This window comes from Magnolia sinica, unplaced genomic scaffold, assembly GCF_029962835.1.
Source record: "Magnolia sinica isolate HGM2019 unplaced genomic scaffold, MsV1 ctg100, whole genome shotgun sequence".
In the NCBI taxonomy this organism is placed as follows: domain Eukaryota; kingdom Viridiplantae; phylum Streptophyta; class Magnoliopsida; order Magnoliales; family Magnoliaceae; genus Magnolia; species Magnolia sinica.
The window spans coordinates 77,866-149,954 of NW_026682755.1; the positions used below are offsets into that span (position 1 = coordinate 77,866).

Below are 72,089 nucleotides of genomic sequence, written 5' to 3' on the forward strand. Positions count from 1 at the left end.
GGTACCCTAGATTCAAGCAGTAGCGTCCATACATGGTGAAATACATCGGACAATCGGGTTACTTGACAAACTCGACTAGCACGAGCGCACGTTGAGTTGGGCGACATAGAGTGCGCAAACACTCCGCGTGGCCAAACCACTGCCGACAACTCTAATACGGCTCGGGTTCGTCTAATACGTCCTACGTGGCGAAAGCAACCTCAACCACGAACATAGAGTCGATTACCAATTTCCGGGACTAATGCATAGTCCCACACACCTTACACTACAACAGATATTCATATGGAATGTAAAACAGTAATGGAACAACAACTTAAATCATGGTACATAAGCACTTGAAGAATATCAACTTAACATAAATGTAAGCATAGGTAATGCTTGAAATTAAATAACATGGAATGTAACTTGCATAAAGGAAATCATGCGCATCAATAGGAGTGTTGAGAATCACTTCTCAACGCCCGCAATTAGTGTAGTAAGCTACACTTTAGATCATTCATGCATTTCTACAAACACTTAGCATACATGGAACAACATACATGACGTATGTTAAAATACATGCATTTAGAAAATTCCTTTTACCAAGGAGTTATCATACACACATCTAGCATACATACATGACAAAAAATCATGGCAACCACAGGTGCATATTTTATACGTATACGGTACTTTATAAATACACATAGAATACATAAATCTCAATATAACACATGCATAACAGGAAAGCAACGTACACACAACATTTGGCATGCAGAATCTCATCCATAACAAGAATAAATCATTCACTGGCATTGAAAGCCTTGAAAACCATAACCTATACACTTAAAGTCCGCACCTTAAGCAAGGAAAGAACACCGAACTGATTTAGACGAGTTGTCTTCGTCAACGGCGATAGAATACCCTAAAGCAAGGATAGAAATGAGATACAATAACACCAAGACTAATCTAAGCTCTAACACAGATTAAGGTTAGGTTAACTTACCCCAAAGTGAACTCAGAACCGTCAGAATAACGATTCAAAGTGAAGGTTCAAAGATGTAGAAGAACAAGGAAGAATCCAAGATGATTCACCAACTTATCTCTCTCACTTTCTCTCTCTTTTCCACTCTCTTTCCAAGCTAGGGTTAGAGAAAATTCGTATGGAAAAGAGATCTAGGGTTTAAGGACTATATATAGGCCTCAGAATGATGAAAATAACCCCAGGGTCAAGGTATACTTAAAGTATAGCCAAAACCCGACTCTCGCGATCCAACGAAGCACTTCTGGTGGGCCTATAACCACGAAAGGTTGGACTTAAGCTCACTGACCATGGATCTAGGTCAGGGTGAGTTTTCATACCGACCGGCTCTTCAGATCAGCCGTGGCGGACCACACTCAATTCAACGGTCACGGAATCTAGATCAGGTCCACAAGCACTAGGATATGCCTGGGCCACCTACCCTGATCAGAGGGTGAAATTGGGTCAGAATCCAACGGTCAGATAGCTTAAAATCGTCGTGCAAGCGACACGACTCAGATTTCATAAAAACATAATAAATATCCAACCGTTCTCACACTCTTCACTCCGAACTCAATCAAATCGACCCAAAACATCACATGGACTTGATTTTCGAGGTGATGGTCAAGCCCAACTCGGTGACCGCAACAGCCTAAGATCATCGCCATCGGACTTCCGACGCGCGGTCCAGGTCTGATCCAGATCTTCTAAAAATTCCCCAGAACAACTGGATTTAGCGATGGATCCCATATTTCAGAGTAACGTAACGCTAACTAATCTACAAGTTTAGAGCCATGCAGATACAATTTAAAGTGATTGATGCGAATTTCACAAGCAATCGAGTATAGCGCTAATTACCCCAAAAATAACTACTTAAGGAAAGATTAGTACAAAAAATTTCCAAGGTCGTTACAGGTTTGGTAGTGTAATGAGGTATATATCCATTTGAGAATATGATACGATTGATGGACAGTGTGATGAGTTTGCACCTGAGGATATAATATGGTTGTATGATAATGTGATGTGATTACACTTGAAGATATGATATGGTTGATGGACTGTAATTAGGTTGCACTTGAGCGCATGACATGGTTGAGACAATAGTGTGATGTGATTCCACTTGAGATTATGATACAATTGATGGACTATATGATGAGGTTACACTTAAGCATGCATATGATATGGTTGTGTGATAGTGTGATGTGGTTCCACTTGAGAATGTGAAACACTTTATGGACTGTATGATAAGGTTGCACTTGAGGATATGATATGGTTGTTTAACAGTTGGTGTGGTAGATCTACTTGAAAATGTGATACGATAAAGCGGTTATGCTCTTCCCACTACACCAAAATCGTCAATTAGGAATGGTTTAAGCCGTTTCTAAATGCTTCAGGAACAGTTTAAAACCTAGCAAATTTCTTCTGACAGTTCACTTGGACTGCAAAATCAAAATACCAGTTTTCTGAATTGACTTCCAAAAATATCGAATTAGAATTATAAGCTAGCACATAATTGGATGCATCTCATGCTTGTCTACTCTCATCGTTCAAATCTGAAATTGCTTGGCATGATGCAAACTATGCCCAGATATTGGAATACCTTCGAGATGAGTATGAGCTTGCGCAACATTTCGGAAGCCTCGATTGCAAATTGAAATTTATGGAGGTATAGTCCTTCTTGCTATTGTTGTTTCCCTTTGAAATAATGTCTTGTAGAGTTCAATGTTCGTGAAGAAAGTTTATAATTGGTTTAAAACTCACCGATTGAGTTAAAATTAACTTTCTGGCTTTGCTGTGAGAATGTGATACGGTTGATGAACAACATGATGGAGTCGTACTTGAGGATGTGGTATGGTAGTATGATAGTGTGATGAGGTATATATCCACTTGAGAATGTGATATGATTGATGGACAACGTGATGAGTTTGCATTTAAGGATATGATATGGTTGTATGATAATGTAATGTGGTTACACTTGAGGATATGATATGGTTGATGGATTATATGATTACGTTGCACTTGAGCGCATAACATGGTTGAAACGATAATGTGATATGATTCCACTTGAGAATATGATACAGTTGATGGACCATATGATGAGGTTATACTTGAGGATACATATGATATGATTGTGTGATAGTGTGATGTAGTTCCGCTTGAGAATGTGAAACACTTTATGGACTGTGATGATATTGTACTTAAGGATATAATATGGCTGTGTGACAGTATGGTGTAGTGGATCCACTTGAGAATGTGATACGATTGATAAACTATATGATGAGGTTGCACTTGAGGATGCATATGATATGGTTATGTGATAGTGTGATATGGTTCCGCTTGAGAATGTGAAACACTTTATGGACTATGATGAGGTTGCACTTAAGGATATAATATGGTTGTGTGACAGTATGGTGTGGTGGATCCACTTGAGAATGTGATACAATAGTGTCAGGTGCAAACTCATCACGCTGTCCATCAATCGTATCACATTCTCAAGTGGATATATACCTTATCACACTATCACACTACCATACCACATCCTTAAGTGCAACTCCATCACGTTGGCAATCAACCATATCACATTCTTAAGTGGACACATCACACTCACACAACCACATATCATATCCTCAACTATAACCTCATCACATAGTCCTTCAATTTATTTCATTCTCAAGTGTAACCTCATCACACTGTCGCACTACAATATCTTATCCTCAAGTGTAGCCTCATCACATAATCCTTCAATTTCTTTCATTCTCAAGTGCAACCTCATCACACTGTTGCACTACCATATCATATCCTCAAGTGTAACCTCATCACAGAGTCCATCAATTGTATCATATTTTCAAGTGTAACATGATCACATTGTCACACAACTATGGATTATCCAACGTGATGACATAGTCCATCAACCGTATCACATTCCCAAGTGGAGATCATTTATCACACGCTCACACAATCATATCATATTCTCAAGCGCAAATAGTCCATCAACTGTATCACATTTTAGGAATTTACCGGTTCTTTTTAAAAATTTATGTGTTTTTTAAGAATTTGCTGGTGCTTTTTCAGGATTTACTGGGGACCAGTAGAAGCACTGGAAAAGGCCGCTAGCCGCCGGCAAAAGATTTAGCGATGCCCCATTTTTCAGTCTTTGTCTAGCCACCACAATAACTTTTACCGATGGTTTTTTTTTTTTTTTACTTTTACTTTTACCGGTAGTTTTTACTACCGGTGAAGGTCATTTTTTCTTTAAGACCTAAGAATTTCTATTTTTTTCTTTTTGATTATTTCTTTTGAGGGATTTAAATAAATGAATATTGAAAATTGGATATATAAAATAAACTATAATCTTTGCCAAAATAAACAACTCTATTACATTCTCAACCGGAACCACATCACAGTATCACATCCTTAAGTGCGACCTCATCACATAGTCCATCAATCGTATCACAATCACAAGTGGAACAACCACATTATACTGTCACACAATCATATCACATCCTCAAGTGCAACATCATCACATAGTCCATCAAATATTTCACATTCTCAACTGTAACATCATCACACTATAACACTACCAAATCACATCCTCAAGCGCAACATCACCACGTAGTCCATAACCATATCACATTCTCAAGTGGAATCATATCATACTATCACACAATCATATTATATCCTCAAATGCAATCATCACATAGTCCATCAACCGTATCACATTCTTAAGTGGATATACCTTATCACACTATCGCACAACCATATCATATGCATCCTCAAGTGCAACCTTATCATATAGTTCATCAACTATATCATATTCTCAAGTGGAATCACATCACATTATCGTCTCAACCATGTCATGCGCTCAAGTGCAACCTAATCACATAGTCCATCAACCATATCATATCCTCAAGTGTAACCACATCACATTATCATACAAACATATCATATCCTCAGGTGCAAACTCATCACGCTGTCCATCAATCGTATCGCATTCTCAAGTGGATACATACCTCATCACACTATCACACTACCATACTACATCCTTAAGTACAACTCCATCACGTTGTCCATCAACTGTATCACATTCTCAAGTGGAGACATCACACTCACACAATCACATATCATATTCTCAAGTGTAACTTCATCACATAGTCCTTCAATTTCTTTCATTCTCAAGTGTAACTTCATCACACAGTTGCACTACAATATCATATCCTCAAGCGTAACATCATCACATAGTCTCTCAATTATATCATGTTTTCAAGTGTAATATGATCACACTGTTACACAACCTTGGATTATTCAAGGTCATAACATAGTCCATCAACCATATCATATTCCCAAGTGGCGATCATTTATTACACTCTCACATAATTATATCATATTCTCAAGCGCAAATAGTCTGTCAACCGTATCGCATTCTTTAATCTGGAACCACTTTATATTGTCACATAATCATATCATATTCATATATGCAACCTAATCACATGGTATATCAACTATATCATATTCTCAAATGTACCCACATCATACTATCACACAACCATATCATATCCTCTAATGCAACCTCATTACATAGTACGATAACTATATCACATTCTCAAATGGAACCATATCACACTGTTACACAACCATATCATATCCTCAAGTCCCAAAAACCGCCAATATAAGAATTACCGGCGATCAGACACGTGCCGGTAAAGGGGGGCGTATCGGCGGTCGCACCTTTTTACCGGCATTTTTTATGGCTGCCACTAATATAGTTGCTTTTATCGGCACTTCTGGTGACTGCCAGTAGAAGCTTTAAAAGCACTGGTAGAAAATGTAAAAGTGCCGTAAAAAATGTACGAAGCACCAGTTAAAATCTATGAGAAACGGTGGTTAAAAGGTATGATAAATGCCTGTAAATCATTTACAATGTAAAAGAAAAGAAAAGAAACAATCAAAAATTCTGCTAGGCTGAATCTTCTAAATCAAAAGACCTTTACGAGCTTAAATTAGCATTCAAACACAACCTGTAAATCATTTACAACCAGCCCCATTTACAGGCAACCTAAGAATGAAAGGTTATATAATGGACAAAAAATTTATAGATGCACCCCAAGATATATTTCCTGGGAGGAAAAAAAGCAACGGATTTCAGTGACTCCCGAGGCGAGACTTCTCAAATGCACCCCAAGAACCAGAACCCATGCCATATAGAGGACCTTTGTCAGCAGCACCCTGCCATGCGTAGAGGTCAGCTAATAAAATAGTATGTACTCTCATAATCTGAGTTACACTATGTAAAATTAAATTTTCAGTCATAAATATTTCCTGAAAAAACAGTCATACCGAATGAAGTCCATATCCATCCCCATATGAAGCAACAAAGCCCCCCTCTGGGCTACCACGTTTCACCCCAAATGCTCCACCTTCAGTCACCAATGCAGAGACAAAAGTTTACAAAACAAAATAAAATAACCAAAAAATAAATTTGAAATCAAACAAAAGGAACCAATGACTATCTGTAACTAGCAGATGGAGGAGAATAGCTATGGATTTTTTTTATAAATATGTGGACAGATTTTTCTTCCCTTTTTCTTTAAGGATAAAACTGCATCATAAGCATCATAGCATGCAACTCAAGAACTTGTCTTCATCCCACTATCACCATATGCAGTTTCAGCCCAATCACTAAAACTGCATCATAAGCATCATAGCATGCAACTCAAGATCCTTGTGCTTGCTCGGGTGGTAGACTCCAGGGAGTTTCAACACCTGGTCAAGGGTTCGAGTATCCATCGGTGGTGAAAGCCCACTACGGCGTGAGTGTGTGGGGTTGTGTGTCATGTGTTAAAAAAAAAAAAAACACTCAAGAAGCTGCCTTCATCCCACTGTTACACAAGCGACATTTTTTTATGACATTGCTTAGACTCTCTATCCATGAATTCAACTCCCAACAGGTGGGTACTACACACCAAACGCCGCTGATTTTACATGTACACTGGTGGTTTGTTGTGGCCGCCTGTGATAGTGTGCCGTTGATACGTAGGTTTCTTGTAGTGTAAACATGAAACCCATTCATAATGATATCTATAAAACGGCAATCGAAAACTCAGCTTGTAGCAATTGCACCAGCCTGTCCCCAGTCCACATAAAAGTGCTGATATCATGTAGCACTGGTTTGCTTATTGTCAAACTTTTTCCCACCAACCATGATAAGTGTCAGAAAGCCAACATCAAACAGATGGGACAAGGTTATAGTGATGATGATCATGATTCAGGCATGAGAACCATGTAAGTCAATAATTTGATTGCCTGCATATTTAAAAAGTATAATAAAGTAAGGAATTGCTCCAATGCTCACTTAGTAGCATCAGGTAATTAATTACAGTTGGATGTAAACTATCCATTAAGTACAGAACACATTAAAGATTTACTGTGAAAAAATCAGACCGATTTGATGATCAAATCCATGCTAAGTTTGCCTTCTTACTTATAGACATCCTTTTTCTAACCCATTAATTGGATGGTTAGAATTGCCCCACAAAAGAATTATAAGCAATCCATGATGGGAACCATCAAATAGATGGACCAAATTATGTATTAGAATAGAGCATCTGCATATACAATCTGATTGCAAAGGCATTAAACCATGGAGTGGTTCCATGTGAATCTCCAAAGTGAAAAGTTTACCAACAACATAATTAAAAATCTTACTCTTGACATACAATAAAAGCTATGGCAGATAATTCAAAATGATACTAGAAAATTATAAGCTACATAGCACCACTGGAAACTAACTAATTGAAAACAGACATGCAGTGGAAGTCTAAAGGCTGAAAAATCTTACACTCTTAAGTAGGAAAGGCCAAACCTCCACCTTGATTCTTGGGTCAACACCCTGCACCAGAAATGGTAAGAATGAGGAAAAAATAGAATTATAGCAAATCAGGGAACAAGAGAAACCTGAGAAAACATAACATGATCAAGAATGCAGCTGTATAGATTGATTTATAGACATTAGATAGTTAAGAATAAACTAACAAACTCATCCGAATGGCCAAGTACTGGAACCAACTATCTGCAAACACAAACATGCAATAAGCTGAAAAACATTAATGTAATAGTGATTATTATAAAAGGATGTAGTGGACATGCAGAAAGTCCCTAAACACATTCAATTGTTCTTACAAAAGTAAATGTAGGAATGATCACTCTTAATCAGTCCATTTATTTGGTGAGACCCAAAGAGCTAGTGAGAAAACCGCATGGATTGGACAATACCTTGAAACATTACTAAGAATTATAAAAAATTAAAAATTAAAAAAAAAAAAAACCTTGCATGATGCACCTGACCTGCACCAACAAGGAAAAAAGAAGAAGAAAGTTTTTGCAGTGTCCATATGCTTACAATATACATATAAGGTTGTTGTTAAACAAGAAAAGGCCAATATAGAAATAAATATGCTAGCTCTACATACTCCCTCTGCACATGCAATTTCTATGGCACATGTATCAACCATGGGATAATTGATGATTTATTCAAACTGTGTTGTTTGTAGTCAAACAAGGGCCAGTTTGGATGTTCTTCAAAATAAGTACAGCAGAATTTAAATGAAATTATCTGGCAGAAGCTAATATCCTGATTAAATTAATAACGAGTTCCACATGTAGCATAATTTATAGTGTCACTGTTTCTGAAAATAAGTTATCTCAAGAAAGAAACTAAACCAAATTTTATGCAGGGCAAACACACCTTATCAAGGTGAATGTGGCCAAAAGGCCTGCATCTACTTGTGAACTTTCGGGTATTTGTCGATGCCTTTGGTATCTAAAAATGGCCATAGTCCATGTGTAAGATGTAAAGAGTATTTAAGTCATTATGCAAAATACAAAGGAGACCCAAACACGCCTTTTAGATGAATAGAAAGGAGGGCACCACGACCTCTAGTTTCTGCACCAACTCTTTGGCGTTTGGTGCGGACACGATTATGTGGCGCTGATTGGGCTTGATGAATCCATCTTCCACAACTTTTTGATGAAAGTAAGAAGGGAGTTGTAGTAACCGTCCACATTAAGAAGACCCACCTACACATATATTCAAATATCCCATCTTTATGACACAAGAACTTCTATGTTGTGTGTATGTGATTTTCTGTTAGTAGAGATTGCTTATAGTTTGAGTCTAAATACATTGAGCATGACAAAAGGAAAAACAATTCTCGGCAGGATAAATGGTGCTAATTCAGGGTAATTACGAACCATCAACTAAAAGATGATTTTTTTAGAAATTGAAACGGTAACTGAAAAAATGACAAAATGACAAAGAAAGTAAGAAAAAAATTCACATTTAGATACAAATGGAAAAACAGAATACCTTTGACAAAAAACATTATAACATGGATTAATTGATGACAGATTAAACCACATATATGTTATTCCTCAAAAAGAAATTGACAGTATAAACGGGCTTCTTCCAAGTTCAACCTTGCAGCAGATGATGAAATCTTAGCCCTGTCAAGATAGTATTAGGTGCAGTAACTGACCTTGAAATGTGGAGGGAAACAGCGCATCAGCTTAAGTCGCAGACATAGTCTAATAACTGTTGCCATGCTATAATGTTGGATGGTTGAAGTGAAGGTAATCCTAATTGTTCAAGTAGGGAATTAGTGTGAGTGGTAGACTCTCAGGAGTTTCAACACCCGATCAAGGGTTCGAGTATCCATAGGTGGTGAAATTCCACTAGTGTGAGTGTTGTGGGGGTGTGTGTGCGTGAGTAAAAAAAAAAAGAGTAGGGAATTAGTATCATAGTTTTGAAAAATACAATAATCATTACTGGAAACTGTCAATAAATCCATATCAAGTAAATATAAAACATGGAGTAAAAACAATTCAATGACAAAGAGAACTACAAAGCAGCACATATCCAAATTTTTTGGTCGCACATATTAGAAAACAATGTTACTGATCTTGTGAAGGCATGCACGCTGCATTTGGATGCCCAAGTGAGCTGAATTGTGAACAATCAGTTTAATCAAGAGGTTATGACTGATGGGATTTGTTGTTTTTTTGAATCTGTTGCACCTGATAGTCATCTTATCCAAATTCAAAATAATAATAATAATAAATAAACAAATAAATAAATAATCTTTCAATGCCATATATAACCATCAGATTGTAAAAAACATAGAATTCATGTTCATGACACCAATTTGATGCCTAGTACTTTTGTGTATATGTCCATATAAAAAATTCTAATTAAAAAGTAGCCTTGCTTCAGTCATTTGAAAAACACAAAAAGGCATTGATATTGCTAGACACAACAACAACAACAACAACAACAACAACAACAACAAAAGCCTAATTCTGTACATACGAAAGAAAATGCCATAAATCTTGCCTGATTCTGAAGTCAGCTCAGTTCCTCATTTAGTTCAGAAATCTCTACCTGTCAATTAATATAATTATCGATAAACAATTTAACACCTTCAATCTCCACAACTAAATATGCACAAGTCACTGGTGAATGCGGAACATCATTTCCTCTCTGCAAAATCAGAATGTGGTACAAATTGAGTAAGAGAGTGAAGGATTTAAAAGGAAACAGACAAGAAAAGACCATCAAAATATCGACTATTTAAAATTATCCACTAAAAGCTACATACAAGGAAACCTTAATATTCAAATCGTTTCATGAGCAATAGATTCATGTTTCAATACAAAAATTTGAAAAAGGTAAAAGCAGAGAAAGCAAAAGATTTTCATCTTTTTTCTTTCTTGCCTTTTGGTACTATGGGTTTTGGTCAACACATGCATGTACAAGGCAGCTCATGTACATGCCGGACATCTGCCAGCATGGCAAATTGGTTACTTATGGAGAGCAGCACATGGCTTCTCCACACCTCTAAATCTAGATGTAGGTTGACTCTAACAAATACTTTGAGCCAGTTGTGTAATCAAAAGGATTCGACAAGTATCTCTGCTACCAAAAAGAACAAAATAAATAAATAAACATATATTGGAGTAGTAGGAACATTGTATCAAAGAAATTGAATGGTCAAGAGAAAAAAACGATACAATGATTTGGGACATGAAATCTGTTTCCATTGGTTCGGGTGCCTCTGCAACATTCATAAACCTCGGTCAGAAGAAATTGGTACAGAAAGAGAAAACAAATTACAAGTGTAACCATGAAGGGGACCTTGCAATTACAAGCCTGCAGAAACCAATAATACAAGCCAAAAGTTCACCAATTTCAATTGGGTTTTGCTTGTGTTAGAGGCAGTAAAGGAGTAAACCAAATCAACAAAAAGATGATACCAAACAAAATGCCAGCAATTCTCAGAAGAAACTGAAAGTTTCACTTCAGTTTCAACAATCCAGAAACTTGTTGGGTTGAAACTACTAATACTCCAAGTAAATCATCAATTTGGAATGTTTTGCTAGCTTTTTAAATAGGTCAACTCAGCCAAGCTCAGGCCACAAGTTTTTGGAACAATGTACAAAAGAAAATCAACACAGCAATATGCCAGACACTGTGAGTAAAGACCCTCAATCACACCTTTCTTTCAGTGGACCTTAGACCATAATGGCCCATAACTCTTACATTGTGATGAACAGATGTCTAAGAAAGACCTTGCATTTTTCGGAGCTGAAAATGAAGTGTAAAAGAAAATATGAATGCTAGAAGTTAGCTCGGTTGTTGCTGAAGATTGACTGGGAATTGATTCTATTGAGTAGTACAAGTCGCATTTGTATAAGTGACCTATTGTCTCCATTGTATTATTGGGAATTGAAACTATTCCTTGTTAGATTTGCATCAATACATCCAAAATCATTCTCATTTGGACAGACATTTGGGTCCACTAGTAAGCTGAACTTAATGGAATCTTGGGGTCCATTTGGTTAGATTTTAATTAGCCCTTTGGTTAGATTTTATATGTGAATTTCGATGCGTGTCAATGTTGTAGGTGTATAGGATCTGGGCCATTCATCAGTTTCAACAGCTCTGAACGTGTTGTGGCCAAAACAACATCCAATGTTTAGGTGGCCTACCTGTGAACTGAATACTAGTTACTTCTCATCTTTTTTTTCTTTTCTTTTTTTTTTTCTTTTTCTTTTTTGCAAAAATAAACATCCACTTTATCATTGTGGTACATATGGCTTAGCGTTTGGGATTCAAAAATCCTCACCATATGATATGGTTGTATGATAATGTGATGTGGTTACACTTGAGGATATGATATGGTTGATGGACTATGTGATTAGGTTGCACTTGAGCGCATGGCATGGTTGAGACGATAGTGTGATGTGATTCCAATTGAGAATATGTTACAGTTGATGGACTATATGATGGCGTTGCACTTGAGGATGCATATGATATGGTTGCGTGATGGTGTGATATGGTTTTGCTTGAGAATGTGAAACACTTTATGGACTATGTGATGAGGTTGCACTTGATGATATGATATGGTTGTTTAACAGTTGGTGTGGTGGATCCACTTGAGAATGTGATACGATTGATAGACTATATGATGAGGTTACACTTGAGGATATGATATGGTTGTGTGAGTGTGAAGTGATTTCACTTAGAAATGTAATATGATTGTTTATTTTGGCGAAGATTATAGTTTATTTTTCTATTTGCAGTTTTCAATCTTCATTCATTTAAAACCCTCAAAATAAATAACAAAAAAAAAAAAGCAAAAAGTTAAAAATAAAAATAATAATAATAATAATCTTAGGTGATAAAGCAAAAGTAATACTACCAGAAAAAAGGATAGAAGCTACGGATAAAAACCATAGCTAAATATCTATGGCTACAGTTTTTAGATATAACGCTAAAATAATAATAATAATATTAATGGCTTACCATTGCCAGTGCATGCCCTGATAGATCAACTCATCTAAAAATTCTGAATTCAACAATAAAAGAAACATGCACAACAACTTTCATGAATTAGATCATCCAAGTTATTTCCAACTGCATGAAATTCTTTATCTATTGTAAATACTTTACAAGCTAGCCAAATGCACAATCTGTTTACTTGTAAACAGATTACCTCTTAAAAGGGAAATAGAAGAGTGTTACCTTTTCAAGAGGTCTTATCGATGAACTAACAGTGCAAGAATCAAATATAATGAAAGACAAAGCAGTGATGCTCTTCCATAAGAGATTACAGTCATATTCAAGCATCCAAGAACAAGTAAAGCAAGAAATCACATGGATACTCACCACTGAATGACTTACCTTCTTATTTTATAGAGAAACCAAGAGTTCTTGAAACCTGCAAAATTTAGTTGATGCATCATTAAATTGCTTTTAAACAAGCCCCTAACAAAGATCACAAAGAAATAAATGCATTAAAGAACAACTGCGCATTGTGGTCCTTGCTATTAGAAAGGAATTTGATATGTTCTGCTGAAAGGTCCACCTAGGAATTTGGGGCACATCCAAATGCAATCATAAGTGATAACTACATTGAAAAAACAAATCAATGATCAAGAAAGCATCTTCATTTAACAATATGCAATAACAAAACTATGGTGCATACATGAATGTTTCGAGATAGGCAAAAACAAATTCAGTTGGATAAAATTACCAAGGTTTTTTACGCTGCTCTCTAAAGGCTTGGTAAAGAAATGACTAAAATGGCAAAAAATAAAGAACAAAAAAATTACCAAGCAGCATCATATCCCACATAATAGAGCCACATGCAGAAAACGACCCTTTTTCTCACACCCATGAAGTCATACACGATCCGTTAAAAACCCATGCCAATCCACCTTGCAACTTTACAATGAATGGAGAGGTGATTGACAGCTTCTTCGTCCCCCTTGCATAAAAAGCTCACATTGGGAATTTGCCATGTTCCTCTTCCTTATCAAATGTTAAGATCCTTTTAGCCATGGCAGCCAAAGGAAAATTTGGATGGGTGGTATAGAAGCTTTCCAAGCCTTCACCAATGGAGAGGGAGACAATCCACCATGGATTTCATAAGATGCATCGAGAAGAAAGGAACATTCTTCAACCAATTACTTACTTTCTTATCTTCCACCAATGTCTTCTTCTTTTTTTAATATAAAGGTAACATTACCAGGGATTGAACCCTAGATAACTCAGATACTACACTCTTTACACTCTCTACCTTGCTGACTGTTTAGGTGGAATTGTAATCCATTAGTTGGGGCATGTAGATGTACAGTACAACTCGATGGAGGATATATACTTTCCACATAGAAGTTATCCTAACCATTCAAATAACAGACATGAATGTAAACTGTTGACCTCTGTAGGCTTTTGGTTGCCCAAAAATTAAGTGGCTTGGTTCACCTGTGGCAGCCCATACTTTTCCCATGACACATTCATGGTGGGACATACATCCTAAACAGTTCCAACCACTTGCACAGGGCACCCAGCTTGTAGGAGTGCAGATTCATTTCAGTAGTTCACAGACTACTAGACCAAGCCTTGAACAACAATACGAAGCAGAGGAACCATGTAGCATACAATTGTGCCCTGCATGCAATGGTATTAAATGATTGATCTTCAACAACTTGCAAGTATTAATACAATAGCTTCAAGTTTCACAAATACATCCCAAAAATTGTATGCCCTGTTGCTTACCATTACATCATTAGAAATAGAAAACGCTCTAAAAGGAACAATATAGATGCTTTCGGCAATGATCTACACATGGAACTAAATATTATTTCTCAAGGTTACATACTAATTGTTGGCAAAGTCATACCTGTCTTCAGCATAATAAACATGCTTGTTTGGTAGCTGATTATCAAGAGAATGTAGCATGGAACTTAGCCTTTCAATTTTCTGCAGCAAACAACGAAGCTTTGTCAACTGAACTAACCAAAAACGAGATAAAAAATGTACTGAACTGCATTCAAATCCCTACATGACAACATTCATCTACCTTCTTCTCACTCTGAACTTTCTGAAGGACGTATCCTATATCTTGTGTCTTCATCAGCATGAGTTCCTCTTGAGTGTTTTTGTTAGCTTCACTCCTAAAAAAAGATCATCAATTAGTATGATCAAAGGAGGGAGATGGACCCATTGTTTACGGCCACTTTGATTTATAAGTACACTTTCTATTCCACTTTTGGTTACACGATCATACAACTTTGTACTAGAACTAAAATTGGGAGGATGGGTTACTTTCCATGAAAGCGGGTGCCGATAACAATTCCCAATATATATATATATATATATATATATATATATATGCACATGCACAGCTACAAAGTAACTGAAACAAAGGAAGATGAAAAGATGCCTATATTTTACTCAGGTCTATGGATTCCATCTACGGTCCTTGTTTTGATCATCTTGAAGTAAAACTCATTTGGGTTCCTGAACGCAACCTTCTCCTTTTTCATTGAATAACTGTTGTAACCATATAATATATATATATATATATATATATATATATATATATATATATATATATATCTGTCATCTAACATAAAACACTTCAAATAAATCTAAAAACTCTTTTAAAAACTCTTTAAATAAATCTACGGGGTCACTATTAAGAGCAATTAACGAAAATTATCCCCAAATCTTATATAATCTGTGGGCCACTAGAGTTTTGAATGGCCTAATGAATGTCCTAGAATGATCAATCAAACTGGGCTTGTGAACATTTTAAGAGGAGACATCCTTCCTTTGCGGCATGGTTTAAGTTGCAAATGATTTACAGGTGCCTGTCTTGTTTGACTTTAAACAGTAAATGATTTATAGGTAAATGATTGTGTGCATTTGGATAGCCTGTAAAAAATTTTAAATCCTATAAATGGAGAACCAATCAAGCTTGTAAATGAAATCCAAACTTTTTGCCTGTAAATGCTGCAAATCATTTACAGTCTGTAAAATGATTTATGGGCAAAAAAGGCCATCCAAAAGCAAGAGGATTAGTTAATCAGGGAATCCCTATTTATCAAATAATAGAGGATCCAGACTCAAAAAAAAATTATTATTATACTTGTATCGAATGTGGACAATCTATTTGCTTTATTCCCAACCATTTATGCCGCGAATTAAAGAAGGATTCAGATATATTCCATCGGGGAGACTTGGGGGATCCACCATCCATGGCGAGGCCCATCATTCCAACGGTAGGGATTTCAATCAGTGGGCCTTATTTACACAAAAAGCCTTAGCAATAGTATGCAAATCCTTGGTCGTAGGACCACCATACAGAGTAATTGATGAGCTACAGCCGTAAGGATGCTGCTTTTTCCTAGCCACAGGAAATCCATAACGTTAAAAATGGTAGGCCGCAGCATGAAAATCGGCTTACACAAAAATCTGGCTGGCCCTCTAATAAGATGGGCCACATTGATGGAATTAATGAACAATCTAGGGTTTGACTCAGAGACTGATTTTTGTGCAATGTGATCTTTATGGTAGGGCGGTGAAATGATAGAGAAGAATCCAACAGCTTGCCAACGGAAGCAGCCGTCGCTTTTCTCTAAAGCAGTGAATCTTTTTAAAGAATGCGGAGTCCAAATTTAAAGGAAAACCCAACTAAAATATATGAAAATTCAAATACCAACCTCGTAAATCTTCTGCAATTTTTATAACTCTCGCCTTTTCGCCAGAAAGGAAAACGACCCAACAGAAGAGAGAGAGAGAGAGAGAGAGAGAGAGAGAGAGAGAGAGAGAGAGAGGAGATGACTCTCCCCCTTTTCTTCTTTGTCTGTTCCCTCCCTTCCCATTTTCTTTTTCTGGTTCTTTTTTTTCTTTTTTTAAATGACTCGGAGTCCGTAGTTTTCTTTTAGTTTTTTTTTTCTTTTTAAAAGTGAGTGGTGATGTGGACCAATCAGGACTGGGCAATCAGGGAATCCCTGTTTACCTAGTAACAGAGGATCCAGGCTCCTCCGACAAAGGGATCTTGCTGAAAATATAAGAAAGCTCTGTGATGTATTTTAACCAGCAACAAGAGAATATGAACCTTTAGGAGGACCCAAAAGAGCCATACCACTCAAACCCGTACCTTGATGCAAGTACCAGGGTCCAGTTGAAGCACTCATGTAACATAACATACTGAAGCCCATATTCTAGCTTAAGAAAAAACAAAAATTAAAAGAAACAAGGTAGCATCCAAATCCAATAGAAATAGAAATTGACACGTGACAACTCCTTAAACAATTCTTGCTAAAGATATGCAATTTTCCTTTCATATGGGGACAGGTTGGGTTTTGAGACACAATGCTAGTTGGAACGTATCAGTGGTTGGAAGGCAACTTATAATGCATCAGGTTTGAAATATTTCAATTTACCTCGCTTAATATTCTTGTATACCCATTTTCTATTTTTTGGGAATGGAAATGTAATATTTCAGATCACAAAGTGACAAGTGGGCGCAATCAAATCAATTAAGGTGGGTGGAGACATCAATTCCATGAATGAATGTATAAAATAGATGGGCACGAGAGGGACTTTTTGTGGCCCACCAAAGACAAGGTGCTTTACACCGTTTGTTATGTTTGTTAAGTATGTCCCAAGACATATAAAGAATAAAAAATAAAGAAGGGTTTGATTTTGAATTATTGATGGAGAGTTATGGTTACAGTCTTCATGGTGTTGAGTTATAGTTTTAAAAACTCCATGACTCAAAGCCATGCAACAAATGAGCCAATTCCAACTTCGCCTAAAGTTGAATGATATCCGTCTGGCCCGGGCAATTTGACGCAACCTTGTAAAAATCTTCCCGAAGTGGTTTGCCATGAATCATTTGGGGCCAATCTGCCAAAATAACTCGCCCTTAAGCAACGAGGATTAGGCAATCAGGAAATCCCTGTTTACTAGATAACAGCGGATCCGAACTCACTTCAATTATGGGCTCACGCGTAAAATGAGCTGGTGAAAGGGTGCAGCTTCCGTGAATCCCCGGATCCACCGAGGTGGGTGGGATCCCTGATTGTGGGGCCCACAGTGATATATTTGACTACATCCACGCAGTCCATTTGTATTGAAAGCTCATTTTTGGGCATAATCCGAAAATGAAGCAAATCCAAATCTTAGATGGACCATAGTACACGAAACAGTGGTAATTGACCGCTAAAAATTTCCTGTGGGCCATGAAAGCTTTGGATCTAGATGATATTTGCGTGGATGAAGGTCTCTATGACCTTATAAACAGGTTGGAAGTCAAATAAATAGTCCGGTGGAACGATGAAGTTTCAATGGTTGGGATTTAATCAAAACTATTTATATGGTGTGGTCCACTTAATATTTGGATCAACTTAATTGTTGGGATAATGCTCTAAAATGAGCTGTCAAAATGGTTGGACGGTGTGGATTTAAGGCACATATATCATTGTGAGCCGCACAGTAAGGGTCCCACCCACCTCGGTGGATCCACCAAAGCCGTCCCGTTGTTGTTGGCTTCACCACCCAATCTGGTTCCCTCTCCATCACATGGTGGTACCGGTACAGCAATCCAGACCATTCAAATTGTTGGTTCCTTTTTAAATGAACCATATCTCATCTCTAAAACTAAACTGATTAAGGCAGTCCTAACCATCCAATCAAAGTCTACCAAATGGATGGTTAAGAATAAAAAAGTGAGTGGTCCGGTAGAAAATGGAAAAAAAAATCAGACAGTTAAGATTATCTCCCTGTTAAAATTTTGTTGATACTCCATCCATAGTTGGTTGGAAAAAACTACAGGGTAACTGTATTGATTTTGCCGAAAGGAGGTGAAATGACAGAAAAGAATCAAAGCAGTGATATTTTTAAAGAATGTGGAGTCTAAATTTAAAAGAAAATCCAACTAAAATATATGAAAATTTATATACTAACCTCGTGAATCTTTCGCAAGGAAGGAAAACGACCCAATAGAAGAGAGAGAGAGGAGATGAGACTCTCTCCCTTCTCTTCTTTTTCTTTTCCCTCCCTTCCCGTTTTCTTTTTCTGGTTTTTTTTTTTTCCTTTGTTTTATTTTATGATGGTTTAGCGCCGGAGCTTTCTTTTATTACTTTTATTTTTTAAGTGAGTGGTGACGTGGACCAATGAGGATTAGGATAATAGGAAATCTCTGTTTACCTGGTAACAGAGGATCCAGACTCGCAAAAAAATAGCTAGGCAGATCCAAATCCCAGGTGGACCACACCAGAGGGAAATAAAGGTGATTGAACACCCACCATCAAAAACTTCCTGGGCCCCACTGTAATGTTTACTTGCCATGTAACTTGTTGACAAGGTCATGCAGACGGGACAAAGGGAAAACACAAATAACAACTTATCCAAAACTTTTGTGGCCCCTAAGTTTTTAATGGTGGGAGTTCAATCCCTAATGTGTGGTCCACGTGAGATTTGGATCTACCTAATTTTTGAAATCATGCCCTAAAATGAACTGGAAAAATGGATGGACAACATGGATATAAAGCACATGCATCGAGGTGGGCCCCACAGTTAGGGCCTTACCCACTAAGTTGTTACCTGCCTCACCTAATCCACATCCCATTCATTCGAATCAGTTAGACCTCCAAAGTTAATTAGTGTTAATAAACGGGAAGGAGAGAAGGGGTTGCCGGCTCTAATAGGTCCCACCATAGTCTTTATGTAAAATCCAGGGTCCCACCATGGTGTTTATGTGAAATCCACCCTGACCACTAAATTTGTCACCCCATGTTAGGCCTAAGAAGAAAAAATCAGCCCCAACTGTGTTTCAAGTGGACCACATGATTGGAAACAGTGTACAAGATAATGCTTACTCTCCAAATTATTTCACTTCGTATGCCCCACCTGAATAATGAATGGAGATAATGTTTGGAATGGGGTGTGACCTTATCTGTCCTGGTGAAGGGGGCTACAAGTGTTGAGGGTCAAATATTGCATATCAGACCCTATTATTACCTGGGTTTTCAAACATGATACTGTTTAACGGCCCGATTTAAAACGTGTTTGTGTTGCAGGGCGTGTTTACGAGCCTGGACTGGGAAAAAGGTACTAAAAGCATGGATTTAGAGGTCTGAAATCACCAAGGCAAGCGCCAGACTCCAGGGGACCAAGATCAACGCTAGAGATCCAAGAAAACCGAGAATTGAAGTTCAAGTGGCCTGGAAATAAGCTAGAATGCAAGATCACAGGGTTCTCACCATCTGACCGGCTCAAAACTCTATACAGGGCCTGAAGACTCTAAATGAACCGTACATGTCGAAATTCATCCGCCCGCTGACCCGTCTTCTTGCGTAGAACGCCTCAGCGAACGGCACCCGATCCGCCGGGTCCTTTCAGTGGGACCCACTACTTGTCCAGATCACCAATCTGGACCGTCTATTGTTCACATAGGGGTGTATTGACCCCCGTCAAGGTGGCATTTTTGGCCCATGCAAGCTATCAGAAAATCCTGACGGTTAAACGCAGGTCGGACGGCTACATAGGAAATCCGTGGACCGCCACGAATCTGATCCAAAACCAGACACTTATGGACGGTTTTTCGTTGGGAATCTAATGGTCGGCTTGGATTTCTCCATCACTGTCAATCTGGAGCCCACCGACCATCACAGAGCGAATGCGGAAACTCTGTTTCGCAAACAGAGCTGCAGTCGATCTGGTGGGCCACCATTATCACCAGATTGATGATCCAAGCCATCCAGTACACTCAGAAGAGAGAAACGACCGTACACATGGCGGTTTTCCAGATTCATGCACAGTACGCGTGGAAACAGCGTCCGCAACATCTGATGGACGGCAGAGCAGAAATACAAGTGGGCCGTGTCAAAATCAATCCAAAAAAGCCCTCTCCGACCGAAATTTCCTCTAACATCCGATGGACGGCGTGGATTTCGTTGATAAATCCGATCATGGACCCCACCGTCAGCCAACGGAAGCTTCAGTGCGTTCGAAAGTTCTGTATACGCAGTCCGGGAAAATTGAGACTTTCGGGCCGTTTTACAATCAAGGGGAGGATCGGATTCTCTATCTGGACCGTCCAAATTCTGTCCATGGTGGGTCTGATTAAAACCAAGACGACCGAACGTCTTGGATCAAGTTTTGTTGCAGAAAATTCCATTTCAAACGGAGGTCTTTTGCTCTGCTGCGTAACAGAGAGTCAGTCCTCTAAACTGACTCTTCTCCAGCCAGATATGGAAGGTGGAAGACTCTGTGGAAGGCCTACTTTTCGCACACCAACCTCGGCCTATAAGAGGAGAAAAGCTTGGGCTGGACAGAGGATCTACGGTTGGGAGTTGGGCTGAAGCAGGGATATGGAGAGAGAGTAACAGTTAGTTTTTTTTCTACTGGTTTCCTTATTTATTCTTTTAAGATGTATAGCCTATCCATGCTAGGCTAAACCTCTTAGCTAGGGCTAAGAGGTGAAGCTTGTAGCGAGATGGGAGATTCTACTTTGTGCCTTTAATTCATAAACTGAATTTGATTTAGTGATTATTAAAGGAATATTTTTTTAGTCTTTTATGGTCTGTTGTGACTGAAATTACAATGGGTTTGCAATGGCTTTGAGTATTTCCTTTCCCTTTTTATGTTTATGAAGTCAAGAAGCCCTGTTGTTCATCATTGTCCCATGGGCATGGTAGGATGACAGTACACTTCCTGATCTTCATACATTGTTGGTTAGTTGGTAATTAGTTTAATTCTGTTGTTTACTTTGTCTCCTGGGCATGGTTTGGTGATGGAATCCATTCTAATTCATATACCTTTCATCTCTTTAAAATTATATCAGAAGAAGTTCAGTTTAATTTTTATGATTTTTGAAGCAGGCATAAGATCTCCCTGATCTCTACAAGTGGATCCTCTGAAACCCTATTTTCCTTCCTCTGAATTCCTTGAAGTTTTAGATAATTATTCTACAAATATTTCTTAAATTCTATTTGGTTTAGATCACATCTTAGTCTGGTCCTAGTTCTACTTGGTTTTAGATAACGTACAGGTATCAGTCCCTGTGGATTCGACCTCGGTCTTACCGAGTTTATTACTACATCACAACCCTATACTTGGGGAGTGAACAAGTTTTTGGCGCCGTTACCGGGGACTAACGGTTACGATTATCTGAAATTAATTGGTTTTAGGATTAGTTTAAGATTAGGGTTTTACTAACCGTAGTTTTTTATTTATTTTTATTTGAGTTCAAAACTAACTTGTTTCCTGTTTTATAGGATCTTGACATAAGTTTCTCAATTGGTAATTCATTCCTAATCTCTCTACTTTTTCCTATTTTTTTTAGAATTAGGGTTTAAATTTTAGAATTTTTGTTTAGAAACTAACCTTCCTATTTTGTAGGCCTTTAAGATAGAAATTTCTAATTCGGTAAGCTCCTTCCCTACTTTCTATTTTTCAGTTCTCTTTTAATAATTTACTTTCTAGTTTAGGTCTTTCCTAATTTATTTTAGAAATTTATACTTTCTTTTAGGAATTCCTTCTTTTAGAAATTAATTTACTGCTATTTTTCTTTTAAAGGATCGTTCTTCTCTTTTTAAAATCTAACTTATTTTGTTTTATTTTGCAGGTTTTAACTTAGGACTCCAATTTGGTAATTTCTTTCCAACTCTCTTTTTCTTTCTAGATTTTCTTTTCCTTTCTTAGGATTAGGTTTTAAATTGAGGGTTGCGAGTGTTTTCATGCCCAAGTGAGCCCGTGACAACACTCGACGTCTCTTGACTGAAGGAGGATTGGTTAAGGGGTTGACTATCCATCGCAGGACTAGACACCGCTCAAAATTCCCTGAGTTAACTGAAGTTATGGCTGAAGACCAACCTCCTCTACTTCCACCCAGGGTGGAGGATACCCAAGATGAGAACGAGGTGCAATAGGCACCCCCGCCTCGTACTTTACGAGATTATCTACAACCAGCAGGAGTGAGTATGCCCTCATGCATGATTTTTTCTGAAAATACAGGACAAATGGACATCAAGCCATGAGTTATCCAAATCCTTCCCAAATTCCATGGACTTGAATCAGAGAGTCCATATTTACATTTGAAAGAGTTTGATGAGATTATGGCTATATTATGTTTTCCTAATGTATCTGAGGATACAATCAAGCTGAAACTCTTTCCTTTTTCCTTAAAAGAGAAAGCTAAGACGTGGTTACATTCACTGCGTCCTAGATCCATTGGCACATGGAACGACATGCAGAGGGAATTCATAAAAAAATTCTTCCCACATCATAAAACGATTACCCTCAGAAAAGCAATAATGAACTTTGCCCAAAAGGAAGATGAAACATTCTTTCAATGTTAGGAAAGGTTCAAAGATTTGGTCAGTTCATGGCCACAACACGGATTTAAAACGTGACGCATTACAAATTTTTTCTATAATGGACTAACATCTTCCATGCGCCAAATGGTCGAGACAATGTGTAATGGAGAGTTCATTAATAAAGATGTTGACGAGGTATGGGATTACCTCGATAGTCTCGCTGAAAAAACACAATCATGGGACTATTACCCAATGGCGAACACCACGTCTAGGCCGACTCAATTAAAGGAGAAAGGTGGATTATATCTCTTGAAAGAAGAGGATGATCTCAAGTATAAAGTGACTACGCTCATAAGGAAAGTTGAGGCCATGGAAGGAAAGAAGGATAAGGTCAATGAAATTGTTTGCGGCATCTGTGATTGCAACATTCACACAACTGAAAACTGTCCTACAATACCTGCCTTTCGAGGAGTGTTGAATGAACAAGCCAATGCCATAAATAATTATTAAAGACCTTTTACTGGACCTAACTCCAATACATACAACCCTGGCTGGAAAAATCTCCAAACTTTAGTTGGAGGAATGGACAGACGGCTACTCCTCCAGGTTTCTTCAATCAAAATCCAAATCAAGTGAAACCTCAAGAGGAACCGGTTCAAAATCCCATACAAGAGCTGGCTCAGGCAATGCGGGGAATTACAGATTTTATGCAAAATATAGATTCTCGTATGACGGTTATAGAAAAGGGGATGCTTCCTGCACAACCTCTCCCCAATCCTAAACCGCAGTACGATAATAATGATCCCAGCTCTTCAAATCAGATGGGGCATGCTAAATCCATCACCACTCTTAGGAGTGGGAAGATCATTGATAAAACTCTTCCGGTTAGGCCCGAAAAGCCTCAAGAACCAGAAGAGGACAACAATGATGGATCCAGTGATGCCCCACAAAAAGTAGAACCGGAACTTCTAGAGAAGTCAGTTGCTCCATTCCCCCAACGGTTGGTTTCACCAAAACCTCTTTCTAACTCTCAGGATATCCTAGAGGTGTTGAAACAAGTGAAAGTCAACATTCCTCTACTTGATGTCGTTAAACAGATACCTTCATATGCCAAATTCCTGAAAGACTTGTGCACGACCAAACGACGGAAAATTATTCAAAAGAAAATCTTCTTGACTGAGAAAGTGAGTGCCATCCTGAAGCAAGACGTGCCGCAGAAATTCAAGGATCCCGGTAGCCCAACCATATCATGTGTAATCGGGAACCATCGAATTGATCACGCACTTCTGGACTTAGGAGCGAGCGTAAATCTGATTCCTTACTCGGTATACAAACAGTTAGGTTTGGGTGAATTAAAACCCACCCTAACCACATTACAACTTGCTGATCGCTCTATTCGTGTACCAAGAGGGATAATTGAGGATGTGTTAGTCCAGGTCGATAGATTTTACTACCCTGTAGATTTTATCATCCTGAACACCGAACCCATCAATAACATGAGCACTCAGATTCCCGTCATTCTTGGTCGCCCGTTCCTTACCACGTCAAATGCAATTATCAATTGCAGGAATGGTGTCATGACTATGTCTTTTGGAAATTTGACATTGGAGTCAAACATTTTTTTCAATAACGGCAACAACTCAGAGGATGATGACGATTTCCACGACATTAACATGATTGACTCTTTCGTGGAAGATACGACACCTCTGACCTTATCCTCCGACCATCTAGAGATGTGCCTGGCCCACTCCCATGATTTTGATGATGACATGATTAGGGAGACGTGCGCCTTGCTTGATACTGCACCGGTACTTGAAGTTAACCGGTGGAGGCTACAATTTGAAGAATTACCACAAACCGATATAGTGCCTCTACCGTCTAACCTCAAGCCGCCGAAGCTTGACCTAAAACCTTTGCCCTCTGATTTGAAATATGCCTATTTAGGTCAAGATGAGACATACCCGGTGGTGATCTCTGCCCACCTGGAGAAAGAACAGGAGAATATGCTCATATCTACTCTCATTGAGCATAAAGGAGCCCTGGGATGGACGATAGCGGATCTCAAGGGAATCGATCCCTCGATTTGTACTCACCGCATATATCTTGAGGATAATGTAAAAACCGCTCGGCAACCACAACGTAGACTAAATCCAAACATGAAGGAAGTGGTTAAGGCTGAGGTTCTTAAACTATTGGACGTGGGTATCATATACTCTATATCTGATAGTCAATGGGTGAGTCCAACTCAAGTGGTCCCTAAGAAGTCCGGAATCACCATCGTAGCCAATGCCAATAATGAACTCGTGCCAACTAGAGTCACTACTAGTTGGAGAATGTGCATTGACTACAGGAAGTTGAATACCGTCACGAGGAAAGACCACTTTCCCTTACCATTTATTGATTAGATCCTGGAAAGGTTAGCTGGTCATTCCTATTACAGTTTCCTTGACGGGTATTCGGGCTATAACCAGATAGAGATAGCCCTTGAAGACCAGGAAAAGACCACATTTACATGTCCCTACGGCACCTTTGCCTATCGAAGGATGCCATTCGGACTATGTAATGCCCCTGCCACCTTTCAGCGATGTATGCTTAGTATCTTTTCTGATATGGTGGGGCAATATCTAGAGGTCTTCATGGACGACTTCTCTGTTTACGGTCCATCTTTTAGCAAATGCTTGGAAAGTCTTAAATGTGTGCTGAAAAGATGTGAAGAAAAGAACTTGGTACTTAATTGGGAGAAGTACCATTTCATGGTTCAGAAGGGAATTGTCCTTGGGCATATCATCTCGTCCAAAGGAATCAAGGTAGATAAGGCAAAAATCGATCTTATCTCTAACCTACATCCACCCAAGAACATCAGAGACGTGCGATCCTTCTTAGGACACGCAGGATTTTACAGGCGATTCATAAAGGACTTTAGTCTCCTTTCTCGTCCTTTATGTACTCTTCTTCAAAAGGATGCTCCGTACGAGTGGACTGAGCAATGCCAGGAAGCTTTCACCAAGCTTAAGGGCACGTTAACCACTGCACCTATCATGCAGCCACCCGACTGGAGCCTTCCTTTTGAGCTTATGTGCGTCGCTTCTGATTATGCTCTTGGGGCGGTTGTAATACCCAGTCCATTCCGTACCAGTTTCTATGCATATATGCACGATGATCGACACCCTTAGCTAGACCTAGATTAGCCGTTCATAGTACACACCCAACTGACCAGGACCTCAAGACCTTGAAACCTACCTCATATCGACCGCCTCATCGCCGTGATCGTGGAGGTACCACCCGTTTATCGGTATGATAATCTGTTAGTGAGATACACCGTGAAGAATAATAAGTGTATCATGTGCGCATGGAACCATGTATTTTATTCCACACATGTGCACAACACATGTCATACACACATGCACATGCCACACATGGGTGAGAGAATCTCTACCCATGTGTGTGATGTCACATACCCATACCTCTTCTCTCTCATGTGCATGAAAAGTCAACATTTCTCCATGCCATATACTATGCATGACATCACCACACCATGCCATCCCATGCTCCTTTAATCCACTATTAATTATAAAGCATGAGTTAAGTACCATAATCCTAGCCTAAGATAATATTAATTACATCAGCTTAACTTAACCAAAAATTTATCCATTTCTTTATAAATACCCCTCAATTCCTTGGCATTTCACCATTTTTTTTTCCATGAGAGAGAGAGAGAGAGGAGTGATCTTGGTGGGCCATCAACTCCATCAATCCCATACCTTCCATCCATCTTAACCATCAATTCCATCCCTTCCATCCATCTCAACCATCCATCTAATTCATCAAGGTGAGTACACCCACACTATTCATTCTTATTTTGTTTTTGTTGTGTTTTTGTATGGTGGAGATGATGTTGATCATAATGATGTGATAATGATGTGTTTAATGGTGTGGATTCATGGGATAATATAAAATAATAATAATAATAATAATAATAATAATAATAATAATAATAATAACAATAATATTTTTATAGACTTTATGTGGGACCCATTGATTGTGGGCCCCACTATAATTTTGTAGGCCATACAAACCATCCCAAAGTGAGGCCATTGTGTTGGGCAAACACACATGTGCACACACTAAATATTGATGGTGGGCCCCACTATAATTTTGTAGGCCATCCAAACCATCCCAAAGTGAGGCCATTGTGTTGGGCAAACACACATGTGCACACACTAACACTAAATAAATAAATAAATAAAACAAAAAAAAAAGAGAGAGGAAGGCTGGACGCTGCAGCAAGCAGCGTCCAGACGCCCCTGCCGCTTGAAAGAAAAAGAAGGAAAGAAGTTTAGGTTCCCAATGGGCCCCACCCATGATGTATGTATTCAATCCACGCCGTCCATCTAATTTCTCAGCTCATTTTAGGCGTTGAGCCGAAAAATGAAACTAATCCAGTTCTCTGGTGGGCTACACCATTAAAAATCATGTGAAGACATGTTAAAGCATATAAAAGTACTTGCTGGGGCCCAATTGAAATATTTATGCATTTGAAACTTGGATTGAACGCTCCACCACGTGGGACACACACAACAGATGGACTGGATCGTCCTGTTGTGGACCCCATCTATGAGAAACAAAAAAAAAAATTAACAAAAAAAAAAGGCAATTTGACGCTGCATGCTGCAGCGTCTTCGTTGACGCTGGAAAGAGGTGGGCCCCACCACTGGCTCTACCTTGATGTATGTCGAACATCGTAACCGTGCATTTGATGGGTCCCCTCTTAAAAATGGGTCATGCCAAAAATCAACTGTACGAAGAACTTAAGTGGCCCACACCATCTAAAATAATGTGCAGTCACGGCTAAAACATATAAAAGCACTTGCTGGGCCCCACCTAAAATTTGGATGCATCTGAAACTTGGATTAACCCATCAACTACGAGGGACACACACAACAGTCGGACCTGATCGTCCTGTTGTGGGCCCCATAATTGAAAACAAAAAAAAAATATAATATATATATATATATATATATATATATATATATGCTGCTGCCAGCAGCGTCGGCTGCTGACGTTGGAGGAAAGTGGGCCCCATCACAGGCCCCACGTTGATGCATGTCGAACATCAGTACCATGCATTTGATGGGTCCCGTTTAAAAATGGGTCACCTCCAAATTTCAGCCATACATGGAACTCAGGTGGCCCACACCATCAAAAACAAAAAAAAAATAATAATAATAAATAAATAAAATAAAATTATGAAGCTGACTAAATCAGCAATTTTATGGGTCCGATCATGTGGTATATGTTATATCTAAACCATCCACCCATTTGGTGAGCTTGACCTAAGGCTTGAAAGAAAAATAAGATAGATCTAACTATCAAGTGGGCCACACGACAAAAGGAGCAAGGATTGAACATCTACCATTGGAACCCCTTTTTTTTGGGTTAGAAGTTTTGAACCAATATAAAATTTGTCTTTTCCCTTAATTCAGGTCTTTATGACCTTATGAACAGATTGGGTGGAAAATAAATGATATGGTGGGCCTGATGAATGGTTTAACGGTGAAATCATTATCCTAATTGCTAATTGAGGAGAGGTCTATATAATCTTTGGTTATGATTCATTTTGGATAATTTTCTAAAATGATCTCTAAAAATAGATGAACGGTGTAGATATAATAAATACATCACTTTAGCACCCATGTAACATTGATCTCCTTGAACCATTCGTACAACTTGAAGCTCAAGCATGTAAAATCATGTGTTAGGTCCACCTAAAATTTGGATATATCTGAAACTTGGTCTGACCCCTCAACCAAGTGGGACGCATATAATGGATGGGCTGGATTTATGAACCACACCTCTACGGGCCCAACAAAATAATTATGAATATTTAAGGGAGGGTAACCCTCTCAACTTGTGTGTGGTATGGCCCACTTTGATGTAGGTGTTATGCTACTTAATCTACCATGGTTATGACATGATTTATATTCAAGATCCTCATCGTTTATTTATTTTATCAGCCCCTTTGATGGTATGTTATCAAGACTCAGGCCCATCCAATGATTAGATAGCCGTTCATTATGAAATAATATAAATTGAACTCTCATCACTAAAAATTTATTATGGGTCATCCTGATGATGTATTAGATATTCAACCCATCTAGCCCATGTACCGGGTCCCCTCTAGGGCATTGTCCCAAAGATCAGTCAATTCAACCTGAATTGGACCACACAATACAAGGCTGTGAGAATAAGGACTTAACTATTGAATCCAACCTAAGGCCACCATGGTGTATCTATTTAATCCATGCGGACCATCCACTTCCTCATATCATTTTAGGATTTATACTAAAATCAAAGTAGACATAAGTCTTAAGTGAGTCACATACGACTTAACCTCATGGGAAAGCCCCATGAGCTCCACCATATAGAACTCATTGTAAATTCCATTTATTTGTGGGTCCAAGAATGTTAAGGCCCATTTTAAGTTAATGTCATGTGGGCCCATCAGTGGTAGCCTTGGGCCAACCATTAGGTCTCTTCGACAAGAGTTTGTAATCTCCATGTGTTAAACATATGACGAACTGGTATTGTAATTTTTGAAGTAATGATGGTTAATCCCTTAAATGGGTTGATCATGGACAGCCCTTGATCACTTGACACTTTGGTTAAAGTACGGCCCTAAGTAATAGGATCATGTGACTTGTGTCTAAACCCTTAAACATGTTTAATTATAATAAATATGTAGGCTCTAGTGGTGTGAGGGTGTGATATACCTTTTTGGTCCATTAATCATGTAGGTATTTGATGTATATATAGCCGCCTAATCATAGGCAATGGTGGAGTATATGTAGTATACGTAGTCATCTAATTGTATGAATGTGAAATACGTACAAGGCCACCTAACCGTATGAAATCAAGTGGCCTTGATGGCCATTCAATAACGTAAGTTTGTGCTTATCGATATAGATACCGCCACTTGAATCACATATAACTAAGTTGTACACTAACTGAATGTGATGTAGAGTTATATTACCTAAGCTAATGCTATTAAGGTCCTGGATTCTATACGTTGTGATCGCTAAACCGTAAATGGTACGATGAAACGTGGCTCTTGGCCCTTAACTATGCAGCACCAAATATGAGCCATTAACTATGTGACATGTAAAATGGTTGTAGTATAAGACTTATCATAATTGGTGTAGCCATGTATTCATGGCCTATGAGCAAGGCCCATTGAGATATATTTCTGGCCCATATGATGAGGCTCATTGTGATGTATTTGAGGCCCATGTGTAGGGCCCACCTATTGTGTATTTAAAGCCCATGGGTTGTGGAGCCTGATGTGGTGTATTCTTGGCCCATGTGTCGAGGCCCATAGCGATGTGTAAGGCCCATATGATACGGCCCAATGTGATGTATATGCGGCTCACAAGTGAGGCCCAATGCGATGAATGTGTGGCCCTTGCAAGAGACCCAAAGCGATGTATATGAGGACCAATGTGATGTGTGATTTCACCATGATGTATGTATTGATGTTTATGTGGGTCACTCCTTGGGAGTAATGTTGGTTAAATGCCCACATTAACGGGCAATGATGGTTGAATGTCCACATTGTGACCTTCCTTTAGGCCTTGTTAGGCCCATTCTCACTGATTCCAATTGACGATGCCGATTACGAGTACATGATAGCATAACATCATGATACATGCCCATACGCATCATCTGCATGTTCGTTATGAGATGTGGTTGATCATTGCATATGCCATTGAGCATGTTACTATGAGACTCCCTGATAGGCGGAGGTTATCTCACATGAGTGCACGGTATGTGCAGGATTGATGCATGACTGGATTGTATGACTCATGCATCTTGCATTGTGTGCCCTAGCGACATCAGGGCCGTAGCCTCCACAGGCATATCGTGGATGGCTAGATGGGATACCGGAAATATTTGGTTCTAGCATACGGGCGCTATAGATGTCCCTGGGTGAAAATCCCTAAACCTCCGAGGCCAGGAGACGCCCCAACGTCGAGACCGAGTGGATATATGAGTGCCCGAGTGCCGAATACCAGGAGGCCACGTCTCCCACTGTGTCGTGGTCGGTTGGGAGGGGGTGTAGCCTTACCCGCCCGAGGGTAGGGGGCATTACTAGGCTGAGTTTGACCAGCTCGTGAATGGGTCCGCTATCGACGTGCCGGGTAAGTATTGGCAGACTATTGGTCAGGCGGATAGTGAGGTTTCTTACGCTCACTTGGACTGTGCTGCTGAGAGTGAGACAGTGCCATTTGGAGTGTACTAAACCCCGGTGATGATCCCAGAGATGAACTGTACTGATATGTAAACTTATTGAGCAGGGTTGCATACTCATTCATTCATTCATTCACTATCCACTCGGGCTGGTGGTGCGCAACTATTTGTTACATGTACCTTCGCAATGTCCAGGATTTCGGTTGGGGTGCGCGACTAACCTGAGATCAGGAGTTTACCACATTGAGTCTGACTATCCAAATTAGGTATGGGACTAGTTTGGATAGAAGTCCCTTGTGATAAACCCCATAGTCTGCGATACTACGTACTACCATCCCGACTTCACTCCAGCATAGTCATTTCATTCGCACCACATATTGCATTGCATCCTCGACATCTGATATTGACTCTTTATAACTCCTCATTTACATGCCGATTTATATTGCGTACTCTGATATTATATGACTCGTGGACTTGTCAGTATTTTCGTTATTGTATAATTATGGTATGACAATATGATGATGATGATGTGATTAAGGATGCTTGTAATATGGTTATAGCTGTGGTATGATTTCCTTGTAGCATATTTATCTTGCCTGCATGTAGAACACACTGCATACACATGTGTACTCACTAGGCTTTTTGCCTAAGCCTCCTATTTTCCATTTTTTTTCAGGGTTGGAGTAGCTTAGAAGACTTAGCTTTCTCGATGCATTGCATCTATTCTTCGATTTAACAATGTTGATGTTACGTATCTTTTGTAAAGCATTATACTTATAACCATCGGGACTTATGATGGAGAGTGTTGCTTGGTAGTTTGATCATGGATCTTCATGCTCAGGTATTACTATGTATATATAAAAAAAAAAAAATTCAGTCAAAAATCTTCCTTGTGGTGCGCCGAACTCGGGACTTGGTGTATGAAAGTTGAGTGCCGAATTCGGGGCATCACGGAAGCTGTCCGTCCCTAGGTTTGGGGCGTGACAGCGGTCCTAGGCCAGAGAAAAGATAAGAGGCCCTACGTCATTCATTACGCAAGTAGAACTTTAAATTCTGCCCAGGTGAACTACTCGACTACGAAAAAGGAACTCTTAGCTGTAGTGTTCGCCTTGGACAAATTTAGGTCCTACTTGATCGGATCCAAAATCATTATCTACACAGATCATGCGGCACTTAAGTATTTTCTTTCTAAGAATGATTCTAAGCCCCGCCTGATACGATGGATCCTTCTACTCCAAGAATTCGATTTGGAAATTAAAGATAAAAAGGGAGTAGAAAACGTTGTGGCCGATCACCTTTCTCGCCTTAATACCTCTGATTCCCTTGAGACGCTCCATATCAACGACATGTTCCCTGATGAACAACTGTTCAGAGTCTCCCATTCACCTTGGTTCACTGATATTGCTAATTATCTTGCTACAGGTGCCATACCGACACAGTGGACTGCGCAAGATAAGAAGAAATTTTTCACCGAGGTGCGCAACTTTTTTCTGGGATGATCCTTATTTATTTAAATATTACCCAGACCAAATCTTGAGGAGATGTGTCCCAGACGATGAGCATCAGAGTGTCATCTCCTTCTGTCACTCACAGGCCTGTGGTGGTCACTTTTCTGCAAAAAAGACCACGGCCAAGATTCTGCAGTGTGGCTTTTATTGGCCCACTATGTTCAGGGACACTCATGAGTTTTGCAAAGCTTGTGAGCGTTGTCAGAAATTGGGAGCATTGTCCCGTCGAAATATGATGCCCTTGAATCTCATTCTTATTATAGAGGCATTTGATTGCTGGGGCATCGATTTCATGGGGCCATTCCCCCAATCTTTTGGGAATTTATATATTTTGCTTGTCGTGGACTATGTCACTAAATGGGTCGAAGCGATTCCATGTCGAACTAATGACCATCACACGGTCATTAAATTCCTAAAAGAAAACATCCTTTCCCGATTTGGAACGCCTCGAGCCATCATTAGTGATGGGGGCTCACACTTTTGTAATAGGCCATTCGAGAGTTTAATGAAGAAATACGGTATATCTCATAAGGTGAGCACCCCATACCACCCACAGACAAGTGGGCAAGCTGAGATTTCTAATAGGGAGATCAAACACATTTTGGAGAAAATGGTTAACCCTGATCGTAAGGATTAGTCAATCCGATTGACCGATGCCTTATGGGCGTACCGTACTGCTTTTAAAACCCCTATTGGAATGTCTCCCTTTAGACTTGTCTATGGGAAAGCTTGTCACTTGCCTGTGGAGTTGGAACATAAAGCGTACTGGGCGATCAAAAATCTGAATTTCAATTTGGACAATGCTGGCTCGCTACGCAAACTTCAATTAAATGAACTTGAAGAAATCCGGAACGACGCGTACGAGAACTCGAGAATTTACAAGGACAAGATGAAGGCGTTTCATGACCAACATATTCTACGAAAATCATTCACGCCAGGCCAGAAAGTCCTCTTGTATAACTCTCGATTACATCTCTTTCCAGGTAAGCTTCGATCTCGTTGGACCGGCCCTTTTACTGTTATCACTGCATATCCTTATGGGGCCGTCGAGATAAGAGACCCCGACAATGGCAAGGAGTTTAAAGTAAATGGACATCGCTTAAAGCCATTTGTCAAGAAATTTGATTCAGAGGACATGTCCATGCCTCTGACTGATCCTGTTTACCAGGAATGATCTCCTAGTCTGATGGAGGTATAGGTAGGTTTCCTGTTTGCATAGGACTAGGGTAGTTGCTTTGGTCTGGCTGAAGACGTTAAACTTAGCGCTCCTGGGAGGCAACCCAGCTTTTTATTCCATTTTCCTAGTTCAATGTTTGTGGGTAACATTACTTCAAACCCTCACGAGACTCAAACTCGTCCACTAGGGGCAACCTAGGGGTTTAAAGGCTTGTTGCATATGCTAAATGCAATCGAGAGTACCTGCGAAAGTGGTGTAGGTAGGATTTCACTTGTGCTATTTTTATTTTTTATTTTTATTTTTGTTGGTTTCTCACTTGTGCTGACCCGCTCTTACGTAGATATCTTTGGAAAACCTCTTGATTCTTTCATCCAGGTACTATCTTTCCATCACTCCTTTTATATTTCCGTTGTCCCATGTGCATTGCATGTTTATTTCTTTTACATTGAGGACAATGTAGATTTTTGGTTGGGGGTGGGAGATTAGGTTTCCTAATCGGTGTTTTCTTGGTCTTGAGCAAAAGTTGTGAAAATTTTTAATTTTTCAGGATTTCTGATGCATTCGAAGTGATTTTGACGGCCATCTAGGGCACTTAGAATTTCAAGATGCGTAATGTTGGTACTTTATGACTCTTGGATTCAGTTATCTATTAAATTTCACAGCTAAGTTTGAATTGTTAATTCAGAATTAGAAGATTGTACACTTTGATTGAGTTATGATCTCACATGTCACATCTCGCTTTCACATTAATGTCTCAGTTTGATATTGAAGGATTTACTTGGTACTCACTAAGCATGAAAGGAACCGGCCTGAGAAAATTGAAAGGATTGGGTGGATAATCTTCATCATAGGTTTGCTCCTTATAGGTGAAGGTTTGATTTCCCAAAGTAGCCTACGGAAAGGGGTGGGCAATGGTCTCCATCATAGGTTTGCTCCCTGTAGGTGAAGATTTGATTCCTCCCCTTGGCGGTATTTTAATGAAAAAAATATATATATCAACGGTCGATTACTGAAAAGATGACTCGTGAGGAAAGTTTTAGTTCTTATGAATTATCTTAGTGTTTACCGATAATATCATGAAATTAAGAAGTGAACCTTAATGATAAGCCGAGATTACACGATACACCCATGGAATTCAATATTTAGAATCGTTCTAATTAATGGATTAATATTTGAGCTTGATTATGAAGTACCGTGAGCTTGATTCCAGGAGAAAGTAATGCCAACATTCATGAATCTTAGAATTCGAATATCTGAATTGTTTTTCATAAATCTCTCGAGTTTATAGAAATTGTTCTGTAATTCTTAACTTACTTTTCGCATATTTTGCTCGGGACTAGCAAAATGCTGGTTGGGGGTTGTGTTGAGGGTCAAATATTGCATATCAGACCCTATTATTACCTGGGTTTTCAAACATGATACTGTTTAACGGCCCGATTTAAAACGTGTTTGTGTTGCAGGGCGTGTTTACGAGCCTGGACTGGGAAAAAGGTACTAAAAGCATGGATTTAGAGGTCTGAAATCACCAAGGCAAGCGCCAGACTCCAGGGGACCAAGATCAACGCCAGAGATCCAAGAAAACCGAGAAATTGAAGTTCAAGTGGCCTGGAAATAAGCTAGAATGCAAGATCAGAGGGTTCTCACCATCTGACCGGCTCAAAACTCTATACAGGGCCTGAAGACTCTAAATGAACCGTACATGTTGAAATTCATCCGCCCGCTGACCCGTCTTCTTGCATAGAACGCCTCAGCGAACGGCACCCGATCCGCCGGGTCCTCTCAGTGGGACCCACTACTTGTCCATATCACCAATCTGGACCGTCTATTGTTCACATAGGGGTGTATTGACCCCCGTCAAGGTGGCATTTTTGGCCCATGCAAGCTATCAGAGAATCCTGACGTTAAACGCAGGTCGGACGGCTACATAGGAAATCCGTGGACCGCCACGAATCTGATCCAAAACCAGACACTTATGGACGGTTTTTCGTTGGGAATCTAATGGTTGGCTTGGATTTCTCCATCACTGTCAATCTGGAGCCCACCGACCATCACAGAGCGAATGCGGAAACTTTGTTTCGCAAACAGAGCTGCAGTCAATCTGGTGGGCCACCATTATCACCAGATTGATGATCCAAGCCATCCAGTACACTCAGAAGAGAGAAACGACCGTACACATGGCAGTTTTCCAGATTCATGCACGGTACGCGTGGAAACAGCGTCCGCAACATCTGATGGACGGCAGAGCAGAAATATAAGTGGGCCACGTCAGAATCAATCTAAAAAAGCCCTCTCCGACCGAAATTTCCTCCAACATCTGATGGACGGCGTGGATTTCGTTGATAAATCCAATCATGGACCCCACCGTCAGCCAACGGAAGCTTCAGTGCGTTCGAAAGTTCTGTATACGCAGTCCGGGAAAATCGAGACTTTCGGGCCGTTTTGCAATCAGGGGGAGGATCGGATTCTCTATCTGGACCGTCCAAATTCTGTCCATGGTGGGTCTGATTAAAACCAAGACGACTGAACGTCTTAGATCAAGTTTTGTTGCAGAAAATTCCGTTTCAAACGGAGGTCTTTTGCTCTGCTGCGTAACAGAGAGTCAGTCCTTTAAACTGACTCTTCTCCAGCCAGATACAGAAGGTGGAAGACTCTGTGGAAGGCCTAGTTTTCGCACACCAACCTCGGCCTATAAGAGGAGAAAAGCTTGGGCTGGACAGAGGATCTACGGCTGGGAGTTGGGCTGAAGCAGGGATATTTCAGTTAGTTTTTCTATCCATGTTATTTATTCTTTTAAGATGTATAGCCTATCCATGCTAGGCTAAACCTCTTAGCTAGGGCTAAGAGGTGAAGCTTGTAGCGAGATGGGAGATTCTACTTTGTGCCTTTAATTCATAAACTGAATTTGATTTAGTGATTATTAAAGGAATATTTTTTTAGTCTTTTATGGTCTGTTGTGACTGAAATTACAATGGGTTTGCAATGGCTTTGAGTATTTCCTTCCCCTTTTTATGTTTATGAAGTCAGGAAGCCTTGTTGTTCATCATTGTCCCATGGGCATGGTAGGATGACAGTACACTTCCTGATCTTCATACATTGTTGGTTGGTTGGTAATTAGTTTAATTCTGTTGTTTACTTTGTCTCGTGGGCATGGTTTGGTGATGGAATCCATTCTAATTCATATACCTTTCATCTCTTTAAAATTATATCAGAAGAAGTTCAGTTTAATTTTTATGATTTTTGAAGCAGGCATAAGATCTCCCTGATCTCTACAAGTGGATCCTCTGAAACCCTAGTTTCCTTCCTCTGAATTCCTTGAAGTTTTAGATAATTATTCCACAAATATTTCTTAAATTCTATTTGGTTTAGATCACATCTTAGTCTAGTCCTAGTTCTACTTGGTTTCGGATAACGTACAGGTATCAGTCCCTGTGGATTTGACCTCGGTCTTACCGAGTTTATTACTACATCACAACCCTATACTTGGGGAGTGAACAACAAGTTAGGTTGAGTCTGATCAGCTCATAAAATGGGTTTACTATCAATGAGCTAGGTTGACATTTGTGTACCACTAATGAAGTGGATAGTGAGGTTTCTTCCACTCGTTTGGTCATACGCGCGATGGGCGGTGGCTAGTGACAAAGTGTACTAGACCTCGATGATGTTCCAATATAGGAATTGTTATGATATGTAGATTAGTTGAGGATTGGCATGATTGTGTTGCATCTCCAGTAAATGACATTCAGCTGTGTAAGCCCTTGCATTGCATAGCCTTGGTATGGCTAATAACATTAATGGATTTGGCAGCTTAGCCCTCCATCATTTCGTACTTACTCTGATTTTGATAAATTTGTCATACGAATTGTGCACGCACATACGCGCTCTATTGCGCTTCATAGGAGGTTTATGTGCATTTGTTTACGCTGCAGGTTATATTAGGGCATATCACCAATGTTAAGCATGGAGCGTATGTGAGTTCTTTTTAAAAAAATTACTATATCTTGTATTTCCCTTTCCAGCACTATACTTGAACAGATTATATAGTAGACGTGATGATGTTTTGATTTTTGGTACACTTGTAGTTATGCTCCTTTACAAAAAAAAAAACCCTAAAAATCTTTCTTGTGGGATCTTGCTTTTGGAACTTAGCTTATGGAAGCCAGGAGCCGAAATCAAAGTACTACAGAGGTTGTTACCACTGAATTCGACGATTGAGAATTTGGTGAGCCCGGTCCTTGAGTTTGGGGCATGACACATATATGACCCTATCATGAATTTAACATCTATAAAAAAATAACACCTACTACATTGTTATACACATTAATCTTTAGCCATCAAAGTGACAGTAGGAAATAAGACAATTAATGATCAAAATTTCAATACCATAAGTAGTAGAAAAGTAGTGGATAAAATCATTTCATTGGTTTTAATTTTAAAACTTAAGTTATCCATCACAGTTCCAGCACACAAGTAGACTGAACGGATACATCGCTTTTTCGCATGTACAATTCCCGGGCATCTGTGTATTGAGCGTCATACATAGCTAGAGTATCTAATAAGTCCCCCATTTAATAGGGTTCGTATAAGACCCGTATCCTAGTCCGTACCATTCCGTAGGCTTCCGTGATCCTCCACGTTGAATTCTGACAACCCGCGACCTATAACCAGCGTTTGCGCACGATCCTAAGTTGTATTTTATATATCTGAGTCGACTCGACCTGAGACTTGTACCCTAGCGACCGCGTCATCGCTGCGGTTTCAACGTCGTGTCTCGTGCTCCGATGCGATACCTAGACCAGGAGTTGTGGGCCCACGTTTATTTTGAGGAAAACGCCGCGCGTTGCAAATCCCAAAAGAATCTCTACAACCCATCACATCAATTAATCAAAGTACAACCCATCACTCACCCATACCTCTCTCTTCACCAAGTCAAATAAACCCATACCCAACCCATCTCTCTCCCATTCCCAAAATTAACTCTCATGTCCCCTCTCTTACACCATCCATCCTTTCCTTACACTATCCCATCCCCTTTCATCCCATCACATCCTCTCCTCTCTCATTTCTCTCTTCACTCCCAAGCAACCAAGAGTGTGGACGTCCAAGCTTTCCAAAAGAAGATAAGTGTGGCCCACTCCCTACCCCAAGATCTCATATCCCAACCCTTCAATCTTCATCATCCTCCATTAAAGATAGAGCATAAGAGCGTACGAGGCCAAGGGACCAAGAAGGAGTGCAATCAGTGGGTGATTGTAGGATATCCACCGTTGATTTTCATTTGAAGGCCCACTTGTGATGGGACCCATTTGATGTATGTGTTATAAACAAAGAGGGGCCCATAGTGGCGGGGTCCCTCCACTACACTGATCTCTCTCTCTCTCTCTCTCTCTCTCTCTCTCTCCCCCTCTCCCTCTTTCATTTTTTATGGTGAGGATGAGGCCGTGTGGCCCACCTGGATAGACCCCACCACGAAGTATGTATCATATCCATGCCGTCCACGCGTTGGGCCCACTTTGCTGGCATCCAGCGGCAAGCCCACTGGCCTGACCGTCTGGACAGGCCCAGTTGAAGAGGAAAAAACATAAATAGCAACTTTATTCAAAGATCTGGTGGGTCCCAGACGTGTGAACCCACCTCATGCATATGTTATATCTGGGCCATCCATCTGTTGGATGGCCAACAGCCTTAGCTGTTGTATTGACATCAGCAAGTTCTGTGGGTCTGAACGTGAGGTACGTGTTTTATCCCAACCGTCCATCTCATGGCCCACGTGAGATATAGGCTTTTATCTGCACCGTCCGTGCAGTGGACCGCACCATGGTATAAGTGTTTCATCCCAACCGTTCATCCACGTGGGACCCCACCGTGATGAATGTGTACATCCAGCCCTCCATCCAGGCTTGGACGCTGGTGTGTGTGTGTGGGGGGGGGGGGGGGGGAGGGCCCCACCTGATGGGAAGCTGATTGGTTGGTGTACTTTACATCAGCTATATAGATGATGTATTGACGACAACAGGTTCCGTGAGTTCCACATGATGCATGTATTTCATCCTACATCGTCCGTCCATCTGGATGGGACCCACTGCATGATGTATGTGTTACATCTAAACCATCCATTTGCGTGGGCCCCCCAGCAGTTCTGCAGGTCCCGCATGATGTTTGCACACCGTCCATTTGCTGGTGTTCTGCTAGGTCACAGCAGTTATATAGCTACTGCAGTGATGTCAACAAATGTGGGCCTGATCATGAGTTGTGTTAGATCCAAACCGCCCATCTGTTGGACGAGCTCGTCTTAAGGCTTGAGACTAAAGATAAGACAGATTTATCTATCAGATAGACCACACTGTAAAAACCAGTGGAGGCTTGAACGCCTACCATTGAAACCCGTTTGGGGTTCCAGAAGTTCTGGATCCATATGGAATTTATTTTCCTCTTAAATCAAGTCTTTGTGACCTTATGAACAGATTGGATGAGAATAAATGTTATAGTGGGCCCTGTGAATTGTTTAATAGTGAAAATCATTATCTCCACTACTATTTGTGGTATGGTCCAAATGATCTTTCGATATGATCCATCTTTTGGGTAATACTCTAAAATGACCTTTAAAAATAGATGCATGGTGCAGATAGTCCAGTAAGGATGGTGGCTCCCGCTTGATGTATATGAAGCCCATGTGATGCGGCCCACTTGATGTATATGTGGCCCATGAGTGAGGCCCAATGTGTGTATATAAGGCCCGATATGATGTATATGAGGCCCATGAGTGAAGCCTAGTGTGATGTATATAAGGCCCATGAGTGAGGCCCAATGTAATGTATGAGAGGCCCATGGATGTGGCCCATTGTGATGTATTCGAGGCCCATGAGACGTGGCCCAATGCGATGTATATGAGGCCCTTGTATAAGGCCCAATGTGATGCATGTGAGGCCCATGAGTGAGGCCCAATGCGATGTATGTGAAGCCCTTATATGAGGCCCAAAGCGATGTATATGAGGACTGATGTGATGTGTGATTCCACCATGATGTATGTAATAATGTTTATGATGAACCATGCCTTGAGAGCAATGATGGTTTGATGTCCACATTGTAAGAGCAATGATGGTTAAACGTCCACATTGTAACTCTCCCTAGGGCCCATTCTCACATCCCCCTAGTGGGCTAACTCAAACCGTTGAGCCTCCATGATCGTTAGGCCCATTCTTGATATGAGTAGGCCGTCTAGGCCCATCCTTGATATGAGGAGAGTACATCATCATCATGTAACATATTTAGTATAGTTTCACGATCCATGCCCATGTGCATCATATGTATGCTTGATATGAGAAGTGATTGATCATAATACATGCCATTGGACGGATTATTATGGGACTCCCTGATAGGAAGTGTTGTCCACATGAGCGTGCAGTACGCGCAGGATTGCTGCATGACGGGATAGTATGATTCATGCATCTCACATTTACGTGATATGATTTCTTTATGCCCTAGCGACATCAGGGCCATAGCCTCCGCAAGCACATCGTGGATGATAGAATTGGACACCAAAAATACTATTACTAGCATCGGGGTGCCATAGATATCCCTGGGTGAAAATCTTTAAACCCGATGGTACCAGAGGATGACTTCAACGTCGAGACTGAGTGGATACATGAGCGCACGAGGGCTGAATACCATGAGGCCGCGTCTCCTACTGTGTCATGGTCAGTTGGAAGGGGGTGTGGCCTTACCCGCGTGAGGGTAAGGGACAATTGCTAGGCTGAGTCTGATCCGCTCGTAAATGGGTCTGCTATCGATGTGTCGGATAGGTATTAGCAGGCTATTAGTCAGGCAGATAGTGAGGTTTCTTATGCTCACTTGGACTGCACTCCTCAGGAAAGAGCAGTGTCATTTGGAGTATACTAGACCCCGATGATTATCCAGAGAAAGAACTGTACTAATATTTGATGCTCTAGTGATAAGTTGCATTGATATGTGGATTCGGATGAGGATTGGTATGCTTGAGTTACATCTCACATCGCATGGCCTTGGTATGGCTGACATCTTTCATGCCTTGCATCTCGTGGCCTTGATATGACCGATAGCATTCATGCCTTGCATCGGATAGCCTTAGTATAACTAATTGCATTCGTGGACTTACTAGTATATTATGCATTACTTCGACATTGCATTCTGAGCACGTTTATATTGCGCATACACTTTCACCACCCTCTAAGCTTTCTATAAGCTTATGCACGATTGATGCGTGCAGGTGATGCTAGACTGTAGCTGAGTAGGAGCAGGAGCGTGCTGCAGAGCTTTTGGAGCTTTTGATTATCGATATTGTATTTCCCTTACGCATTGTACTCAAAGTTTTTTTTTTATTTTAGTGTATTTGTGATGATGTTGTTGGTTGTTGTTTGTGGGTTATGCTTATTATGAATCAAATTCATGTTGAAAATCCTCCTTAAAGGATTCCAGGATCGGAACCTGGTATATGGGTGCCGGGAGTCGAGAATGGGGTACTACGGAGGTTGTCGGCGCCAGATTCAGCGATTGAGAATTTTGTGAGCCCAGTTTCTGAGTTTGGGGCGTGACAGTTCGAGAAAAAATGTTTTCAGTGACAAAGTATTAAGTCCACCCACTTGGTCCATAAGTTAGGGTTCACCTAGTAAATAAATGTTAACTTATTAACCATATGTTATATCTAACCTATCCAATATGTTTTCCCACACAAATAGGAATATGTAGAAAAATAATTTTATCCACTCACCAAATGGATCTCCCTCATATTTTGATATTTATTAATGGTTGTACATTATTTCTGTAATGTGAACCACTTGATGAGTAGGCAATAATGATTTATACATTAGTTGATGATTCTCAAGGTGGGAGAAACCTATTGGAAGGATTAGATTTCAAATTATTTAAGGGCGAGTTTGGGTTGCTGCCTTAGGGTGGAATAAGAGGGGTAGGATTGTAAAATCCTACCCATTTCCATCCTTATCATGTTTGGATGCCGACTTCATCCCTCCTATCTTTCATTTCTGAATCCCTCTGTAAGAGGCGAGGGATTGTGAACGATTGCATTAGGGAGCACGCAGGATTTTGTTAACTCCTAAGCCCATCCTGTAGTGATAGCGGAACCAGCGTACGGAGTCCGTCGGATGTGAAATGGCATACTGTTGAAGAGGTTTTCTCGGCGGGTGTTCACGAAAATGGCTGGAAGGTATCTTCATTTTATACCCCTGATGCATGCGACTTTGGATGTGGAGAGGGAGAAGGGAAGTCCTATTGCTGATACAGGGTGGAGAGAAGAGGTAAGCCCCTTCATGACACTACCGATTTGGGTATTTTTCACACACACTCTCTCTCTCTCAGTCTCTCCGTTGCGATTTCGATATGGGATGAGAAGGGTCTCATTCGGCTACTTCGTTGCAGGCGGACTACATCGACCCAATTTAGAGCTCTTCGGCCACATCTCATCATTGAAATTGTCCCAACTTCAAAAGGTAACGTTATCCGTTTCAGAAATTGGGGCTTTTTATTTATTTATTTATTTATTTTGCACAGCTTGTTTCTTGCAAATCTTCTTGGCATTAGGTATATGATCATATGCATGCAGGCTATTTGGTGGATTTGGGATTAGTGGGTTGATGGGATCTGTACATGGAAGCAAGGATATTTTGGATGAAACTTTGATATGGAGATGTGTACTAGTTCACCTAAATTCCATATGGGATATCAGTACCTGATTACTCAAAGAAGAACAGATGGTGGATGGGTTTAACAGCCCACAATGCGACATGTTCGGTTATGAAGATTTAGTTTCTTTTTATACTAACAATGGAGTTACGCATAAAAGATGACCCACATGAATGTCTACCTACTTTTCATTGTGTGTGACAACAGTTCCATTGTATTTTTTTATTTTTTTTTTGAGAACTTTGTAAAATGCAGCTCTCCAATCTGCTATATCTGTATACCATTCACCATAGTATGTGTAATTTGATATGCATCTGTTCAGGCTACATGATGTTGGTTGTTTAATGCATTTTATAGGAAACATTTGACAGTAGCATGAACCATGTGGCATATATGTAGGGCAGTTTGTTTGTCAATTTTAACCATCCATGTATATGGCCATCATGACTATCAAACAGGTAGTTAAAATGAAAATGGCCAACTGTTCATAATCAACGCTGACCTTCGAATGGTTAATCAGTGTGAATTGGATGTAAATGTTCCATTCACAACAGGGCCCATGGTTTGGATGGTCTAGATTGACTTAAATGCATGACATGTCTATGGTGGATGAGTCGGTACCATTCAAGTACTGATGGAATACATGCATTTCCTAATTTACTTCAAGTGTTCACATATATTATTTATCAGTAAGGAAAACAGGATGTTGATACTACAGGTATTGAATAGAGATGACATACCATTTGCTTCTGACCGAAAAGTGGAATATGGTTTGGGAGCAGTTCTGTATCTCGTTTCTACTGGATGTTAATACCATCATTAGATATTAATCTTCAACCAGTGTCAGAAGATATGTGCATGTCCTCGTACCTGAATACTCATCTTTGACATCTCTACTTGTTCACCTAAATATGAAGATGTTTCATATGCAAATCCTTGAGCGGGTATCGAGGCCAGGAACTATCCCACTATACTTACTCTACAATTATTAGGTATGTGTTTAACTGTTTTCCATCTTCAAATTAACAACTTTCTGATTGTTGTTGCCATGGTATGCTTATGGTCTAGAGAAAAAGGTAGTGTTTGCCTAAGTATAGCCTAAGCATGATGCAGGAAGTGGGTTGTTTCATGGTTCTATCTATCTACTTAAAGAACATGCTCCGTTCATGTTGATATTAAGGGCATTTGTAAGTGTGTTTATATTTTGTTGATGAATGTGTTTGTATATGGTTTTAAATTTTTAAGGATTGTTTTTTGTTTGTAGGTCATCATGAGCGTTTTGTTAGGTGTTTCATTGGTTTTATTTATTTATTTATTTATTTATTTATTGTTATCCAAACTAATCTAATTAAATTATGGCTATCCAATTACCAAATATATGATGGGGTACTAGTTTGGTTTTAAGGTAACCAAGGATGTTTTTCATGTCTAGAAATAGTAGCAGAGAGGCAGTCATTGATTTTAAGGTAACCAAAGATGGGTGGTGATCCTCAATCCATTCTCCATTCATCCTCTCTTATTGCTATATACCAATCCAAGAAGCCGTCCCTTGGGTACTGTTCTTCTTCTTCATCTTCTTCGTCCCATTATTCCCTCTATTCCCTTGGATATGTTTTCCTCTAAAATCTCCATCTTCATTTTCCTTGCTATTTTGGGAGGTAAGAGACCCATTGTTTTCTTTCCCCATTTATATCATTACTGTTATTTAGTGTTTTATTTTTTTCAATTGTCTTGTATCATTATACATGTTTGGTGATGACACATGCACTTGTGGTATCTCACATTTCATTGCAGGATATGAATAATACCAAAACTATAAACATTTTCAAGTTTTTTTTTTTTTTAAAAAAAAAAACTATGATTAATGCATTTTGGGGTTTATCTAGAAAATTATAAAAAGAAAAGAAAAGAAAGAAAGAAAAATAACTAGATTGTTCATTTTTATATTTTAATTTTCTTTTGGTTATTATGATATTTACACCTAGTTCTTTTGATTTTCATAGATGCGTTTTTACATATTGTGAATTGAAATAATTACAATATTCTAGTGTTTGGAGTTTATCTTGAAAGATATAACTACCAGGGATTGAACTCTGGATCACTCTCACACAATACCTACCACAGATTGCAATTTAAAAGAACTTACTTCTGTCTACAACTGAAAGCCCACTGTTTTAGCACTGCTTAGATGAAACTAGTATAATTGCCGGTTTAGCAGAAAACTAACAGCATGTGATAGTTATTTTATAAATTCCAGATGCAGCCATATCATTGCCATGTGATCTCTATACTGAGATTTACAGAATTTTCTATTTTATTGAATAATTGTAGATCACATGGTGCAGATTGTGATTGTATTTTGGAATAATTCTGTTTTTCTGAGTTGTCTTGCATAGGATTCCACCTGTAGAAATGTCGGGTTTTGCAAAACTTCGATTGATCTGGCCCTATAAAACTGCAAAACAGAATCATGAAATTTGATATATTCTCTCTCAAACTAATCTGATTAAATTATGGATATCCGATTACCAACGATATGATGGGATATTATTTTGATTTCGTTGGGACACATTTTAGATGGATCATTGTCCCAAAATTAGATTGGTAAATTAACCTCAACATCTGATTAATGGACACTTCATTAAAACTGACTACTGTCTAGTTTTAATGGACGCTTCATATAAATGTACACAGACTGAAGAGTTAAAACTAACAATGATCATGGCTCATGATCCATGTAAGTGGGACTCGAAACAGTTTCATTAGAGTTGATTCATGTTTACAATTTCGTGGTGCTGCTAATCAACCATCACAATCTACTATATCTTCACGGTACGACACACTCTAGGTGTGGATTGGATGTCAGCCACAAACTGAAGTGTTAGTGGAAAAGATGGAACCGTAAGGATAAGCTCGTCGTGATAATGTAATCATTTAAAACCTTTATATATATACAAAAAAATGCATGCTCACACACCCGCACTACGTGAACACTCCTGCACCATCCGTTTTACGAGCTAATTTTATAGTCTTCTACTTCCACTTGTATACAGGTGATAGATAGGTGATGGAAGACCAGGATGAGGAAGAGATGGCCGAGTCTATCATTGTTCTTGCAATGGTAGCGTGCATTGTAGCTGTTGGGGAATACTATCGACACTACATGTTGAGAGAACCGACTCATCAAGGGGATGATGCACGGGCCATATTTATCAATTCTATCATTCGCGTAAGCGACAGAGACTTTGTTAGACAACTCAGGATGAAAAAGGATGCATTTTTCCATCTATGTAATGCAGTGCATGAAAGGACGACCCTTCGCGATACACGTAATATTAGTTTGGAGGAACAACTAGTCGTTTTCCTACATACAGTCAGACATGACGTGCGTAATCGGGTAATAAGACACAAGTTTTGTCATTCAAGTGAAACTATAAACAATCACTTTCACCGAGTTCTATATGCAGTAATCTCCCTATACCCTAAATATGTTAAGCAAGTTGGCGCAGAAACCCCAGATGAGATTCAATCAAATCCACATTGGGCCACTTACTTCCAGGTACCATTATCGACCAAGGGATCTTTCTTGAAGCAGTAGTTAATATATGCATCATTCATAATAATCTTATGGGCTCGAAAACTCCCCCCATATAGGATTGTGTTGATGTAATTGATGGGACACATATTCCTGCACATATGCAAGCATCACAACACGCAAGCTTCCACAATTGAAAAGGTATCTTGTCTCAGAATGTATTTGCCACTTGTTCGTTTGATATGTCAATATTATACGTGTTAGCAAGATGAGAAGGTTCATCTTCGGATGCAAGGGTCCTACATAATGCCCTGACGCGAAATGATGATCCGCTAATTATGCCACCTGGTAATCGCTCTTCATTACTGATAGACTGAAAGAATAATTTTTGCAATTATGTAGGAAAATATTTCATTGTCAACGCAGGTTATGCTCATTCACCAGGCTTCATGGCCCCTTATCGTAGAGTTCGATACCACCTATAAGAGTATCGTACCAGGAAAGTGCCCATGAATATGATGGAATTATTCAACTATCGACATGCACAATTGCAAAACGCAATTGAGCGATGTTTCGGTGTAATGAAGGACAAATTTTCAATTTTGAAGACAACAGTGTAATATCCTTTTGATACACAAGTCAAAATTGTTGTTGCTTGTTATGTGCTACATAATTTCATACGAAAAGAAGATGGATCGGACTATGATTTGCATGATGTTGATATACCTGTGGGTGATGTTGAGACTAATCCTACCCCAAATGAGGTATCAACAAATGATGAGAGGCAATAGCTAGTCCAAGTCACTCAACGGGAGAAAGATGCTTGGATCAGAACTCGTTATCGAATTACGGAGCGCATGTGGGCAGACGCCCAAAACAATAGTAGGATAAGATAGGCATATTTAATTTCCTAATTACTTTGACTCTTAACATAGACATTATCACTACTCCGATTTATGTATAAGTTCTAGATGTTACTATTTGGTACTTTTATTCAGATTTGATAATTTTACCTTTATTTCATTCTCATTGTCATATTTGCTCATTGAATGATACACTAATTGCCACGTTTTCTTTTGTAACTGCCTTCCCATGTATACATAGGTGAGATGTCGGACATCTAGGAAGGTTCTACACCGACTCCAATGCAGTCACCAGTGAGAACCCTGGTCCTACCAACGCGTTGTTCTCCACATGAGAAGTCCGTCAAATCTCTTGCAGAGCCTTCCTCCCACACCGCCTAAATCAAATGGACCAGAACTATGGATCAAGTATTATTCGACACCTTGATTGAACAAATTGCGTTAGGCCGAAAGGCTGATAATGACTTCAAAAGAGAAGCGTATCAAGTGGCCGCCGATGAGGTGTATAAACGTACTCAAATCCTGTCAACTGACAAAACATCCAAAACATATTGATGTATCACAACAGAGAGTATAATGATATAAGGGACATGTGCGCTGCGAGTGGCTTTGGTTGGGACAATGAGCGCATGGTCGTCATGGCCCTAAATGAAGTTTGGGAGGAGTATCTAAAGGGAAGGATTGCTCAAAGTATGGTTTAAGAACATTAAATGTCAATGCTCAAATAATACCTCCTTCTGCAATTATTTTTATATAACAACGTATCCAATCTAATTGTCAAACTCACTTCCTTGTATGTAGTCTCATTCGAGAGCTGAAAGATTGCGTGGCAAGCGAATCGAACGGATGAATGATTTAGCGATGATTATAGGTTCTGACCAGGCTACAGGACGCTACGCACAAGGAAGTAGGAACCCGTCCACGTCTTCGTATCGTATTCAAAAAGATTTGAACGAAGCATGGGCAGAGCTGGATGATGATGTTGATGCCACTATGGACCTTTCTAAAGAAAATCTCGGGGAATCAACGGGAAATTATCAATATTCAACTGAAAGCTAATCAAGGAAAAATTGATCATTTCAAAACATTCTCACCCATGGAACTAAATATGATAGTAATCGTGGTGGGAGTACGACAACAAAACGGATGTGACCTACTCGTCCCTGTAACGTACTCGGCATGTCTTTAACGACTATAGCAGAGGCAATGCATAACTTTGGACTTGGCAAGGAGGTCAACCAAACAAGTAAGGTCTTAAATATCCTTGAAGAGGTTCAAAGGCTGACCAACTCTGAGTTCATTGAGGTTGGTCAACTCCTGAGTAGGGATGACAATCTTGCATCCTTTTTTGTTAGTCTACAACTGGAACGTCGTGTTGATTGGCTAAAAAAACTATCTGATTTGAAGGGCAATGATGGTGGTGCTTCTAGCTAATAGAAGTGGAATTAATGGATTCTGAAACTTTGATCTTTGTGTTACACTTTGGATAAGTATTTAGGGCGGGAGATGATTTATTATAATAGATTTAACAGACTTGTAATAACTAAATTCATATGTGTTTGATTATAGTTGTAGTGGATCTAAACCACATGCATGACAGGTATACGATCCACCTCTTACGGTGCCACTTATATTTCAACTGGTAAGGGAGCAATTTGCACCGTGGTTGTAAACCACGGACTGATCATGATGCATCGTGAATTCTTATACTCATCTTCATATAGGACAGAACCATACATCTTTCATTTCATAATATAGGAATTACTTCTACTGACATTCTCAGCCAAGGTCAATATTAGATGCTTACATGTATATGGTTTGTGTACAATCATATGCTCCAATCTTCTGTCAATTATGTGAATGCAGATGGGTTCCAACAAATATTACGTCATACTTATGGGCCGTCATCCAAGCATATACTTATCTTGAGACGAGGCAAGGTTGCATGTAGAAGGATTTAACGGTGCCAGACACCGAGCCTTCAAATCAATCCAAGAGGCAAGTGCATGGTGGAATTCTAACCATGCATGTATCACAAGTGGATAGTCCATGTCACAGGATATCATACCTGGATACATACCCCAATATTGTGGTGATGTTGCTACATTGACTTTATCTACTAACTCGATCCAACATATTCACGGATCTTGGTATGCAGGAGTACACAGACGGATGATACTCCTATGTCAATTGGGGATAGAGTGGCTGCATTAGTAACTGTCATCTTGGTTATATTCTTCATTTTGTATATTATCATTAAATTGTTGCTTGCATATGTAGTTACACCTATGGACTCGTTCGCATAGTTTTATGTGTGGTTCAATGAACTCATATATGGTGCTTGACGACAGATTGAAAGTCATCGGTAGAATTATTAATCAACTGATATAACTTTAGGAAACTGATTTAGCCATTTTTATTTTATGAAATGTATAACTATTTCACTAGGATTTTGTAGTAATCATGTTGCGAACCGCATGGACATGTAAGTTTTGGATCTATCCTAATCTGGTGATGAGAAATTATGTTTATATCTATTTGTCGCATTTCATTCTCTAAAGTTTGGCTCCATATTCTACCACATGATGCAGTGGACAACACCCTGAATATCATATGGTCATTTCACCGAAGGTAGGTATGGTCCTATAACCTATACAATTTACAGTATATGTCTATCTAATGCGTGATGTTGGTTTGTGCAAGATACCAGGAATTTGGCGAAGTGTCACCCTACACTCCTTTCACAATTCGGGTGTTATTTCTGGAGTACGTTCAGGTGAAGTGAATATATTGAAAATTCACATTATATATTCAAGTGTGCTTTCTATACTTTCCTCATTTGACATTGAAACAACCCAGCTATGAGTAAAATGAAGGCTCAGCTTACATGTTTGACGTTATTATTATTTACATCAAATGCAGGGTTACGAAATCATGGAATTGATGACCTCTTTTTCATGAAACATGGAGTGTAAGTCTGGGTGAAAAAGAAACTGGTTTGGGAAGACTTATTCGGGATTTCGTATTCAGATTTATGACCTCTTTTTCATGTTATTCACTATATGTAAATGGCTCTTTTCAGATTTGGGTGATTATTAACGTATACTTTGCATGTGTACAGACTGAAGAGCATTGCTTGTTCAGCAAGTTAAACATAACATCATCATGTCCTTGTTGTTTCGTAATCTCTCTACTTGTTATTATCATATTCTTTTATACAAAGTGTGAAAATGTTTATGGATGTACTTAAGACAGTTACATATCCATTTGTGAAGTGGTCCACAATAGTCTTGATAGGGCAGAATCTCATCCATTTTGGATTTGCTCAGAATCTGCATCGCACATGTCAAAGAATGCGATCCATGCGTCTGCAATTGAATATAGTTTCACAAACATGGCCTACAAACGGGGCCAGTTTTGTCATATGTCAATCTGTTCCACAAACCCACAATCCATTCACTACATCAGGAGTCAAACATGGGTTGCCTGCATTCAATGGGATTCTTTTATATACCATGCAATCCAAACACAAATGTCAGGTATTACAAAGGATGTCAGGTGGAACATCGGTGCATCCAAACGCCATTGGTGATTTTAGTTGTTTACACCACTCCCAGCCAATACTCTGACAGTCCGCATTAAATGTGGAAGTTGTAATCCCATCCCCTGAATTCCCATGGGATTTGACAGGCCAAACACGCCCTTAAAGGTTTGAGGGTTACGGGGTGAACTATAAGTTAGGGTCCGACCGGTTAGACTTGAGACCTTGAGTGCTAACTTGCGTCTTGCGCCAACTTAGAACCATGTGAGACAGATTTACCCCGTCCATCAAATGAGATATCACATTCTCACCACAGATTATAAAAATCAATCAAATAAAAGACTTAGGTGGGGCAAAGCATAGGAACAATATAAAATCATTTCTAAACCTCTAAATCTGCTTGTTATGGACCACACGAATCTTAGAATGTCATGATTTTCAGTAAATTCATTTCTCATGGTGTTTTACTTTAGATGAGTGAATTGGATGCAATATATACAACACGATGGGCCTCACATGAAATTTTGACAATTTTAATGGTAGGATTTCTCATCTCACCGTTTGTCATTGTGTGACCCACTTAAATATTGAATTGGCATGATTTTTAAGACTTGTTATAGACATATAGCGCCACACACGATGGACAAGTTGGATCTTGTCAATGTGAAGTAATTCATCCACTTAAGTGAAAGTAAAACCATCCATGTCCATACAAAAGTAATGTAAACGTTTTGTTTCAATGGTGTCAGAAAAGAATGGTACCTAATTTTATCATTTATAAAAATTTAACATTCTAAAAAGATAATCTTCTAAACAAAATAACCTTCCAAAATAAAAACTTTTCTTATACTTTTTTTTAATCAAATTAACCCTTATATGTTTTAATTTCAACCATATACAAAGATTTTAACAATATACCGTGGCATTATATAAAATACATTTTGTACAAATCTTTATAGTGAATCTATTCCCTTAACTTATTTTTGGTAAGTGTTTGGTTTAAATTTAATTGTGCGTTATCTTGTGCCGAGCATATCTTAATTTGAATTAAACTCTTTTAACCCATAATGCCGAGATAGATCATGAGGCCGAGAACCTTGTAGATCGGCCATTTATTTAACCACTCATCATGTGAGATCAAGCGATTTGTGAAGGAGATTTTTCGTCTTTTTAAGGGTTCTTATTTTCTTTTGATTAAAAAAGGCTTCCAATAATCGCGTTAGCGACGGTCGTTCAACAGTAATGCAATAAGGATGGAAGATCTAACATATAGGAAAGTTGAAATTGTATTTATGATGTTCATAATGAATATAATTAAAAATAGCTTAATGAGTAACCATCCAATGGTGATAAGGTAGATGACAAAACTAATTATGATTGATTCTCCTTCCAATCTAGTGACATTTCCTAGATAAATAGATTTAAAAGAAACTATAAACCATCTTAAGAGTAACGATGCATTGATGAGCAATGTAGAGTTAAATTATACTAAAATTAATTATGACTAATATTTCTTGTGATCCAGCAACGCAGTGTGGACAAAGGGCTATGAAACTAGAAGAAACTATGATCTATTCTGAGAGCATCATTGCACTAATGAGCGATGGAGAGTTAAACTAAAGTAAAACAACTATATATGACTAAGTTTTCTTGTGATTCGGCAATGTAGTGTGGACAAAGGGCTCTAAAAGTAAAAATAGAAACCGCGATACATGCCGAGATCAGTATTGTGTTGATGTGTGATGAATAGCTAAATTAAACTAAACAAAAGGTCCTTGGGGACTTGAAATAAGCAGCATTGCACTATGTTGTTTGGTTGGGTTGGTGGGAGCCTTGAGAACTTCATTTTTGACCCTATTTATTGATAACTTGAAGTGGTTATTCCTGTAACTGCTTCTCCACGTTCTAATGTATGCAGTTTAGACCACTAAGCAATCATGACCTATCACATTTTGTCAAGTGTAAAATTAGCTATTATTAACTAGTTATTCATCTTGCACACTTTCTTAGGCCACAACGCTGCTATAGCTTCTTATATTTCACCACATGTATATGGTTATTCTCTCTTTTATTTAATTGTATTGCATATGCCACCAGATAAAGTCTTATGACTCATTTTTAATAATCATAACGGTTATAGAGATCCCCTTGTGCGATGCTACCATGTATCGTTATACTCTTTGTTAGCTTGGTTGTATTTTGTTATATTAGCCATCGATGGTGTGACTACTGAGGTGATTAGCTCAATATGATCCCTCAAATTCCTCTACATAGCTTGATCGTGTGATGTGTCTTATGACCATGGCTAACTAGACTTAGTCTTTTCTTGGATTCTTATGACTCTCTTTTTTCTAGTCATATTTATCACGTCCCAAAATTCAGAACTCGAGTATGGTGACTCAAATCCCAAGTTCCAGGGTGTGAGCTAAATTTATTCTTTTTTATATTCACATTAATCATTCATTCATTATAAAATTAAAGCATACGCAATTAAAATGTTGAATTATAATAATTCAAATTCAAACTTTTAAAATCCAAATTCAGATTCAAATTATAAAACTAAATCTTAAAGTGCAATACTTCAACTTTCTTATTCAATCTTCTATTAAAAGCACATTACATAACTTTGAAATTTTTAAAAAAAAAAACTAAAAATATTCTTCTAAATGAAATACCAATCTAGGTACTCTTCTTCTTCTAGTCACTCCTTGTACTGGAAACCTACATGGCCTGTGAATTTAGTGAGCTAGAAGCAAAGTGAGATCATTTCTACAATGAGTTTGATGTAGACTCAAGAATGGAAATGATACATGGCTTAACCACAATTAACATTAAGACAGGTATAGATAGTGAAATAATAATTTAAGACAAAATATAAAGAAGAAAAATACAACTTCTAGCAAGGGTTAAAGAAGACAATGATTTAACAAAGGCATGATAGAAGTAGGGTAATCAAATAATAGAATATCACGTCAAGATATAATAAAGTAAGATGTCAATGATGCTATGATGCATGAGATTACAAGTGCATGTAAAGTAAGCCATCCTGGGTATGATCTCCCAAGGAACCCTCACTCGTGGATCCCCCAAGTTAATATCAACATCAACAACATCGTTATCCTTGCCATATAGGCCAAGGGAAACCCTTGCTCGTGAATCCCCCAAACAAACATCATCATCTTCGCCATATAGGCCGAGGGAAACCATTACTCGTGGATCCCCTGAAACAAACATCATCGCCATTGTCATACAGGTTAAGGAAAAACTCTGCTCTTATTCCCTCAAACAAACATCATCATCATCATCATTGCCATACAGGTCAAGGAAAACCACCGTTCATGGATCCCCGCAAATCATGGATCCCCACAAATCAACATCATAATTCCAAGTCTATCACCATAATAATTAAAAAATAGTTTCAATGCATTCATGATGAACCAACCAACAAGTATTCAAGTACTCTATTTTTTAACGCAAGTCATGCAATCCAATCATAGTTTATGATGTATATAGGTAAGAGTTAACAATGCGGTAGGAAGTGTACGTGGTCAGAATGCTAAACACAAAGGTACAAGTGTATAAATTTAAACTCAAGAAGAATCCAATAACCTTAACTTAAATTAAGTAAGACGAAGTACAAATAAATTTGATCTAATAAAGAATAAATAGAGTTGCATTGGGAATCAAAATTAGGTGGAGAAAGAATCCCATATCAAGGATCACAACTTAAAGTGAAAGAAGAAAATAATAGACATAAAGGCAATGTAATTTATAATTATAAATTGAAACCTAAGAAAATTAAATTAGTGAGTAGGTCACTCACTTGTAATTGGTGCTATTTTCTTTTGATCAGATCTATACCTAGTTCACATTAGATTATACTCGTCGGTTTACTCGGCTTGAACTCAATCACTCTTCCTTGAGGAACCGAATGATATAAACTATTAGACAATTTATTTAATACGAAATCATAATGAAAGTAAAATTTAAAAGTCACGAAGAGACTTCTTACTTTACTTAGCAACTCCATTTATGCTTAGCTTAGCCCACGAGATCGGCAGACAACTCATTGGGTTGATTCAGTTCAACTTAGGGAAAATCGACACCTCTTGACTATGAATTGTTGTGACATAGCACTGGTACAACACCTTCATAATCCAAGGACCCCAGGCTAGTTCACAGGCACGTTGGAACTCATCCCAATCCAAACACATAACAAACTCGATTGAGTCAACTCGACTCCTTTGATAGTATACAGAAACCTGATTTTCTGTAGGGGCTCACTATATATTTGATTGTAATAGGGAATGAGATTATCTGATCTGATTTGCATGTTAAAAACATGATGTTGTGGCCCACTCTCTGGTTATTTTCAATCTTAGATCTATGCCCTAGTAAGATCATGTAGAAACTGTGCAAATGAAGAAAATGACTCGCACTATTATGACATATTTTGATTTTGAGGTTATGCCTTCTATCTGACCATGCTGGACCGTTTAGATAGGTCCCATAAAGCTTATGGGGCTAGTGGGTTCGTGTTGGTAAGAATCCAATTATTTTTTGCTTGCGGCCGTACATTTCTATGCAAGAATCTTGCATTTGATTCCCTAAGCAGCATGATACACTACAAGCGGCATGGATGGATTTGAAAATCTGACTCTTCGAAAAACAAATCTGGAGAAGATCAATATTTTCATTAGTTCTACAAAGAATGCGGTTTTAGTGTGTAACTCAACTTAGCACGAGTTGAGTCAATCCAAACAGGGAGAAAAACTAGGGTCTACCATAATGGGGAGTTAAATCCACTCCATTCATCTGTTTCAGTAGGCTATGGTAAGAGATGGGGCTAAAAATGGAGCAATTCCAATGATCATGTGGGTCGCACCGAATACCGTTTGGTCAGGGACTAACTACCATTGAAAACTTATATGGGGTGCACTCGTGATGAGCGGTTTGGATTGTGAATTGGGTTCCTGGATAGACGGCCCGCATAAATGAAGGTGTTGGTGTATACGTTGGTTCAAAGGAGATAAGGAGACTCTAGTGCGGGCAGCGTCTGGTTCAAGTGTGTGCGCACGCACGCACACGTGGTTATATGAGCCCCACCTACAATGTTTACAAGACATTAGAATTGTCCATGTGGTTTATCTCAACATTTTGGGATATAGCCTTAAAAATGAGACACATTCAATATTAAGGTGAGCTATATGAAGTTGAAATGATAATACTTACTCTACCGTTAATTTTTTCTAAATTGATTATGACTTTTGTTTCTAAGTGTGAATCTGTGTCTTACATTAAATAACCATTTAGCCTACTATGCCTATGAGAAATATTCTAAATGGTTCAAATCATTGTTCACTTGTGTACAGTTTGTATAGACATGTGTGAGCTCATGCGTCTGTATACGTACTCGTGCATATAATTTTCAGGATATTACAAAATCAATAGTCCAAATATCCATGAAGATTATATATTTGTCTTATCTCAAGATATTGTTGTTATTTAACATTGTCTCTGTATCGTTCAATTTGACAACATCAGGTGTAAAAAGTAAGTTACAGTTTAAAAATTAAAATGGTTGAGTAATCTTAATTTGTAATTTGTGGATGATTAATGTTCAAAATAATATACAATAAATATCAAACAATTTAATAATTATATAACTAAATTACAAAAATGATTTAAAGTTTCAATTGATTCTATCAATAAAACTATTCCTTATATCATTCAAGTGTAAAAATCCTATAAAGTTGGCCTTATTGATCAATAGTCTAGATTAACTTAAAGGTTGGATATAGTGGTTGGGCACACCAGTGGACCCCACTAAGTTATGATATATCTAGAATTCGTATAGGGGTGGTGTGCTACCACTGTGATACGCATCAGTATCCTGATGGAACAAGGATAAGCTCTTCGTGTGGAGCCTTTCAAGGGGAGGAGTTTTAATGGGTTTCAAGCTCCTTTGCTTTCTCAAATATAAATAAGAGCTGGGTCTCCAATCCAACACCACCGACAAAAGCTTAATCCCATCATGTCTTCTTTGAAAAGGTGTTAAGGAAAGGAAGACTCCAGCAATTCAATTCTATAATAATGGCGTCTCAGATAGGTAAGTTATCTTCCTCTCTTCGATCTCCATATCCAATGCACAACAAGGTCCTTCAGGATTTTCGGAATAAGACAAATCTAGCATCAAGATATTACAATATATACATGATATATTTATATGTGATGATATATTCAATATATTATCGTTATAAAATGCTTGATAACGTTGATATATGTGACATGTATCCCTTTATGAAAAAAAAAAAAAAGAAAAGGAATTTGACAAAAAAAAATTCTCTAATTTTTTTTATTATGTTCCTAAGGAGATTTTAACTAATCATTTTCATTTAATTGGAAAAAAATGATTCGGATAGAACAATTAAAATTGAAGAAAGTATAGTATGAGAAACTTAATTAATGAGTTTTTATTAATTTAAACTGTTTTTCTTATTTAAATTGCTTATGATATGTGGCATGAAGTTATTAATCCACGAATTTACATGTTTTACATGCTTAATTTTAAATTTTGACATACAATATTTTATTTTGAGAAAAATGTGTAAGATTTAAAAAATAAAAATTATTCTGATTTTAATAATTTAACTTGCAATTTGAGTATGGAAAAATCATGTGGGGGTGCTAAAAGGCTCCTCTACAAATTAATGAAGTTTTTTAGATTTTTTTTTTAAAAATTAATTAAAATAAAAAAATAAAAAATATTTTTATTACATTGAGCAAATGTTATTTTTTCATAATATTTGTATATTAATGGGTGTATGTTTAACTAAACATCAATAATACTCATTTATTTATTTTTAAAAATAAATTTATTTTAAAATAAAAATAAAAATACCCTTAAAATATATTTCAAAATATATGCACTTTACATTGTATGACAATTTTTTGCGTAACTAACTAATACATTCAAGCGCTACTAAATTATGTAAGTTATAAAAATATTCATGTTTTTTATATTTACCATTTAAAATTTTATTTTAAAATAATTAGAAAATATGAAAATTTGAGATAATATTATTTGACCTCACTCAAGATGGTGTTGCCTTTACTATGGGGCCCACTTTGATGTGTGTATTCTATATTCATGTCGTCCATCCATTTTTCCATATTATTTTAAGGCATGAGTCAAAAAATTAAGCGGATCAAAATCTCAAATGGACCACACTATAGGAAACGGTGGTGATTGAATGCTCCACAATTAAAATACTTCCAACGGCTCACCCTAATGTTGATTCACCATCCAACCGGTCACAGAAACCTTATATATATATATATATATATATATATATATATATATATATATATATATATATATATATATATATATATATATATATATATATATATCACCTGCATACCTAAGCGTGTGAGCACTTTTGCACACGTGCCATGGGTGTCTAATTCGAACAATCCATGTGATGGGGAATCCCATGAAACATTATGGGAAAAATTTTCACCCATGTGATGGGGAATCCCATGAAACATTATGGGAAAAATTTTCACCCTGATCTAAAATTCTGGTGAGCCATAGTAAAGAGAAATGCAAATCAATGGAGGAAATGGTTTTCATTTTTCATGGCCCACTAAAGTTTTGGATTAAAGTAAAAATTAAGCCCGTGGTGTTTCATGAGGTGCTGCTTCACATGGACCGTTCAGATTTTGGAGTCACATCACGTATGATGAGTTCTCAAGAACATTCGCACGAGTTCCATGTAAACTGGCGCGCAGCTGAGCATTCGACTGGCTATATATATATATATATATATATATCAGCTTGATGCAAATTTTTCGTAATAAGTTTCAAGTGGTACAATCTACCTAAGATTTGGATCTACTTCATTTCCTCAAGCATGCCTTAAAATTAGAGGTGGGCATCGATCCCGATCGGATCGGATTGTGGCCAACTCGATCCGATTCGTAATCTCAATGCCTTGAACCGAATTTGATCCGATTCATGACTGGATTTGGGTCACCTGACTCAAGCCGATCCGACGCATGGTTGGCCTGACTCGAACCGAGTCCGACTCTGTCAGGAAAACCGAGTCGGATTGGGTTGGGTACGAATCAGATTGTATGATTTAATCCAATTGATTCATGTGGTGTGGTCCACTTCAACCTTTAATATACCTTTTTTTTTTTCAAGGCCTAAAATGATATATCAAAATCGATAAACGACTTAGATAAAACATATACATCAAGGTGGGCCCCACATGGCTCTGAAATAACATTCCATCTACTGTAATCATATTTTTACTGAGCCGTTGACGTGCACTGCACGAAATGGCAGTGACTTACTCCTTACGCAACCACAGCTTACACAGCATGACATTTGTATCGACGTCAGCAAGTTCTGTGGGTCTGATCATGGGATATGTGTTATATCCAAACTATCCATTAATTTGGCGAGCTCGTCTTAAGGCTTGGGATGAAAAATAAGATAGATCTAACTATCAAGTGAACCACATGAATTGTTTAACCGTGAAAATCATTCACTGCTGCTATTTGTGGTGTAGTCCAAATGATCTTTGGATATTATTAATTTTTTTTTATGGTGCTCTATAATGATCTCTAAAAATATATGAATGGTGTAGATATAATAAATACATCACTGTGGGGCCCAGATAACTCTGATCTTGTGGTGACTCTTCAACTGTACACGTGGAACAGTTGTATTAGGGAAACTGATTGGCTACTCCCCCTCCCACTAGCCAATGCCTAGTGGTCGGTGCTCTGTGGGCCTCACCATGATGTATGTGTTTCATCCATGCCCTCCATCTATTTTTATAGATCGTTTTATGTTATGCAAAAAAAAATTAAAAAATGAGGTATATCAAAATCTCAAGCAGACCACATTTTTGGAAACAGTGTTTAATGAACGTTGACCATTAAAAACGTTTTAGAGGCCATAAAAGTTTTTGATCAAGCTGATATTTATTTTTTCCCTTAATCTGGTTCCTTATGACCTAATCAACAGATTAAATGTCAAATAAACAGTACATTCGGCCTTAGGAGGATTATAATGGTGGATATCCAATCATTATTATTTTCCTGTGGTGTGGTCCACCTGAGATTTGTATCCCTATCATTTTTTTTCTAAAGCCTAAAATGATCTGTAAAATGGATGAACGGAATGGATGAAACACATACATCATGGTGGGGCCCACAGAGCACCGACCAGGGGGAGTAGCCAATCCATCTCCGCCGGTCTTCGCACACGTACCTACAACAGGTATATAGCTAGTGTGTGGTACACCAGCAAATCCGCCTCTGCTTGGTACTGAGTAAACTCTGTTGGGCTCACCGTGAAAATGCATGTGTTTATCCGCTCCGGACTGGGTCAGATCGGATTGGAACGGATCCAATCGGATCGGATTCCGGATCAGATCGGTCTGGGTAAGCATGAATCTGAATCCGACTTGAAAAACCTTCAAATCTGGACCATTCTACTCGATCCGCACTGATCCAGACCGTCAGATCGGGTCGGATCTGGTCAGATCCACCGGATCGGGCCAATATTGCCCAGCTCTACCTAAAATGATCCAGTGAAATGGATGGAAGCATGAACATAAAATACATACATCAAGGTGGCCCCACGGTAAGGGCCAAACTATCCTGGGTGAGGCTGGGGCCACACCTAATCCGCTCCTCGGCTCAGTGGTGACGGATTGCATGCATGTGACATGCATGTCATGGTGGCCCCACGAAGAATCAGCACAGGCGGAGAAGATGCCTGGCAAATCACCTCTATCATTCATCTTTGTTTTACGCGTACAATAAAGTAAGATCTGTGGAGAGTTTCATTCTAGCTACATAAATGCAGCTTGTATTGTTTTTCGTAGCATCATCCATCACTTTCTGCCAATATCAAAGTTTTTCCTTAAAATGGAGAAGATGTCCACCGTCAGCTTAGCATTCCACAGGCAACGGTCCAAAAGTGGTTAGAGATGGGGAGAGCGGATATGGTGTTACCATGTAGAGCCCACCTTTTATGAATATGTTGTATATCAACGCTGCCCATCAGATTTCTCAGCTCATTTTAGGAAGTTATCCTAAAAATTAAGCAGATCTAAATTTTTGTTGGACCACACTAATGGAAAAAGTGGTGAATGACCATTAAAAACTTTTTGTAGGCCACAGAAGTTTTGGATCAAGCTGATCTTTGTGTTTTATCTTCGTACAGGTCCTTTCCATCTTATCAACGGGCTGGATGGAATATAAAAAATATGAATCTACTTATAATGGACCCTGGAAAGTTTTTAATGGTGGGCATTCAATCAGCACTTTTTCCTGAGGTATGGTCCACATGAGAATTGGATCTGCTTTAAGTTTTTGACCATGTACTGAAATGGGCTGGAAAAAACGGATGTACAGTGTGGATATGCAACACATCATCAACGTGGGCCCACAATACGGGTAACACCCACTGACCACCTAATCGATTCCAGGGGAATGGGTATCAGGTGTGATTGCACGATAAGCCATCAGATGAACAGTGGGGACTTTGTATCAGCCGGCTGCAAATATGGGAATGGAATGCCAGGTGCATAGGGTGCCTTTTAAGGGCCATTTGGATACCACTAAATAAGTTACTTTTCGTACTTACAGCAGTAGATAAGTAACTTATTCGAAATAAATAAGTTTGATTTAAGATCAATTATAAGTAATTTTTTAAACTAAAGTAATTTACACCCTGTTTGGCACTTTAGATTTGGTGGTAAATGGGGATATTTCAATTATAATTGATGTTATTTGTGTTTGGCAAACTTGGGTTTGGAGGTAAATGGGAGCCGAAGAATTTCAAATATATGTTTTTTGTGTTTTTTGAAATCGCTGCAAAATGCTGGCATTCCAGTGTAATCCAAAAGAAATGACTTTTTTCCTCATTTTTATACGCTCGTGTAATAAATGTGTCTTCCGGGTACTAATTTATTAAGTACATGGCATGTTGATGATGACATGGCATGTTGATGATGTTCAAAATAATTCAATTATCGGCAACAACACTAAAATCACATCGATAGAATATTGATTTGAATCATTCAAACGTTAGACATCTTAATGGACGGTTAAAAATGTCAATGAGTCACCCATTTGTAATCCTTGCATTTGTGGAGTGCACAAGGTTCAAAATTTCTTCTTTTTTATTTTTTATTTTTTATTTTTTATTTTTACCAAAGTATATATTTTAATGGGCTTTTTACAATCATTCCATCAAATAAGACACATATATACTGCTTTGAGATATGAACGATAATTTAGTTAATCAAGTCTAAGTCCAGTGAATATACTGGAGAAATCCTATGCCCTCAAAATACAAGCTACCAAATAGAATATTTGGATACCAATGTATTTCAACCAAACACAAATGAGGATTCCAAATCACCTTGATTCTGATGCATTCCAAATCCAAGCTCCCAAATGGCCCCTTAATGACTTTAGCTTAACAAGTAGCAAACAAGATAAGTTACATGAGGCATAAGTAGCTTATCTTAATTAACTTATGATCTAAATGCCCTTATAACTTTTCAAAGAAAAATGGTAATGGAAGCTTCTGGTATTGGGAAAGGGAACTCCTTGTGGGCGCCACTTGCCTACAACTGAAGGGAGCTCTGTGTTATGTACATTGTTCATTTGCTTTGATAGCGCATTTTAAGACATTAGCCCAAGTAAAGGGAGATCCAACGTTCAAGTGGGCCACACACCATAAGCAATATTAGGGATGCAGCTCACTCGCATGATATGCCATCTAATGCATTCATAAAGTGATTCTCATGCACAAAGGAAAAACACAAATATCAGTCTGATGCTAAACTTTTATATCCCTATGAAGGTTTAGATGGTGAGCATTCAATGCCCAACATCTCTTGTGATGTGTCTCACTTGAGTTTTGGATCTTCTTTTCATTTGTGCCCATATCCTATAGATGGATAGAATGGATGTAACATAAACATCAAGGCTCGCCTAGGTTGCAAGCAATGTCACATTCCCAACTTGCCTACGATAGTGACCTCTATGGTATTGACACTCTATTCATCCCTATTATCATCATTTCTCATGAGAACTAATCAATATATGTTACGTAAATGTGATTTGTACGGATCCATATGCTGCATTTGGATATTCGTAGAAATATATGAAGAAATTTTCTTGATAATACAGCTTTGTTAAAGTGATTGATGGAAAAGCAATCGTGAAGAAGCGGTTACAGGATAGACCACGGAAGAAGAAATAGAATAAGTCAAGTAGTACCAAACAATTATGTTAATTGTTAGAATGTGGGAATAATCTAAATGACTTGATTAAAGATATAAATTATATTAAATGAATTCAGCATAAAGATTTCATCTCATACTAGCCAAATTAAACCAAACATTACTTTTCAATTATCCTTTCAATTATTAGTCAATTTACATCCAAGTAAATTACATTTCTTAGTGTAATCCTTTACTTCCAGCTTGCTGCTTATATTCTGTAGTGTAATCCATATCACTAATCAAATAGTTGGTAATTTTAGTTGTAATTGGAATCTACGCTCGCATGTTGGATTCAGTTCTTCACTTGGAAATGTGTTTTTCAGTTATTTTCTACGACTGAATGTATTGAAATGTCCTTCCGTATGGAATGTAAAAAGTGTAACCCATCATTAAAGAACGAACTCCACCCTCTGAATATTGCCTGATTCTGTTTACACATTGAACGAGTGGCTGAATAGGCAACCGATCTGATCAGATCTCAGTCATAAACTATGTGTCTGCCTATCTTGGCACTTGGAGTCATAATTATTCGGTTTGAATTGAGTTGCAATTTCAATTCTAGTACACCCGCATTCCAACTGGAAAACCAAATAGAGCAACCAATACATCTTACTATGATGCATGTGTTTTGTCCATGTCCTTTGTACATTTTGCCAACTTATTTAAGGGCATGAGCACAAAACTAAGGTCGATCAAAATATTTAGTAGACCAAACAGTGATAATGAAATGCCGGCCATTAAAAGTTCCTGGGGCCGTAGAGGCTCAAGCTGATATTTGAATTTTCCCTTTTTACTTTATCAGCTGGTTGGATGCCAAATAAACATTATACCGGGCTTGAGAAGTTTTTAATGATGAGAGTCTAACATCCATGTTCGAGCAGTGTGGTCCACCTAAGATTTGCAAAATGTATGGACCGTGTGTATAAAAACACATGTACCATGGTGGAGCCTGCAGACCTTTCCGACAAGGACATCGGTACTGGAGGGGTCCACCTAAGCCACTCATGTACGGAAACGGATTGGCTAGTCCCCTGCCACGAGCCCAGTGAGTGGTGGTCGGTGCTTCGTGGGCCTACCATGATGTATGTGTTTTATCCATGCCGTTCATACATTTTCTTGATCAATTTATGGCTTGATTCTAAAAATGAAAGGAATATAAATCTCAGGTGGACCACACCACAAGAAAACAATAGTGACTGGATATCCACAATTAAAATCCTTCTAAGGCCTACTGTACTGTTTATTTGACATCCAATCTGTGGATTAGATCATAAAGACCTAGATGAAGGGAAAAACAAAGATAAGCTTGATCCAAAACTTTATGGCCCTCGAAAAGTTTTTAATGGTCAAAATGAACTGTGTTTCCTGTAATGTGGTCTACTTGAGATTGGGATATACCTCATTTTTGGTCACGTGCCCTAAAATGATCTTTAAAAAATAGATGAATGGCATGGATGAAACACATACATCATGCTGGGGCCCACATAGCACCAACCACCAGCCATTGGCTGGTGGCAGGGGGAGTAGCCAATCAGTTTAGTTTCCCTCGTGTACTTGCTGATTGGTCCACCTAATTAAGCAAGGGCCATGTTGGCATCTTTGTTGGATGAACAGGAACGTGCGCTAAGAGCGCCAAAGCGTGGGATCGAAGACGTTGACCAGACAGAGAATTTCCAATCATTCATCTCTTTCATGTAAATACGGCTCACCAGGTGAGTAAACCAGCGTGTTTTTTTTCCATCCAGGGAATCCAGGTGGCAGGCCGATTTATTGAACGGCTTGGATCTCTATTTATTTCTTTTAAGTAAAAACAGCCCACCAGGAGTGTAGACCAGCATGATATTTTCACCAAGGGAATCCAGGTGGTGGGCCGACTTAATGAACGGCTTAGATCTCCAATCACGTGTGTCTGCAAGCACAATATCAAGCGCGAGTGCACTTTGCAGGTTGCTTGTGGAGGATATGGAATACTCCTCCCTTAGGTTTGACCAATCAGCGGCGGCCAGTGGGTCAGGTTTTCCGAGGGCGCCATAGGTTTATCGGGACGCGGATTTCCTGGGAAAGCTAATCGCAGGAAGTTCCTGCGCAAGTACGCTGGGTGGGGCCCACTACAATTTATGATAGAAATTCATTCCGTCCATCGGTTTTGAGAGCTCATTTTAAGAAGTGGTACAAAAAATTAGTGGATAAAAAACTCAAGTTGGTCACACCAGAGGGAAAATTGGGGAAAGAAATTCCCACCGTTGAAACCTTACTAGACTCCATCTTAATGTTTATACGCTATCCAAACCGTTTATAATGTCATTACGAATGGGATGAAGTGAAAAAACCAAAAATATAGGTTGAAATAGAACTTTAATAGCCAAAAGAATGATTCAACGGTTATCACTGAATGACCAATGTTTCCTCTCGTGTGACCCACATGAGTGTTATGTGAACCTATTTTTTATCCTCACTAAAATGAGCTCTCAAAACGTATGGACGGGGTGGATTTTGCACAAACATCTCGGTGGGTCCCACCCAGCATCCTTGCGCAGGAACTTCCTGCGAAAGACTTTCGCAAGAAATCCGCGTCCGGTTTACCGTTCCAACCCCCGAAAACCAAACTCACCCGGAGAAATGCGAATGCAGACGCGCGCTTGGTCAAAAAGGCAGTCAAATGCACATGGTCCACCTAAGTGCGGGACCCACTCAAGCGATGGAACAAATGCGAACATCATTCGCTTTTTGTGCTCGCAGTCCACACATGCCAACTCAATGTACGTGTACAAGATCCAAGCAACTTATCGGATGGGTCCCGTGTGTAGATACCGTCACTAATAAATCAGTCGGATCAAACCGTCTGGTGGGCCACACATGTACATTGAATGTGGACAGTTAATAAATTTCTGAATATCCAATTCTTTTGCATACGTTTGCACACCTGATAAGCTGGCCAGACTATTTTTGGCCGAGGGATCTACACCGTTAAGCCGTGATTCTGAGCTGTTTGCTGCTGGGGACGTGTGTCCCATTAGCACGTGTGGGCGCCCAGTAGACTTCTTAGGCGTCCAGCCAAAAATTTTTCCCTCTTGCCAATTCACTTTCGTGGATACTCTCGCAGCGCGAGACCATGTATACAAATGCACGCAGCCGTTGGATACTGGGTTTACATTCGCATCAATCCAAACTGTTCAAAACGTGGCCGATTGTAGATTGAGCATGCAGCATGCGTGATCTGACTTCGGACCTAATAATCGTACGGTTTAGATTGTGGTGATTAAGTTCCACTCGTGCAGAGGTTATGTGCATTTGCATGAAATGTAATACGTTTCTAGCGTATCAAATAACTCTTGTCCGTATTTTCTCTCGAACCGCGTTAGCGTCACTCCCACGGTTACTTTCGCACGCCGACAGCCACGTGGTTGGAACTTTAATGAGATCCACTCCGTCCATCACGTACGCTGCCTCATGTTAACCATTGAACCCAAAGTCATGGTAATCTAAAATTTTAAACACAACAAGGAACGGTTGGCATGAAACGCACGCGATTAGTTTGTATAGGGCCCACCATGGTGTTTATATGCTATCCAGTCCATTCATCTGATTTACCTCATCAGGATCAAAGATAGGTTTTATGTATATATGCGATTTGAACTCGTTTCTCTAAGCAGGGAGAGCCCCCCGGTAGGTACTGAGTGCGACGTACGCAAGCGTTTTTCTTTTTTTCTCTATAAATCCGTCGAGCGAGGTTGCATCGGACAGAATTAGGTGAAAGCTTCTCTGTCGCAAAATCACAAAAGCGCGAAGGTATCTTTTCTCTCTCAATCGCAATAGCTTGGACGAGGGTCTCTTCTCTCTCTACTTGCCAAGAGCAATTTCTACTATCCACACGCGTGCCAACGTGATGCGAGAGCGCGCCGTTCATCAGCAAGTCCCACTTTTCATGCTAATGTGGACATTAGCATGTTTTTTCATCAGCTCATTTGTGATTTAGTACAAGTGGCCCACCTGATGAGTGGACGGTCCGATCTTTATGTTGGGGCACTTGCAAGATGGGGCTCGACTGGCGAACGGTTGGGATCTTGTACACGTATGGCAGTTGGCACATATGGACGAGTCCCCGGGAAGTTCAATGGGCGATGCTGCATTATTCGCCGGGGCCTCTAGATTAGTTGTGCCAATGGGCTACACGTGCCTCATGCTCACACGTTCCAATATTCCTCGTTGTGCCTGATCAGGCCATTCATCAGGCCGGCCTCTCCGTGACCGTGAGTTGTCCAACGATCACGCCAGTGGTCGACTGTCCGTATTGGGTCATGCCTGATGAATGGGTTTAACGGCCTTTGTTTGGGGACACCACTTAAATCATCAATGGACAGCCGATGGTTTGACTCAGCATGTAGGTGGGACCCACCTAATGCGTGGATCAGCCTGAGGGACGCGGATTTCCTGCAAAAGCGAAGTTCCTGCGCTGGAAACCTATGTGGGGCCCACAGTGATGTTCGTGAGAAATCCATCCCGTTCATCCGTTTTTTGTGGTCATTTTAGTATTAGGATCAAAAAATAGCCGCATCCAATACTTAAGTGACCGAAAACGTGAGGATTAAACGTCCATGCTTGAAATATTTGTGAGGCCACGGAAGTTTTGAATCCAGCTAATATCTGACGTTTTGAACGGTATGGATGGCATGTAAGCATCACTGTCGACCCATAGAGGTTTCAACGGCAGGAATTTCAACGGTAGGAATTTCCCTACCCACCTTTTCCTTTAGTGCGGCCCACTTGAGACTTGGATCCGGTCAAATTTTTTGCCTTTAAGTCTTAAGACGAGCTCACAAAACGGATGGACGGGGTAGATTTCTCAAAAACATCACAGTGGGCCCACCTAGGTTTCCAGCGCCTGCAAAAGGCATTAGCAGGAAATCCGCGTCCATTCCAGAAAAGGGTGATATTCTGGTGGGCACTGACGGTTCATGGTAAAGATGTTCTGCACGGGCACCAGATACCGTGGCCGTGGGCAGTTGTCTTTGGGGGATTTATTCTCTTGTGGGCCAGGGTGTTTTATCGTGTCCGTACATGTGCCATGTTGTACGTGTTCCGTGAAGCCCTCTAAGTTAGTAATCAAGTAAGTGTATGAAATCTGTACAGTTCATCTTACGCAAAAATCACCCGGCGAGACGATCCTAGTCATTGATTGGAGTATTCGCCCACCGTTCCCGTTTGATGCATTTCCCCTTCCACGTGTGAGGCGAGCACGCACCATCCAGCGAGCTCACTTTTCATTGAGCTATCTAGGGCCTACCGAGATTTTTGAGTCCCATCCAACCCGTCCATTAGATTCGCTTCCTAATATTAGTCGTGGATCCCCAATTCCAGCCAGATCCATAACCCAGGTGGGCCACACCAAAGGGAACAACTGGGGACATTGAGGAGGGGAGGGGGCCGCTACCATTGAAACTTCCTATGGAAAGTGGGGTCTACCCTGTTGTATGAATGTCATCGAGACCATTCATTAGCTGAGCCCCTTCCAGGATGAAGGAACACTCAGAAAATCAAGACATCCAAAATGTAGGTGGGCTAAGAAAGCGAATATATATATTTGAGTGGTGTGTCCTACCTGATTTTTTTTGATAGGGATGATTTATGGGATGTAAGCTTTCCATGAAGATTCACACCAGATGCACGGTTTAGATTCCAAATAAATACTACGGGTGGGCTCCCGCACAGATCGAACATACGTCCGAACGCATGTATGAGGTGGACCTCCATCACATCGGGCGATATATAGTCACCTCCGATACACCTGGTTCGTTTTATTTCAAATACCGTTTTCTGGATAGGGTTTTGAGTTCCCGAGGTTTTAAGTCCGTTACGAGGGAGAATCAAAGCTGCTCTCTGTTACTCTCATTTCAGAGGGAGAAATCTCCTTCTCTATTTTCTCATTTCCAGGGTTTTTCTTTCTTCTGCTAGGGTTTCTATGGCTTGCATTGCCTACCATGTCCGAACTGGGATGAACTTTCCTCAATGTCGATCGGCAAACGCATTTTCCGAGAATCGCCTTCGCTTATTCGAGAACCGGGCGGTCCTTTTCGCTGGCGATCGGAGACAGAGCTTTCTCCAATCCTTCAGCGTTGGAAAATGCCGTCTATCATTGTCTAGTTTGCGTTCATCAGCAGGAGCATTGAAGAGCATCAAGGAGAATTCGGAGCGGTCGGGCTTTGGCCTTGATGAGAGGGTTCCTGGTAAGAAACTCGTTGGACGGTGTTTTGAAATTCTATATTCTTGCATCAGCCGCTTCATTCGATTTCTTAGTTGGCTTCTAGTTCATATATGAGGAAATTTAGAAACTTTTCTGTAAAAAAATAATCTTTTTTTTTGGTAAAATTCTAAAAAAATAATGATGACGGGTACTAAAACAAGAAGTAAATTTGTTTTTTTGTTTTTTTTTTGTTTTTTTGTTTTTTTTTGGTTTTGGCTCGTTTGAGGTGGGAAAGAAGTAGATTTATTATCTGTAATATTGTATAAAACATCTATTTTCGGTTTATGGAGTTCCTCTTGTCTTGGGTTGCAAGTGTCTTTGTCATGTAACCTTGTTGGAAAAGAAAAAAAGGAAAAATGTTTAGGGTGTGTTTGGATGTACTACTGAACTGAATTGCAATTAAGTCTGATAAAGTGGGAATGCTCAAAAATTGAGATTTCCTTAGAATTGATACTGAGGGTACATGCTCAAAACTGGAATTACATGATTTTCAATTTCGAAGGATTGTTAATCGCTATGAATGCTTAGAAACATCATTTACTTACTGTTGTTTCCTCTTAGTTAACCCGAATGATGGCAGTGCAATTAACTTGTGCATTCAAAAGCAGCCTGAACATAAGTGATCACCATCACCTTGGGTTCGAGCCTGTGGCTCAACGGTAGACAGGTTGTGTTTGAACATTGAGGTCTTGGTTTGTTCCCAACTTACCTAATTTTTTAAAAAAAGTGATCATCATATCTTTCAATGATAATAATAATCATTGTCATCGTCATCATAGGCTTGTCCTAGCTATTTCAGGTTGGCTAATACACTCAATTGAAAATTGACATATTTGACATAGAACCCTGCAATGGTAGAAGTTGAAATATCTCTGCAAAAATTAACAAATTGATTGAGTTCTCACTCAACAACTTGATTGAGGTTGGGTTGAGCTAAAGAAGACACTTGGTTTTTGTATAAAAAGAAAGAATTGTTTGAAAATCTCACAGAAATCCATTATGAGAAAACCTTGAAATATCTCTGCAAAAATTAACAAATTGATTGAGTTCTCTTTCAACAACTTGATTGAGGTTGGGTTGAGCTAAAGAAGACACTTGGTTTTTGTATAAAAAGAAAGAATTGTTTGAAAATCTCACGGAAATCCATTATGAAAAAACCCCCGAAAAGCTAAAAAAAATCACATCACAACATAGGGTCTTTAAGTTTGAAAGTTCAATCAATAGCTGAGCTAGTTACAAGTAAATTTGACTTAGGATTTGATGAGTCCAACTTTTGTGTTTCTAAACCTTGTTTTTATCCTTAACATCTTGCAATGTTTTGTGATTAAAGAAAAATGGATGTATATATCTTTGGCTTTTGCAATGGTGCTCACATTTACACAATGTTAGTATGCATGTGCAGTGTGAAGTGGATTATATGATGGTATGCCAATGAATTTTCAATAGAGATTTAAAAAAATCATAATTAGGCATGTCCAGCTGCTAATTTAGGTCTTTGGCCTATTAATTATTACCTGATAATTTGGATAATCAGTTATAGTTTTGGGTAAACATCTATTTAATTCCGGTGTTTCATTTACAGAAGAGAGGGTGGTAGTGTTGGTCATTGGCGGTGGGGGAAGGGAACACGCACTTTGCTATGCGTTACAACGTTCTCATTCCTGTGATGCAGTATTTTGTGCTCCGGGTAATGCTGGGATTGCTAATTCAGGGAATGCCACTTGCATATCAGATCTTGACATTTTAGACAGTTCAGCTGTCATCTCATTTTGTCGGCAGTGGGGAGTTGGGTTGGTTGTGGTAGGTCCAGAAGCTCCTTTG

At 39.1% G+C, this 72,089-nt stretch overlaps 2 protein-coding genes and 1 non-coding gene across 3 annotated transcripts in view; 1 reads left to right on the forward strand and 2 right to left on the reverse strand.

Moving 5' to 3' along the window:
- Window positions 1-14,689: 14,689 nt before the first annotated feature.
- On the reverse strand, window positions 14,690-15,379 carry LOC131235979 (probable U3 small nucleolar RNA-associated protein 11). The gene is made up of 3 exons (XM_058233084.1): window positions 15,288-15,379; window positions 14,914-15,007; window positions 14,690-14,813 (listed from the first exon to the last, which is right to left on the reverse strand). Exons 1-3 carry the CDS (start codon window positions 15,377-15,379, stop codon window positions 14,712-14,714), a joined length of 288 nt encoding a protein of 95 aa, XP_058089067.1. The 3' UTR covers window positions 14,690-14,711.
- Window positions 15,380-23,143: 7,764 nt separating this feature from the next.
- LOC131235987 (small nucleolar RNA R71) lies at window positions 23,144-23,250 on the reverse strand. The gene has a single exon (XR_009166475.1). It is a non-coding gene; the product is annotated as a small nucleolar RNA R71 (small nucleolar RNA).
- A 44,432-nt stretch (window positions 23,251-67,682) lies between these two features.
- Window positions 67,683-72,089, forward strand: part of LOC131235982 (phosphoribosylamine--glycine ligase-like) — an 11,757-nt gene continuing 7,350 nt past the window's right edge. The window contains exons 1-3 of the mRNA XM_058233087.1: window positions 67,683-67,816; window positions 69,980-70,251; window positions 71,851-72,089. The exon at window positions 71,851-72,089 is cut by the window's right edge and continues 135 nt beyond it. Coding sequence (XP_058089070.1) covers window positions 69,987-70,251; window positions 71,851-72,089 — 504 coding nt within the window. The 5' untranslated portion in view covers window positions 67,683-67,816; window positions 69,980-69,986. The remainder of the gene's footprint in view (window positions 67,817-69,979; window positions 70,252-71,850) is intronic.

Coding starts and splice junctions, on each gene's coding strand:
- LOC131235979 (XM_058233084.1), bottom strand. CDS start 15,379: ATGAAAAAGGAGAAGGTTGCGTTCAGGAACCCAAATGAGTTTTACTTC. Junction 15,008..15,287: donor GATGGAATCCATAGACCTGA/GTAAAATATAGG, acceptor ATCTTTTTTTAG/GAGTGAAGCTAACAAAAACA. Junction 14,814..14,913: donor AAGTTCAGAGTGAGAAGAAG/GTAGATGAATGT, acceptor TGTTTGCTGCAG/AAAATTGAAAGGCTAAGTTC.